This window comes from Osmerus mordax, chromosome 13, assembly GCF_038355195.1.
Source record: "Osmerus mordax isolate fOsmMor3 chromosome 13, fOsmMor3.pri, whole genome shotgun sequence".
Taxonomy (NCBI): Eukaryota; Metazoa; Chordata; class Actinopteri; order Osmeriformes; family Osmeridae; genus Osmerus; species Osmerus mordax.
The window spans coordinates 15,062,031-15,133,686 of NC_090062.1; the positions used below are offsets into that span (position 1 = coordinate 15,062,031).

Here is a 71,656-nt window from a genome sequence, read left to right on the forward strand (position 1 = left end):
TGTGTGTGTGTGTTGAAGAAGGCGGGGTTGGTATTGCTGTTCTGTGTCTCTGTGTCACCTGATGTTTTGCTCGGAAGTCTTGATAGAGTAGATCTGTTTGACCAGCTCTCAGCTGGTCAACACTGAGCATGTGCACGGCTGTGCCATTCTTTCAACAGTTCGACCTGCTGTCATGTAACTCTTTCATCTTCAACTGAGCAGATGCCACAATGCCAATTTGTTGTCTTGTGTGTGTGTGTCTGTGTGTGTGTGCGTACATGTGCGCGTGTGTGTGTGCGTACATGTGTGCGTGTGTGTGCATGTGTGTAGAACAGACTGGTCTGGGTGGAGATAGGTCTGTCAGATGTGAGCGATCAGAGTAATCAGGTGGAACGCGGCTAACAGCAGGCTTAAGACACCGGAGAGACACCAAATATAGCCAGGGTTTGGGTGCTCCTCACTGGGGGGATTGACTGTAATGAAAGAGTGTGTGTTTGTGTGTTGGCCTTATGCTCCCAGGTCAGCTCAGGGATACCTCAGTCTTGTGATGTCTTACAATCGGTTTCATTGCCCTTTTACGGGTTAAGATTACCTTATGATACCCAGAAATACACCATTCCCACCCTGTTCTCATGATATTCATCTGGTACTAGATTCTGCCTGATATATTTGTTATTTTTAAAGCAGCCTCAAAAACTTTCCTGCTAGAAATGTACGCAGGACAGTCCAACCTGAAATAGACTTGTTTATCAGTCTCAGCAGTCCACCCTGTTAGAATGAATCAGGATCAGGAGACAGAGTGCACAGTGTTGATCTTGTTCATTAATCCATTACCTTATCCAATTACGGAGAGGACATTCATGGACTCATTTACTTTGACAAATATTTATGTTGCTTTTGATTTATACCAGTTTGAGGTTAAGCACAGTCATCAATATTAGTGTCTGCCATATTTGGAGATAATGCTCTGAAGATTCATTATGCCTGTAAATATTTGTTTACCTCGTGTCGTTTGATTAGGATCATAACAACGGCTCCCCTGGCTCCACTCAGCCTTGTGTCTGGGCCGTGAATTCTCCCGAGAGAGGAGAGGTGAATTGAAAGCCTAGTTCATCCTTTGGAAGTGTTTTTGACATTGGGTCTGTGTCGTGTGTTTATGCCATTGTTAGTATTCTCCAGAGCAGTTGCCCACCGCTGACACGTCTGTCTAGATCCTGGACTCCTGTCACTAGCAATCACACCCTCATAGCATCCCCGCACTGTGCAAACTCTCTCTCACCCCTTCGTTCTCCTCCTCCATTGCCTATATTTCTTGTTCCTCCATAACTCCCTCTCTCCCTCCCTCCTTCCCAGTGCAGACATGGTCTAATTAAGGCAGGTTCTCTCCTGGTGCGAGTCTTCCAGCGGAGAAAGACTCTAATTCCATCTCTCAGGACGGGGCTGTGGCACACAAAAGCCCCCCTGCCCCCCTGCCCCCCCTGTGGATGCCCAAGTGAAAGCCCTCTCCTCAGGCTGCCTTTTAATAGGCCTCGCCATGCCTCGCACGCACACATGCACGCTCACTCACACTCTCTCTCACACACACCGATACGCACACATCGCACACAGACGACAAGGTCTGTGTGTGTGTGTGTGTGTGTTGGTCGCTTGTGCTGCAGCTGAGACAACTCTGGGCTTTTTCCTGAAGTGTACCTCAGATTTAGGCAGGCAAGGCCAGACAGGCATTTTGGCTTTTACCTTTGTAGCTGAGCCGGAATGTGTATTATTCTCTTGAGTGCTGAATGTTGTGGACTGAATTTGAGAGTGTTCTGTCAGGACTGACGCTGTGAGGCTGGCTTCTCTCCATACGTTCTGTTAGTTTCATTTGTTCGTGTTGCTTGGACACGTTTTGGGGGGAGCCAACCTGTTGTCTAAAAAGAAAAGAAATAGGAATACGGGAATTCTTTAGGGCTCTAGGTTGTCCCTACCGTGGGGATGAAAGGCCTGTGATATCGGGGCGGGTTCACTCTCACTAAGCCTTGACCTCTGTGCCAACGCAATTGGAGGGATGTCGGCTTGTTTTCGAGCTGAGCGATGATTCTTCCAGTTGGATAGGGTGAGGATTGTTGCGCAACGTCTTGGCGATCAGTCCATCCCTCCTCTGCTTCTTCCCTCTCTCTCTCTCTCTCTCACCCCCCCTCCATCGGCCCCTCCCTCGCTCTGCCTCTCTCTCTCACCCCCCCTCCATCGGCCCCTCCCTCGCTCTGCCTCTCTCTCTCACCCCCCCCTCCATCGGCCCCTCCCTCGCTCTGCCTCTCTCTCTCACCCCCCCTCCATCGGCCCCTCCCTCGCTCTGCCTCTCTCTCTCACCCCCCCTCCATCGGCCCCTCCCTCGCTCTGCCCTTGTCTTCTGGATTTGAAGTGATCGTGCTTAGTACAAAGAGACAGTGTTCAGTTTAGAGAAAGAGGGAGAGACAGAAAGAGGGAAAGAGAGAGATGGGAAGAAATTGTGAATTAAGAGAAAGAGATAGACGGAGGGGAAGAGCGAAGGAGAGGCAGAGAGGGAGAGAGGGAGCGACTGTGAAGGACAGGCAGTGGGAGAAAAATGAAGGAGAGTGGGAGAGAGAAAGAGAGAGAGGTGTGTTTCGTTCCATTACAGCAGGCATCTAATTTCTTCTGTGGATGATGAACAGCGTGGGGAGGGGGGAGAGGGGGCTCTAGGGAGGAGGGGGCTGATGCAGCAGCCATGCGGCTGGTCTGATGTGGACAGACCATCAACTCATTGGTCTGCCGGGAGAATACATTTTCTCTGGCACTAATGCAGGTGGGTTGCTAAGATTGTGCTGTCGGCCAGTGTCAGATCCCAGCTATGTTCAATTAAGCTAACTAACAAAGGTAATACCCTCACAGCAGTCTCACCCAGCATAGTCCTCAACATACTCACACTTAACAGAGAACTGTATATTGTGTTAGAGTGTTTCAAGTCGTTTAACTGATCGGTTAGTGGAGCTCTGTTTGTTGTTTATGTACTTATGTACACAAACTCTGGTGTGTCAACATAATGTAGTCCATAACTCAATAGCAAAAGTGTGCGTGTGTGTTCATGCCAGGTTTTTTTCCCAGGCCCAGATTCTAAGGAGATGGTGCAGGCTCAGATGTGTCTGATCTCATTCTTGTTGGCGTGGGATGTGTTCAGGGGTGTGTTCAGGTGTGTGTGTGCGTCAGTGTTTGGGAAATGCCAGCCCCAGCACATTGGTCATACCAATTCTGAAAGCTACGATGGGTGTGTGGGAGAGTGGAAGTGTCCTTTGGAAAGCACTGGGGTCAAAGGTCAAAGGAATATGAAGTAGAAGGGTGTAAAAGAAGAGTAGAATGGCTGTGTGTGTTTGTGTAAGTGTGTGTTTGTGTAAGTGTGTATACGTGTGTTTGTGTGTGTTTGCATTTGCTTTGCGTGAGTCCTTTGTCTTGGTGCTCTGTTGTCACAGACTTTATCCGTTTACTGCACGCACAACCACAGGTGTGTGCTGACTCATCAAAGTGTATGTACCTCACAAGCTGTTGCTTGTGTATAGCACACATGGACACACACACACATATGCACCAAAGATGAAAAGTGACAGGTAAGCATCTTTACCGGCGGGTTTTTGGAACATAGGCTTGTGCTGTGCAGCATATTAAACAACCACATTAAACAGATGTCTATCTCCACCCCCCCCACCACCAGCAGATCTGTCTTCTTAAGCAGTGAGCTTGACTCAGGTGAAGGACTGGGTGAATGTCCTTAGAGCTAGCAAGAATGGCAATATGCAAACGAGCTAACCTGCCAACAGGGGCTCCACGGAAAGAGCAGTATAATGATGAAACACTAAGTATATTACAAAAGAATATATAACGATTTGCCCAGACACAGGTAACCCTCTGTGGAATGACCAAGCTGGAAAAATATCTTTACTGTGCATAGATTTGAACTGTTTTCAGAACTTATCAGTATATCAGTGATCGTTCGAGGAACAGTTCAACATAAATTTAGGTCTGTGTTCTCATGACTAAAACGGGTTGTGTGTGTCACACTGGAACAGGTCTTGTACTGTCAGCTAACAACACCTCTGCACACTTATCTCTCATAAGGAAAGTGTTAGGACAGTCACACATACACACACTCACACAAACAATATGTTATTCTGGAGGTTGTGATTAAAGGTTGAAAGAACTTCATTTGACCTGATGGTGTGGAGCTCCCCTCCCTCTCTCCCCCTCTATCCATTCCTCCCTCAAATCTAATCAAATCCTCTATTTCTTCGTCCATCTCTCCCTCCATCCATCCCTCTAATTCCCCCCCCTTTCCCTCCACCTCTTTGTAATAAAAGCTGGTGCTGTGGGTTGGGTGTAATTAAGAGCGTAGCTTGGCTGAGGCTTGGTTGAGAGAGAGAGAGAGATAGAGAGAGAGAGAGAGAGAGAGAGCCATGGATGATCTCTGATTCGTGCACGTTAAGACACTTTGCGTATGTCTCACACAGTCTAAACATCTTCATTCAGCTGAAGGTCGGAACATTCATGTAATAAATCTCCCTTTCTTGTCATCACTTAAAATATCCCTTTCTCTCTCTATCTCTCTATCTCTCTGTCTCTCTCTAAGGTACGTGTGTCTCTTGCTGGATGGTTTTTAGTGTCTTTACAGCACAGAACTACAATCTAGTGTTTGGCTGTACCACAGCCCTGGAAATATCCTCTTTTCCTTCATATAGGCTACATACAGTACATGCTCTAAGTTGAACCCACACAGGTCTCATAAGACAGAAGAGGATGTGGGTCCTCAGACAGTCCCACCAATAACCTTTCAGACACCTTTCCATGACAGGGCATTGTAATTGCAGGTTCAAGCTGCCAGCTCTTGAGAGAAAAAGATGAACAAGCCGTGTTTTCTGGCATAATTGCTACCTTTAAAACTACAGAGAGTCTGCGGGGAAGATCTGAGAGAGAGACAAAGACATAGCAGGCTCGGAGATGAGAAGGGTGGACAATTGGATCACTTTGTGTTTGTGTGTGTTGCTGCTACTACGTGTGGCTCTACATTGATTCTAGTACCACGATTGCTGTTGTCTGTTGGGCTACCTACTGTTGACTTTCCTAACTGGACCAGAACTGTGATTCACTTATTTCCGCTTGTGTCCATATGACTGCCATTGGTGTGCTCGACTTGAACGGAGCATTAGCTGGTCTGTTTGCATGAGCTCTATCTGGCCCCTGGGCTCTAGACACAGACCACACACACACACACACACTTTCTCTCTCTCTCGATTCCCTTCTCTCCCACACACATACATACACATGAACACACACACACAAACACACACACTCTCAATGCCCTTGGCAACCCCCCCAGAGGAGCAGAGGCGTGTGGCCTGGATGGGCGGATGACCAGGGGACAGGAACCCTCTGTGTGTTTTCTTCTTCAGCGAGGGCATCTGATGAGATGAGGGATCACCACCTGCATTAAAATAGGGTCAGAAAGGGAAAGGGCCCTTATACACGGCCTCCAGCCCTCCAGCCCGGGCCCCAGTCCTAGCCTTCCTGGGCCCCAGTCCTAGCCTTCCTGGGCCCCAGTCCTAGCCTTCCTGGGCCCCAGTCCTAGCCTTCCTGGGCCCCATTCCTAGCCTGCCCCACTCTAAACTGCATTACTTCATAGCTCACTGTCTCAGTAAACTACCCAGGGGGAATGTGCCACTACCCTGTGAAAAGAAGAGCGTTGTGGAGTTAGATGAGGGAGGGGAAGGCCTGGGAAGATGTCAGCGTTGCCGGTAGGTGCGAGTTTTCAGGGGGACCTGCTGAAAGCACAAGAAGGAGCACTTGTGTCAACATTGTGACGGCAGTGACGTGCCACAATGGCCCCCTTCTCAAACACACAGCCCAGGGGACCCCTCTGGAAGCAGCCAGTGGCTGAACTCCCCCAGGCCTCTTCCCTAGCCAGCTACGTATTCACGGGAAAACACTCGCCACACATAAAAAGCCTTTTCTTGTTTCTGCTGTTGTCGAGTGGCACTCAAAAGGAAGCACTCACACATTCTTTGGTAGCGTTAGGCACATTTTTAATTTAGTTTATTCTGACTTTGAGGAAGGTCAATATTTTATCTGTTCGTTCATATTTCAGAGTTTAAGCGCTAACTGACCTTAAGATGTACGTTCTCCTTATGTCTGTGTTAGACCTCAGGAGCTGAACAGTGAAGAATTGCCCATTGAGAGGGCCCATTAAATACCACTCTGTCTGCAACAGTAATGACAACACCATGAATCACACTGAGAAGCAGAGCTGTGAATGTGTGTGTTTGTCATTTCTCAGTGGATATTACATTTCTTAGTGTAATTATCGGCTATTCAGCAAATCTTTAAATGGGGATAAAAGCGGTGCCTGAACCATTCTGGCCTGGTTCTCTCAGTCACAGATCCGATCTCATTGCTGTGCTCTGAGCTGGTCTGTGACTGTGTGTGTGTGTGTGTTCAGCATCAGGCCGAGTCTCAGATCTTAAGCCCAGTGCAGTTCTTTGACCAGATGTTCGTTTCTGCCGCTACAAACGATTTTGGAATGGTTCCCACATGCTATCTGGAGTGGTTGACTCTCCACTGGCCCCTAACTTCAAAACAACCAGGATCTAAAAATAGCCCTCAGCACTGCAACATCTAAACGTCTCTGGACTATTTTTGTTATTGGAAACCTTGCTAAGGGCCATCTTTCAACTCAAACCAACTTTAGCTACAGTTTGTCCCACCCATCAAAATGTATATTTACTTAAACGTAAAGTAGTGAGAAGCAAACATGACTCCAGGTGTTCTGTGCAGTAATATTTTATTTCAACTATACATGCTGTGTTAAAAAAAAAAAATCAACAGAAAATATCCTGAAACAAAAGACATAATTATGTACACATTCACAGTACAACTTTACAACATATCTACAAGCTCAAACACTCAGGAGAACATAAAGCTGGCCGTTCTATGTTGCACAGTATTAAAAACAAAACTGGAGACAATTCTGGTTCATTTGCACATACACAGAGCATGGACTGAAATATAAAGGCTTTAATTGAAATTGCAACACAAATATTCAGTTCATATTGCAATGTACAAGGCAGCTGAGCACAGCCAGTCTCTGCAATGGAGTATGTGTGTGTGTGTTTGCATTTTGCGTGTGTGGTGAGAGAGTGAAAGCCCAAACACTGGTTACATCAGAGAATTACTGAGAGCCGAGGCTTAACATACAATCATCATGTAAACACAAAATGTGGCTTTGGGCTCCTAACTGCCACTTGTCCCCTCAAAGATGAAAGCTCCATCATATACCTCATCTTCTAGGAAAAAGAGTGTTTCCCAATAACCCCTTCCATCCACTTCGTACCAGCCAATCACTGTCTGTGTTTTGTTACTGCATGACCACTGCCCCACCCGGAAAAAAACACAAATTGGAACAAATTGGTTCCGAACAACCCAAATTGGTTTGTACGTAGTTTGACAATCCTGGAGAGAGCAGGGTGTAGGAGTGTCAGGAAGCTAACGTGAAGTCAGACTACATCCCTCTGTCGTGATAATACATTCACTGCATGGCAACTGTGTGTGGCAGCTCTGCACGACCACAGAAGGAAGGAACGAGGTCGCAAAAGAGGTCGCGACCTCGGTTCATCAGCTTGCACTCTGCGATTGGAATGTTTGTCTCTAAATCTCTCAATTCAGGATCGATGCAGTTTGGACGTGGGGAATTCTTTTCAATTTGGAAATGTGTGACTGATTTTGGATTCAATTGACGGTTTTTAATCTTACAGTATATAGATCATTCATTGAATAAGGCACACGATGCACAGATTCAGGTTCACTTGCCTAAAAATATTTATACTCATATATTTATAATATGTACAGGATCTTGTCATTACCAGCATGACTCATTGGGACACATTGGTAGATGTTGCTGCGATTGTACACTGGCCACTCCCAAGGGGTGCAGGAACCATTACACTGACTCTTACGACGGGGGTCAAACACTAGCTCCAGAAACTTGACTTCCAGGACTGGAAACTCAGACGCACTCCGCTATGGGTGTGGCCTGGAGAACAGGATGCTTTCCACATCGACATAAAGGAACCCAGTTGCGGTGCATCAGAAAAGAAATATTGGACCTATTCATGAGTAAGAAAAACACCAAAACCAGCATATTCAAAACATTTCGATATACTAGTTTGCGCGAGAGTTAAAACCGTTGCTACATTGAAAGAGAACTAGGCCTCTGGAAACGTGTTCGCCAAAGCCAACCTCTTCCCGTTGAGGACGGAGGAGATGATCTCCTAGAAAGGCCATCTGCCTTTGTGTCGACAAGCCCAGAGCACCAGCACGGTGCACTGCTGAAGTGTGGGCTTCAGCACAGTAACACACAACAGAAACACACACACACACTAGCTCTCTTTCACACACACCACCACACACATACACACACACAAGAGGAGACATCCTGGCCTGTATGAAATCTATGCATCAAAGGCCCGAACATACTACAAGGTGTTTCATTTAAAACCGATAGCAGCGAATGTGTTGCTAAATCCCAGTGAGTTACAGAGTTCCTATGCTAGTGGCCTGTTAGAACATCCACGTCACACACAAACACTGCCCGCATACAGCCATGTTGTAGACATTAGTCCTGGAGTTGAAAGAAGTGACAGTGTAGCAGGTCTACGGTTTGGGCCTCTACCTTGGCAGTGTGTCTGTGTGGCTTGTGAGAGATGGTTAAACGCCTGGTCACACTCCAGCCATCTTACACACACACACTCGGAAATACAAACAGCTAGAAACGTGTGTTGCTGTCCAGGCTCCTGGCAGACAGTACCGACCAGTGACACTCATCTGCAGCGAACTTTAAACTTGACGTTTTTCCTCCTCGACAGCAGCTGTCTGAGCGATGCAGACTCAGCGGTCCTCTGTGAAGTTCACATCAGTGGGAAGACAGCGCTCAGTGGGAGTGAGACCCGTTCTTCAAGTATTTTTCTGTGTCGGACCTGGTATCACAGGTGGGTTACCTCACGCGGCACACCAACAGATGTGGAAGACCTCCAAACACAGGCTGCACACCCAGGAACCACTGGACCCTGGTGAAGCCATGGTCCCAAAACTACCGGATCCTTCTGTGTTCCAGGCCGGGGGAGGGGGTGTGTGGGGGGACCAGCCTCCTGCATGACATGATGATGGAAGTTGGAGAAACCCTGGGTGGTGAATATTCCCTTCCTCGCATCTCGGACCATGTGTCACGTTCCCTTTTGACTCTGAATGAATGTGCGTCTGAATGTGTCAGGAACAGCCCCCACCCCTGGCAAACACTAGGCCTTGAAGAACCACTCTCAGGGGCAGCTTTCAAGACGTCTTCTTCTGGATGTAGTCCTAGAAAGAGCACCGCCCCCCGCCCGCAAAATGTCAACGCTCTTTTAGTAGCTAAACTTGTTCACCACCCTCATCTGTGTCCTCATCTCAGTCTGTGGCACGAAACCGTTTGGTTTGGGGGGGACGTCTGGCTTTAGCGACGGAGTCCGTTTGACCCCGGTTCGGGGCAGCGAGCCGTGGCCGCTGTAACTGCTCTGCCGGGACATTGAGGGGGGGTGTGGCGAGTGTGGCGAATGGGGCGAGTGCAGCCCCATCCCCATCGCTCCCCCATGGGAGTCCAGTCTGGAAGGGGGTGTGGGGGGCATGTAGCCTCCTCTGTTCATACTGTGCTGGCGGGACAGGGACACCCCCATGGTCACCCCGTTGGGCGAGGTGAGAGAGTGCCTCTGCGAGGAGCTTCGGTGGAGGTGGTAGCCCCCTCTCTGCCTCTCCAGGGTGCCCCCCATGCCCATGCCGCCCGTGGGGCTGGTGGGGCTGGAGGGCATGGGCACGTCCACTCTCTTGGTGGGGCTGTGCCTGGGCAGGGAGGAGGAGGGCGAGTACAGTGAGGCCTCGCGACTGGGAACCTTCGGAGGCACCTCGGTCAGGGCCTCCATGGGCTCCAGCATGAGGTGCTGCCTGGGCCTGGGGCCCGAGCCGTCCCCCTGGAGGATCCCCTTGGAGCTCACAGGGACGTTGGCTCCAGGGTCGTTGAGGTGTTTCAGCAGGTCGTTGAGGGTGTTCCTGGCGTCCACGGTCTTCTTCTGCTCCTTCCTGCTGCTTTTAGGCTGAGCAGGCGCGCTCTGGAGATCCACGTTCTTCTGCTTCTTGTCGGCGGAGCGAGGCAGTGTGTCCTCCCCGTTGCTTTGGCCGCCGCCGCCGCCGCTACCGCCGCAGTGGTCGTGCGTGGCGTTGGGCAGGACCACCGCGCTCGGGATGTGGGAGTGGCCCAGAGCGGGGTGGGGGTGGTGGGCGGTGGCGTGAGGGGGCGGCGGGGAGGAGGGGAGAAACTGAGGACTCTTGGGGGCCGAGTTGGGCTCCTTGCGGGCGCTGTTGACCTTGCCGTGCGCCCTCTCCCACTGGTTCTTGATGGGCTGCAGTCCCTTCTGCTGGAGCACAGGGGTGGACTCCGGCGTGGGCAGGGCGGCCAACTCGGGTGGCTGACAGCCATCACGGAGGATCATGGTCTTAGTGTCCCCGTTGGGCGTGTTGAGGTCCTTGCCATTGGTCAGCAGGTTGGTGTAGAGCTTAGGAGTATCTATGTTGTGCTGGTACTCCTAAAGACAACAGCAGAAGGAAGATTTCAAACACCAGCCAACACCACTTAGTATTAAGACGCTACAGTTATTCTAAAGAGTTAAGACATGTTTCTTATCGATTCTAGGTACCTTCACAGGGCTGTCGAAGAGGCCGTTGAGCTTGGCAAAGCTTCCGGTGGAGTCGGAGCAGGACGGGGCGGACTCGGTGTCCTTGTGGACGTGCCTGGGCTTGCGCAGGAAGGAGTCTCTGTAGCAGAACACCACCAGACCCGCGAGCAGCGCCCCCAGGAGGAAGGCAGCGAACACACAGGTGATGAGGATGTTCATGTGGACCATCTGGTTGGCCTCTCCTGCCTGGATCTCCCACACGCCTACAAACAGACACAGGCATTGGTTGAACACACCTGAAGCAGCCAATCACAGTGCTCCTTACAGCACCTCCTGAGCAGGTGGGTGTGTGAACACTGCCACAGCCATGCATGGTCTCTGCCTTTACCCCCCAAACGTAGCCTGTCAGCTGGTGCCAAATTCAAATACATTCATCCATTATCTGATTTCACACATTTTTATTTTATTTTAGTGAACCATAACTGCTGTAACACCTGAGAAGGTAAGAACTGGAGAACATGGTGAAAATTGGCAGGAAGGATCAGGTGCCCGAGACAAGTCCACACAAGTGAGCCCATCAACAGAAAGGTAGTGCTATGTTAGTCGAAAATGAAGACGTTGGTTGTTGCGCTGTCATACCCACTCAATTCAGATAGTTTCTTATTGACCGCATGCATGTCACTACGTTAAAAAGATAGAAAAGCGGACCCCTATTCAGAGAAAATAAAGCAGAACCGGAGAGATCCTCAAAACTTGTTTCCAGACGCGTGAGGTGGAGCTCTAGGCGTGTCACTAGACTCAAGGTTTGTTAGTAACCACAGACATTAGCAGAGTTATCCATCTAAAGAGGTGCTGGAGGGCTGGAGAAGCCTGGGAAGTGATCTACATACTGGGTTTTTACCCTACATCACCCTGTTGAAGACCTGGACGGGCACAGAGAGAAAGTAGTCCCAAAGAAAAAGCTTTTTCCAGAAAGAATGTGTGGATAAAGAGGGTTTAATGATTAGAAGTGAAGAAAAAGGAGGATGGGAAAAAGAAAGTAAGAAATTTTCACCATGTAAAAAAAAACTATAACAAAAAGAAAAACATTGAATAAATCAAAAACTATGTATGAATTAGAAAATATAAATGCATGGCAACATAAAATTGAAAGATACAAAATCATATCAAACTAAATTAAGAGAAAGAAAGATTTAAATCTGCCATGCCAGCTGATGGAAATCCTGGATAGCTGCCTGTGTGCTCATGTGCTTGTGTGCATGTCTGTGTGATTGACAGAGAATGTGTTTGAGTATGCAAAAAGAGCAAGTGTGTGTCAGAGAGAGACAGATAGAGATAAAGTGTGTGTGAGAGAGACAGGGAGATAGAGTGTGTGTGTGTGTGTGTGTTTGAGAGAGAGACAGGGAGATAGTGTGTGTGTGTGTGTGTGTGTGTGTGTGTGTGTGTGTGTGTGTGTGTGTGTGTGTGTGTGTGTGTGTGTGTGTGTGTGTGTGTGTGTGTGTGTGTGTGTGTGTGTGAGAGAGACAGGGAGATAGAGTGTGTGTGTGTGTGTTTGAGAGAGAGACAGGGAGATAGTGTGTGTGTGTGTGTGTGTGTGTGTGTGTGTGTGTGGCAGCTGGAAGCTATCAGACAGGGTTCCATGCAGCGTGCTGGTTCTCTCCCTATGGGCCTTACCCTCTGGGCCCCCTGGGAGTGACTCTAAAGAATGAGAGGTGCCTGGGTCATCCTGCAGCACAAAGCCTGAGCCGTAGAGCTCTGGAGCAGCCCCAGCCTCAGGCCCAGGGCTGGGGCTCTGAGTGGGGGTGAGAACAGGGGGGTCTATGGGCCCACTGGGCTGGCCAGTGACTGGCGTTGAGGACAACTCCATGTCTGTGGTGACAAACAAATTGTTAACAAACAGTGCAGACACGTGGATAAAGCATACTGTTAACCAGTGTTAGTAGGCATGGCCGATGGATACTTTGGGTTAGTTTAGCAAAACAAAACATAAGGCTTTGTGGTTATGTCCCTAATTATATTCTGTAGTTATTTTGTATTATATTGTATGGTTCAAAGGCTACTTTTTCCACCAAAAAGCTGTATAATAGCCTGTTGAAAATAGTTTTAGAGTAGAATTGGAAATTCCACGCTCAGTAAAACATCTGTACATTAGTTTGGCTCAGACATTTGAGAGGGGGGAAAGGTGAGAGCTGACTCTACGAGGGTGACAGGAGACTCGTACACAACACTGATGATGTCATAAAAGGGAGGGGCCAAACAGGCATGCAGGAGGTAAACCAGGAAGGAAACAGGAAGTTGAGGTAAGAGAAAGTGTGCGACAGCACTGATGTAGTCCTGTGACGTAGTTGGTGGAGATAATGACCATGATGATGAAGAAGATGATGTGATGAAGAAATATCGGTTAAGAAAGATGAGTGACCAGCAGCAGGAGGAGAAAAGGGGAGGTTTGTAAATGCTGAACTCAAAGGATAAAGAAAAAAAAACATTTGAGTAAAGTTTCAAACTAACCAGAGGTTGGGTCGCCAAATGATTTGTAATCTGGCGATGACGTAGTAGCCAAAAATGCTAAAAGAATTAAAAGAACAGGAAAATCAGTATAACGGAGTATCCAAATGACGTCCAAAGCAACGCTACCCTACAAACTGAGAGTGCACTTTCATAATCATACTGGGTAAGCACTCTCAAGAGTTAACAGAGCTTCTCTCCCAGTCCTGTACACTGGAGGTTCATCCTCTGCTCTGAGTTCTAGTCCTGCGGTTCAGCCTGGCTCAACAAAGAAACCAGGATGCGTTCAAAATATGCTACTTCAGTTTTTCCTCCCACGTCCTGTGCCAACTGAACCCAGTCTTGTCTTGACGGCAGTGCCAGCGCTGCCCGCTAACTCGGAGCATATGTTCATGTTGAAGCCCAAGTGGCATTAGTAACAGAAGGGCATGTATGTGGATGTGTGTGTTAATATACTACACATAGAGTTATGTAAGGAAATGTTACTGGTGTGGTTATGATAAGTGATGTGAAGGCTTATGGTGTGTGTGTGGAGATGGGTGTGTTTTGGGTGTGTGTGTGTGTGTGTGCGTGTGTGTGTGTGTGTGTGTGTGTGTGAAGGTGAATGGATTTGATATAGACATAAAGTTCTTACCATGACAGTCTCCAAGATGGGCTGTATTACCGATGTCAACATCCTGCTCGTACCCAGTCCTGAGAGAAAAAGAGAGGCAAGCGATAAGGCGAGAGCGACAAGGAGAGATACGGAGAAAGAGAGAGACAGAGAGATATGGAGAGGAAAAAGACAAGACATATAAAGTCAGTGTCACTCCTCATGTGCACGTTTTTACAAGGTCTGTCTACATGTGTGAAGTACTCACAGGACTCCAGGCAGAATCCTCTCACACACTCCATTGGGCCTCCAGCCACAGTAAGGGTCCCTGGAAGCTACACAGGATCTGGGGGCCAGACACACCCTGGTCAGACTCACCCAGTACACGGGCACACCACAGGGTTAAACAATACTGGGAAACAGTGTACCATTACATCACGGTACCATAATCATTAAAAACCTGCCTGACTGAACATTAACCACAAGAAGACCAGGCCCGGTTTATTATCTTTGCTTCTTATGACATTCAACAGAAAACAAAACGATGAACCTTTGAACGCATGACTTGACATGTAACCTGAAAGTCACCTTTGTTTAGTTTTTTTTCTTCTTTTCTTCCTTTTGGTTACGTCGGTGGCTGTGTGTGTCATGCGTGCGTGCGTGTGCGTGCGTGTGGTGTGTGTGTGGGGTGTGCGTGCGTGCGTGTGTGTGGTGTGTGTGTGTGTGGTGTGTGTGTGTGGGGTGTGTGTGTGGTGTGGTGTGTGTGTGTGTGTGTGTGTGTGCGTGCGTGCGTGGGGTGTGCGTGCGTGTGGTGTGTGTGTGGGGTGTGTGTGTCGTGCGTGCGTGGTGTGTGTGTGTGTGTAGACTCACTTGTGGCAGGAGGCGTGGCGTTCGCAGCGGCTCAGCGGCATGCGGATCACGCAGCTGGAGAAGGACACATACACACTGTGTGTTTCTCTGTCCACGTGCAGGGAGAGAACACGCCTGTCATCCTCACGATTAGACAAGCACCTGGGGAGAGAGAGATAAAGAGAGAGAGAGATAAAGAGAGGGAAAAGATAAGTAACCTGACCCAACGTTTAGCCTGATAGGGAAGTCTACTGTTTCACTCAGTAGATCTAATCAGCTGTGGGGAAAAAGAACCACAAAGGGCTTCACCACAGTTTATCACTGTCACTTCTGACTGACACACACCTGTGCCACTTCCCTCTCACACCTGAATCAAAGCTACCTGTGCCTCTTCCAAACAAGGAGGAGGAGGTCAGGGAGAAAACAAACTGTTGAAGGGGAGAAAGCGTGAAAGAGAGAGAAAGAGAGAGAGAGACGGATAGACAGAACACTGCATACTTGGCTTTGTTGAAGACATCAATCTCCTCCAGCAGCAGGCTGTCATTGATGGAGGAGGTGGAGGTCTTAGCCAGGACCTTGAGCACCACCCCAGCCTCAGAGCCGATGAACACCACCGTATAGTTCCTGTAAGGCCCAGCAGCATTGTCTACAGCCAGCGCTGTCAGCCTGTACCTGCACGCACATGGGTCAGGCAGCCTAGTTAGTCACTCCTTGTGCACATGGTTGTGTATGTTTAAAGATAGATTTTCTCTGGGCATTTTTCATGCGTTATGAGACAGTTTTAAATGACGTGTGACAGCAAAGGCAGAGAGGGAGAGAGGGAGTGAGGGCGAGAGGGAGAGAGGGAGAGAGAGAGAGAGAGAGAGAGAGAGAGAGAGAGAGAGAGAGAGAGAGAGAGAGAGAGAGAGAGAGAGAGAGAGAGAGAGAGAGAGAGAGAGGGAGAGAGGGAGAGAGGGAGAGAGGGAGAGAGGGAGAGAGGGAGAGAGGGAGAGGAGGAGGACATGGTAGCAAAGGGCCAAGGCTGGATTCCAACCCAGGCTGCTGCATTGAGGCTTCATGGTTGTGTGTGTGTGTGTGTGTGCTCGGGGCGCCTGTGCTGCATGTGCGTCCGTCTCACCTGACGCGTGTCTTGGTGAACCAGGGCTCGTCGCCCATGGAGGGAACGGCGACGTCCATGAGGGGGTGAGACTTGATGAACATGAGGGTGTCGTCGGGGAACTCGATGGAGCTCTTGAGGGTCTCAGCGTCGCCGTGACCCGCACAGCAGCCAGGCCTGAGATAAGGCACACACGGGGTCAGAGGTCACACCACAGCACCCCTCAGGGACGAATAAAGTTGAGTCAATTCAATTGTACTGAATAGGGGGCGTGGTACAGAGAAGAGCAGGTGCTTTATTGGGACCACAATGACCCTTGGTGGAAATCCAGAGGAGAAATATCCAGCCTGCGTGACTCTCCTCTATAAATGATTTACATCCGTAATTAGCAGCTTGGGGACTTTGAATTTGGACATAAGGCTTGCCTACCTGTTTGTGCTGATAGCGAGCAGGTTAAAAATGCATTGAGTGTAATTATATATCATTAATTATTTAATAATCACCAGCTGGCAAGTGAGCAGAGTAACTACCATGACCAGATCTCTCATGACAGAGATTTGATTTCAGGGAAACCGTGAGGAAAGGTTAAACGGCTGTCATGTAAAGAGTGAAATGTAGCCCTCAAACATTTTGACCTATGCACCTTCCTGCCACACTAAATATGCACCTTCCTGCCACAGTAAATTATGTGTTTGTGTTAACTTACATGGCAAAAAAACCCAAACAGATTCTGATTCTCATGGTTTATGGTGTTCCCTTGTGTGTTTTTTTGTGTGGAGGCAAAGCCGTCAAAATGTCTACCTGGGCTTAGGCAGTTTGTCCTCTGGGAAGGCAGTCCACACTGAGTCAGCGGTCTTCTGTTCCTTGAAACGACCCCGGAACACCTTCTCTATGTCTGCCATGGAGAAGGCGCACACCGCGGAGCCTGGGATACTAGAGAAACCAAAAAACAGCCGGCGGTTACGTTTGACGCCAGGGGTCGAAGCAACCTTCTGTTTACCTCCACGTGTAGACTACTGGGATGTTTTTTTTTGTGAAACTGTCATTCGACTGATTGGTTGTTGGTTGATTGACAGGCGGCTCAGCCTTTACCTGTTCATCTGAGTGGTGAACACGCCCACTAGGGATGGGACTCCGTTGATGTCGATGATGTCGGTGATGGACTGCAGGACGTCAAAGTAGAAGAAGGACTCTCCTGGGACGGAGCAGTTGAGTCTGGCCTTCACGAACGACGTCCAGTGTTTCTCCAACACGCGCTGGGACCCGCCAACATCGTTCTTGCAGATCCTCGCCACACGGGAATACACCGCCTGAAGGCAGAGAGGAGAGATAGAAGGGGGGGGGGGGGTGAGGGTAGAAAAAAGAAGAGGGAAATAAGTCTACAGATTCTGCGTCACTAAAACACTTCCATCCATTGAATAATACATCACTCTATCCTGTGACTGACTCGCAGCAACGCACACACAAACACGCACACACACTAGGGCACACATTCACATGCACACAAGTAGGCCTGTAAGTGCTCTTATCTAAGACATTCTCTTAGTTAAGGCCAGGGGTTTAGGACGCCTGATAGGTTGTCCTGTGATTGCTCGACCTCTGAGTGTTTATGCGTGTGTGTGTGTGTGCTTGTGTGTGTGTGTGTGTGTGTGTGTGCTTGCATGTGTGTGTGTATGCCGCCGTGTGTGTGTGATTCTAAATGTTGCCAGGGCTCAGCCTGTAAATGAAGCATGTGAAGCAACCAGCAGAAACATTGTAAATAATTCACCAGTGCAAACCTCCATCGCAGCACAGGTGTCATTTCTAGCATTAGTAAGGCTAACATTTTAATTAGCTGGGGATGGAGAGAGGACATAACTAGCCTGGCCAGAACACCACAGATCACGATGAGGCATGGGCATATCTGGACACGGCCGCAACTATCACTCAGACGCTAATCATCCACTCCACTGGGGAGATGTAAGAAGTAGTGTGTGTGTGTGTGTGCTTTTGTGTCTTATTTTATGTCTGTGTGTGTGTCCGTGTGCCTTCAAGTACAGGCCGACAACATCCAGACCATTAGTTATCTCCTGTATGTTAGACTTTGCGGTTGAATTGTGAGAACGGCATTAGTTGCGGGGGGGATGTGGTGTTGATGCACATTACCTTGCCCAGGCTGTTGTGTTCCACCGCAATCTCTCTGTAGAAGAAGTACACGTAATTCCCATAATCCACTGCGTGCAGGAAGTGAGGCTCTGAAAGGGAACGGGGGAGAGTATTTTTGCATGGTCACCACTCAGCTCTCTGTCTTGAATATTTCAGTGTGCTCACTGGGGCTGTCTCTGCCTGGGAGTGACCTAGATAGTCTGGGGGAGACCGGACATGTCCAGCGGGAACGGGGACACGCCGGAGCGCCTGGATACTGCAACTTCTAGAAACGTGTGACGCCCGGACGGGAACAGCCTTTTCCTGACAGGATCCCTGTTTCTCCAGGGCCACCAAGGAAAGGGAGGGGAGAGAGAGTGCGTTTACCTTTCAGCCACTTGGAGTCGTATTTGATGGTCCTGAGGGCGGACCCGTCGCCCATGCTGCGGTATATGACGGCGTCGCTGGCCTGGAAGTCAGCCACCGTGGCAGAGTACAGCTTCCCATCTGGAACGACACGGGAGTTTAGGACTCTGTCTTGTATCTCAGTGATGAGGACTGCTGACCCTGACCTATGAGCTGCGTTATATGGTATAAGTCCCATCTCAGCCATCGCTCATAAGCCGTTATTTAGTGTGTTTGTGTGTGAGTGTGCGTCTGTGTGTGTGGAGGGGGAGGGTGTATACGTTTGTGTGTTTAGGTGGTGATTGTCATACCAGCGAAAAGGGCAACATTGGTCTGCTTGGCATCAAATGGGCATCGAGCCAGCCCGCTGATCTCCTCTCCGTCAAATTCCAGGTTGTCCAGCTGAATGAGAACCGACACAAACAAACATTACACCAGACACACAGAAAGAGACGTAAAGAAAGCTCCCTCGACCCCCCCCCCCCCCCCCCCCCCCTCTCTCTTCCTCGGTCCTCTATCACACACAAACACTTAAACACGTAAACGTTACGAGCGTTTTTTCAGACTCACCCTGTAGTATCGGCACATAGGGTTGAAGCCGTTGGTGCCGCAGATGAACACAAGATCGTCGTTTCTGGGAACCAGCACTTTGATGAAGTTATGGCACTCGTCCTGGAAGAGGGAGCAGCATCAGAGCTTTAGCACACTGGCAGCTAGAATTATAATAATCCCCAGAGGAGCTAGTGGTACACTGAAACCATTAGTCAATGAGAGATGATTTGACATGCTGAAGTTACTTACTCTGTGTTTTCCCTTCACTGCACACATCTCTCGGTCCGCCTGGCCTGATCTCCATGTTAGCTTCTGTATTTCAGACGGAAAGGACCGGAAAAGTCAGTCCACATACTGGGCAAAGGCGCTCGCACACACATATTAGTGTTTTCCACGTCCTTGTTTATGAGCTGCAAGACTTGGGTACGATTTATGAGGTTGTTTTTCCTAGGAAGCCCTTGTGTGTTTATGGGTTTGCCCTGGTCTCCTGGACAGAGTCTTACCCTGTATGGAATGATCTCATTCCTGTAGGATTCCCTCAGACTCACTAAGTACACCTGGTCCCTGTGACACACAAGAGAAACACACAGATCAGGCACATCCCACAAACACATAAACACTCTGAAACAGAATAGCAAAATGAACTACTGCACCTATGCATTTTGTATGGGCCTAGCAATTATTTAGCTATTAACATTACATTTGTACTACGATTGCTGGCTTTGGAAACATATATACGGCGCTGTAACACAAACAATGTTTCCACTATTTAGAAGGTACCAGTTTAGAAGGCCATCAATGTTAGTATTTCCTGCAGTCTGACATAAACAGCAGCTATCCCGGGAGACTGGAGTGGATCTGACATTGCAGCAAGCCTTTGTGATATACACCCGCCTCTACATCAATACTGCCATATACCTCATGTGTCAGGCCTGGACTCTACCTCCCCAGATCCAATAAGGCTAAGAGCTTTTTTTATATATACCTTACAGCTCTATTTACTTGCCAATGATGAAGTGTCCGTTTGTGTATTTGTGTGTGTTTGTGTATGTTTGTGTATTTGTGTGTGTTTTTGTGTTTACCTGCCAGCGATGAACAGTGTGTCCTGTATTTTGGTCATTAGTTGGAAGTCGAGGCGGTGTTGTGACTCGTTTCCAGAGGGCCTGCCTCTGAACACGGGGTACTGCCGGGAGACTGGGGGGGAATAACACACTTAGTGTCAGATGAGTCAGATGGCTGAGCGGTTAGGGAGTCGGGCTATTAATCAGAAGGTTGTTGGTTTCGATTCTCGGCCGTGCAAAATGACGTTGTGTCCTTGGGCAAGGCACTTCACCCTACTTGCCTCGGGGAATGTCCCTGTACTTACTGTAAGTCACTCTGGATAAGAGCATCTGCTAAATGTAAAATGTAAATGTAGTCACTTGTAGTCCCTGACCACACACCCACACTAGCTTGGTCTGATGCGCCCTGGACCACACTCTGGATCGATTGTGTTGATCACCCGTAAATATGCTGTTAGTAACAGCTTTATAGAAATCTTTCAGTAATGTAATGAATGCCTTGGATTTGGCTGTGTGTGTGCCAGAGTTACGGCTGCCGCGGTCAGCACATCTCTCTAGTGTTCACACAGTCCATCACGGAGGGAGGAAAACGGAATCTACTTGACGCTACAAACGAAGATGAACCAGATCAATTTTATTACCGTGGGTGCGTCACACTAAGAATGGATTTGATTTGCCCGCTCTGGCTTCCCAACAGACATCTTCCCCGTCCCATTATACACACACAGCCCGTAATGTTCGGGAAGTGTGTTTCTGTGTGTGTTTGCGGTGTGTTTCTGTGTGTGTGTGTACTCACAGTGTGCGTCGACAGTGTCCAGGGGTGTGTTGTCTTCGGGGAAGCTGACTGCATGGAGGGTGTGTGAGGCTGCCAGCAGCAGCAGCAGCAAACTGAACAGAAGCCCATCTCTCTGGCCCATGGCTGCTCAAAGACCACTCTTCCTGGTTCACACTGATGGAGATGTTACCTGGAACACACACACACACACTGTCAGGAAGCGTTGCGCTGACTGAGCGCTTAGTGGCAGGACTTGGCATCCCTCTAACAGCTATTCCCAGCATCTGCTGTACTGGGGAAGGTCAGCCAACAGGCCGATGGGTGTCTGGGTGCAGGGAGGCTATACAGGAAGTTCACCCTGTTTGTAGCCTATCAGGCACCCTGTCTGCGGACATCTGTGCTCTGATAGGTTAATTCTGGAGCCGAAACAACCGCTTCATCAGCAAGTCTTGATTAGAACCCCACTGTCTTTAGTCACTTCCAAACTCCCTTACATCCTGTCTAAAGGACTCGAATGCTCCTTCATCAGTATCATGTGTGTGTGGTGTTTAATCTAACTAATCTGTGATTCTGATCCTGTTTGAGCTCGGGAATTTTACAAAGGGGATTTTTTACATCATCCGCAAAGCGTGGCTTACCCTCATACAAAGACTACCCACACAGACAATGACTGTTGTGTGTAAAAGTAGCAGCAACTGAATGACTGACAGTACGTGTGTGTGTGTGTGCCCACTTGTAGGACAATGGTTTAGAGACTGTCTGTGTGTGCATATTAATGAACAATGTACATTCAAATATTTATAGGGGCAAACAAATTATTCATGAGGACGGTGCTAGAACGGAAAAAAACATTTAGCGGTGTACATCGCACACAGGCCGGGAACGGATTAGCCTGGAGCCCACCAGGACACGGCCACACGCACAAACACACACGTGCACAGACATACATACCGCAACGCACATCGTCAGGCGTGCACACCGCTGTGCACGTGGATACACACAGACGCGACGCCAGTATTGACACGTTTTCAATTAGCCCCAGAGCACACCTGCTCCAGAGCTGGCTGTACGCCCTGCCTGCCAGCCCATTAGTGCTCTGATTGATCCACCCGGGAAGTATGCCTGATCAGTCTGCTCTAGGCCCCTCTTATGCTCATCTATGGATGTACACAAACACACACACAGCCTATAGCGATCTATAGAATATGTGACCCACCCAGAGAGTGTTTCCCTTTGTGATGCATGGACTCTGTTGATACATTAGCGCCTGTGTGTTGATCTATGTTAATGTAGATCATTTACCAAGGGGTCTCATGTCGATGTGCGGAACAGGGAGTCACCACGATGGAGCTCGTCAGAGTGCGGACTGTCTGATTTTACAGTGAGGGAGATGAGGGGTGGGTGACTGGCATGGCAAATGCGGTTCTGTCTAGGTAATGACACCTCTTGAGCACTCAGTGGGAAGCCCAGTGCAGGGCCATTATGACAGCCAGTAGTGTTGCACAGCCCCGACAAGTCAGCACTTCTCTCCAATTAGTCCAGTTATTAGAGAAATTAGAGGTTTGGTTCCTGCACAATGTGAGCCACGTTACCCAGCGCAAAAGGTCGTCACGCCTCTGATTTATGAGCCATGGAGGCAGCAGGAGATTCTGTTCTCTAATTAAGATACAAATGATTTGCTGGCTCCTCCACATGAATCTCAGATCTATGCAGAGGGACTCACAAGATCTATGCAGAGGGACTCACAGATCCATAGAGAAGTGCGACTGTCATCAGCTCGCCCTCGCTACATCAGTAGAGGGAGAGGAATGGGGCTCTACGGAGGGTGCTAGGGGTGGCACTGGCTCAAAGGACACACAAAACCAGTCCGTACAAGACACACAGCCCATAACTGTCTTGAAATGTGCACGTGGGATAGAAAACCATTTGAGATTAATCATCTCGTTTCCAAGGGAATCTAGAGGCAGCAACAACAGATGTCGAGAAAACAATCGTACCACACTATTAAGGGAGTAAACGAAAGTTAAATAAAGACACAATCCCATATATTAATTTCTAAAGCCGTATCACTTTGCTTCGGGCTGCCTCAAGCCCCAACATGCTTTGATTCACATTAAAATAATTGTCCTTTCCCAGAACTTGAAGTCACAGCTCTCCCAGGTTGAGGCTTGCTGAACCATTCATGTCGAAAAAAACCTTGAAAAAAAAAAAAACAGCAGCTATAGTCACTGCCTCCTCCTATGATTCCCTGCATGGTAATAGCACAACCACAAGGGCGAAAGGCTTTCCTCAGAAAGTTTAATGCAAAACAGTAACAGAAGACATTCAGAGGTCAGCGATCTAAAATTACTTCTCAATCTCCAGTGAGCCCAGCATGTTTTCTATTGACTATTCCTCTATGCTCTCCTGTTCCTGCCCTCCAGTATGCGTGTGTGTGTGTGTGTGTAGGCCCCGAGACAGAGCTAGTCACGCAACAGGACTATTCAGCCTGCCCCCTCTCTCCCTCTGTTATTACAGGATTTTCAATGTCCTACAATCACGCACTTTCTCTGCTGATATTCTTGGCTCAGAACCATGCCGTTTAAAGAGAGAGGTGGGGGTTGGGGGGAGGAGAAGGCTTGCTAGAGAGCTATTTCATCTTGTTAGTCACTCTACCAAGCCCTCCTTATTCATTTTCTCCAGATTGCATTTTACAACCGTACTGGCTTTAAGGAAACAACTCACTGCCTTTTGAGTCTTCCTGGATGTGATTCATCCCCAACTGGTTTGTTAGGTGTACGTCTAAACTTCTTTGTGTTCGACTATACCAGAACCGAGGCTGGCACCGCCCAGTGCAGAGCATCCTAACCAGAGGAATTTGCCCACTAAAAAGATTTTTTTTAAAAGGTCAACAACAAGGTTGTGTTGTTTGCTAACTGATCCATGAGTGTGATGGGCTGTTTGTAACCCGGTGGAACAATGGCTGCCGTTCAGGGGGCCCATTGTGACATCGTCACCACATTGAGCTGTAAACACAAATGATTTGGGAAACCACAGAACTGCAGAGGAGTTCCAACTCAACCGTTGAACTTACCTCCACACCAAATTTAAGTGAGAGATGGCCTCTGAAAAAGTTGTGCTTGCACACAAGTCTGAGGAGAGTGTGTGTGTGACGGTGTGTTTATGTGTTTGTTACTGGATGTATGTGTTGTTCCAAATTGGAAACATGATCTAAATTTGTTGTCTTGTTTGGAGGTTGGAGAAAGTAATCAGAGAGTTGGCACTGGAGGGGATTCAGCCAGATGATTAAAACGGTCTAGCCAGGCAGAGAAATGATTACCGCTGCCTCCCTCTGTTCTATAATAACAACACCTAATCGCTGTGTATTTACCTCAGGATTACTTCTGAAGTGGCTTGACTTGTTGCTGCACAGAGTTGGCAACTACAACAGCCCTCCCTTTTTCCTCCTCTCTCTTCCCTCCCTCCTTCCTTCTCTCCTTTCCTACCTTCGTGAGAGGAGGAGTGAAACATGAGAAAGGCTGCTCTCAGCGGTAGTTCTGCTGTAGTGGAGCACAAAGAGCTGAGCTGCAGGTGTGACTGGTGAACAAAGGGGCTTTGGGCACAGCAACACAATGGAGCCCCACCCCCGTCAGCAGCCCTACTCATGGGGGAGTAGTGGTAGCTGGTCTGGGGCTCCTCTGAGGGAGTAGTGGTAGCTGGTCTGGGGCTCCTCTGGGGGAGTAGTGGTAGCTGGTCTGGGGCTCCTCTGAGGGAGTAGGGGTAGCTGGTCTGGGGCTCATATGGGGGAGTAGGGGTAGCTGGTCTGGGGCTCCTCTGGGGGAGTAGTGGTAGCTGGTCTGGGGCTCCTCTGGGGGAGTAGTGGTAGCTGGTCTGGGGCTCATATGGGGGAGTAGAGGTAGCTGGTCTGGGGCTCATATGGGGGAATAGGGGTAGCTGGTCTGGGGCTCATATGGGGGAGTAGGGGTAGCTGGTCTGGGGCTCCTCTGGGGGAGTAGGGGTAGCTGGTCTGGGGCTCCTCTGAGGGAGTAGGGGTAGCTGGTCTGGGGCTCCTCTGGGGGAGTAGTGGTAGCTGGTCTGGGGCTCCTCTGGGGGAGTAGGGGTAGCTGGTCTGGGGCTCATATGGGGGGTAGGGCCAGACCAGCTACCAGTGCTCCTCTGGGCGATGTGGCTAGTTGGGGTAGGAGGAGGAAGGGTTCCAGTTCAAGTCCTACAGGGTCCACAGCTGCCTGATCCTGGAGAGTAGGTAGAGGCCGATCCTGATCACTAGTCATGGATCAGATATTGGGGCTGGTTATCGGATCCTAGATCAGCAGTCCAGGACAAGCCCTGTCCTCAGTCTGTCAGAGGTTAGCTCGGGCCATTCAAGGGGTTAACGCAGGCTGTTCCGGGGTCACAGCTGGCTGCTGTGGAGGTTAACGGTGTCTGTTCTGGTCGTTGTTCCCTGATTGTGTGGTCAGTGAGCTGGAGGAAAACTCAGCGGCCAGCTGGTCTGTAAACAGCCCTGATGGCTTAGTTTCAGCATGACTTGCTACACATGGTTGAGAGTTTGATATCCACCTCAGTTGGGATATACCTGGGCCAACTGTTGCACCTTACTATGCGCAACATTAGCTTATTATCAACCTTGTTATTGTGCCCAGTGTGAGTACAGAGCCAATGAAATGCAGTTAGCATTTAACCAAAAGTGAAAATACTATAGCTTATAAACAAAAGTATGAAGTGCAAAGTAAATGGCAATAGGGAAGTGTCTGCTATCTTAAAACCAGCCATTCTAAAAATAAATGTGCTATTTATTATGTATGATATTATAAATATTTAGACAATATTCACTGTCACACAGCATCAATCTCCTTACATCAAAAGACAGAACTGATACTAACGGACTGGTTGACCAAAAATAAAGGGATTAGACAGTATTTTATTTGTTGATTGTGATTTCTGAGTGGCACCTGCATAAAGCCATATTATCTGCCCCACCCTTTTTCCTCAAATTGGCCAACAAAGCTGATTAACAAAAGAATTTGAGATGGAAATGATTATCAAACCGAACTTGGAATACGGACTTATTTATCCCCAGTTCTGTAAAAATTTCAGGAAGAGGAATTTCACGAACTAACGTTATTTATTGGATTCATGCCTTACTGAACTACCCAACCTTCATTTAGCAATTTGCCCGCTGTTTAGCTCAATCATCTTTGCCTAAAAGCAACGTTTTTCAAAAACAGGTGTGTTTATATCAAACAATAAAAAGACCATGCTCCGCACAATCTAATGTGTGGAATATTGACTTCTCGGACACTATACTGCTGTCATTACATTAGTAGCCTAAACTCCAGTCGCGCCGCATACATTTATTAAAATACTTAACCTATTCTCACAGATGATAACTCCGTTTTGCTATAGTAGGCTAGTTATTTAGGTTACAATCAATTCGTGGGTACACTGGCACAGTGTGGCATTTCTAAAGCACAGGATACTAGCTGAAGACTGCGCTCTAAACAAGTATTGTGCTGTTGAGGGTATAAAAGCATTCAAGACTGATCCGTGGTAAATCCTTTCGTTCACATGAATTCAAAAGACAACAGTGAGGAGGGCAACAGTAGATCAGAGTGACAAGCCAGTAGACTAGCCTAATGGGGGTATGCTAAATTGATTCAAGCACTAATGCAGCCGGGTTGGGCTCAGAGAAAGCTGAGGGATCCTACCTATTTACAATGTTTTTAAATCCTTGCTTAAATAGATACACAATTATGATAGCAGACCTATAGGTAATATAGCATAGTCTCATATGCGGAAACTTGGCTGAAGTGCATGTTCCGATTGCAGTCTAACTAACTGGTAAGGTTTTCGATTTTAACGTAGCCTACCGTATGTTAATAAAAATGTCTACTTTTATAGGTAGCTAATACAACGTTGATTGGTCTGATATCGAACCAATGTATCACAGCGTAATTGGTTTCCATTAGAATAAAATATAGGATAGGAGGACTTTATACATTATTACTCTACTTTTGCCTCTATTCAAGCCGTTCTGAATGAACGGCAGGTGAATTGTGGTCTAAACAACTAATGCCACAACGCACCCGTGCGCTCCGTGGATCTCCTTACCGTCTCCTGCCCATCTTCTCTTTTCACTTTCATTCAACATTCGTGCCTCACTTCGACCGTTATCTTATCTGTACTTGGCCATCTATAAAGATAATCATTCGACAGAACACTCATCTTTGTCAACCTAAATTGGTTGGTTGATTCACGATAGTGATACTAGCTTGTTCGATCTACTTTTGTTTTTCACAGGAGTGAATGATTTGTGTCCGAGCGTTGCCAGATTCTAAGTATTTAAAAGTCCATCGGATTGGGATATAATAGCATATCAAATAACACAATAATATGCTAATTGGTCAATTTAGTATCGAAAAACACAATCACTTTAACTATTTTACGCACTACTGGAACCACACAATGGGCAAATAATACAACCTACCTTCAGGCTCCAAAATCTGTCATGAAAGCTTTGTCAGATGTCAAATCCAAATGAGGCTATATTCCGTTTTAATATGAATCCATTTCAGGGACATCATAAACGTAAACCGTCCTCATCCTTGGTGCCATACGATCCCAACAGATTCATCCATTTGCGCACAGAAATTAATTCCGATACTCATAGAGCAGCATTCATTCTCCCTCTGACTTCACTGACTGTCCCTGGGCCCGGCTCGTTGCTGACTGATCCCTAAAGCTCAACAGCGATCAAATAGCGGTACGGCAGCCCCCCATCCCATCCCCCCCTAAACCATTAACTTAGGAAAATCAGAGGGAGAAAAAACAATAGTGGTGAATATCCTTTCATGCGCACTGGCAGAAATAAAATCACGGCACTCTAGATACCTACAAGATTACTTTTTACCTATATTGTCAATTTCAATTGCCCACAACATTTGTGATTAATATAACGTAAAAATAGCCATATAACTATTTTCGTCCTGCATCCACCACTTGTGCAGGGATCCCTCTGCGCTGCAACAAATAGCCTAGGAAATCTTTCCCTTCAGTTTTAAACGTCTTTCGATACTCACTGCAAAATAAAAAGTAACCACCGTAAAAGATTTAACTCACCTCATTTGAATAGATATTTCGTATCCTTTTTTTTGCTATAATCCAACAATTGTGCACGTAGTAGACCAACTTCTCTCCTTTGGCTTGCTCCGGGCAGGGAGAAAAACAAACTAATGTACGGCAAATGGTGTAATTCGATCCATACCGAGTCAATCCATCGAGAGAGCACTTCCCTGCCTACCAATAAGCCGCGCTCTTGCTCCAACTCGGTCCCTCCCCCATCTATTTCTCTACTCCCTCTCTCCCTAGCTGTGGGTTTTGGCTATGCTTCTTGCCCGACCGCTTTCTTCCCTGCTGTAGAGAAAGGGAGAGGCCCCCACCTCTCCCCCTGACCCTGTTGTGCCCCCCTTCACTTTAAAACCCATCCCCCATTACAAGTAAGCGAAGCGCGTTGTAAAATATTTTCAGCAGTACTGTTTTCAGAATTCGGAGGGAAACTACTCGCTGTTAAAAGCCTAGAGGGGGATATAATTAGAGAACTGGTCTTTACAATTATTGCAACCAAATGCATTGACTACGTAACATTCACATATGGTTTAAGAGCATTTATCAGATTAACATTTCCCACAAATATGTATTTGTCAAATTTGGAACAACTGACTCACAAAGTTGACACCACTTGCAATGCATTGAATTAAATGAATGAGTCGAAGGATAGGATAACACTACTAAAAATGACAAATGGCCGTGCATTTGCTTCCAATTGGTTGTTCACTTCACACATGCACACACACATTCATACATACATACAAAGCAGTTAGTATGACCTATGGTAATACATATTGTTTGTTCAGTTTGTTTCAAGAATGGCATTGAAGTCTTAATTGAAGTCTTATTTGGGAAGGTTTAGAAGAGGAAGACGCAACTATACACAATTCTGTATTTCCCGAATATTATGACGGACTGTGGAAAGTCCTAACACATTCAACATGAGTTAAGGAGGACATTATCCAATGCAACACATGAATGTGTGTGTGTTTGCATTCAAGTTAGAGTATATGTCTCTATTGACCGTGTCAGGTCATTCCAGAGCTGCACAGCCAAACAGTGGTGGGCCATTTGCACCCCATTAGAGAGGCGGGTTTGCAGATGTGTGACAACCCCTGCCCTTCCCTTCACAACCCCACAAACACACATGCCTAACACCCTCCGTCATGAGCTGTGAACATGGGATCTGCATGTGAATGTTGCAACAGGAAACAGGAAATAGGAAACACTAGTTTGCACTGCTCAGCTGCTTGATCCTGTGCTCAGGCTCAATGGACGATGCTACCTGTCTGTCTGTCTGTCTGTCTGTCTGTCTGTCTGTCTGTCTGTCTGTGTACCTGTCTGTCTACCTCTTGGTAGCTGCTCTGGAACCTGTCTGTCCACAGGACTCTCTTCTCTGTCTGTCGGTCTGTCTGTTTGTTTGTCTGCAGGATGGTTGGATGGCTGGTTGGATGGATGGTTGTTTTTCTCTGAGCTGTGCTGGGTCTTAGTCAGCAAGAGCATCTGTTGGGTAAGGAATGGGGGGCGGGCCGCAAGATCAATATGCACAGAAAGCTGTTCGGAAGTAAGGTGCAGTTAATGGATGAATTGATGGACAAATGAAAAATCTGAAATGGGAATATTTAAAGTTGTACATTAATAACATTACTGACGTTTTCCGTGCTGTGGTAAGCACGGAACATCCGGTAGAAGAATAGATATATAATGGAGGTGGAACAGGAGATGAACATAGATCAATGTGTTGACACAATAATGGATCCCAGTAGATCTATGCAAATGGTTATTAAAAGCCATATTCTAATTGGGAGAGAAGACTGATGCTCTGTGTGGGTTGGAAGAGGGGATGGGCAAAAAGAAACGGCATGGGATGATGAATCGCCCGGCTGTAGGTTTGGGTCCTTCTCGACAGAAGAGTGGTGCTCGTGGAACCCTGTGCTCCCCTGGGGATGCTGGGGTGTGTGGGGTGACCTGGGGGGTGTGTGCAGGGCTGGGCCTGAGGCGTAAGGGGGCGTGTGGGGGCTTGGCCTTGGGCCACGTCTGCCAAAGAGAGGGCCACCACCACTCCCTAATTTACTGCCAGAAATGCCTCCACAGATGGCCTCGGGGGCTAGGGTGGGGGCTGGAAAACGGGGCCCAGACCAGGGGGAATGGATCGGGAGAAGGCTGGCGACTGAGCTGGATCTTCGTGGTTCAAATCTTTATTAGATACCACTATAAATAATGTTATGTCTTGTGCCCCTGAGTATCACAGACAAAACCAGATGACTTACCCTGATTCTTCTTGCTACCATGACAACACCCACCGGATAGACGGGACTAAGGACATCTAGCAAAAACCAACCCCCTAAATAACTGTAAAAGTGACACAAGAAAAGGCTTGAATGCTACTGTGTGTCCAACCAGCCACACTTGGACAATTAATCCAACGTTGACTTTGGTCGAAGCAAAAGAAACGCATTTTAACCTAGAAACATTTGTGGCCCATCTTCTGTAAACACAACCAGTGATCACAATCCCAGAGGCGCTTTGCAAGTCAGTACGGAGGGCTGTGTGTGGCAGGGAGGACATCAGATGGCTTTCTCTCTGGGTGGGAGGCTCCTTAAAGGAGGAGCTCTGTGGTGACCTCTGATTGATTAAGAGGCCATTTCTGGCACTCCGCTGGCCTGTGGCATCATTCGTCACCTGACGGTGCAGGCCTGCTGACAGGCCTTGTGTCCTCCAGACCCACACTCAGTCCTTACCCTGGGCTGCCTGTGCCAGCCCCCTGACTCCAGACCCACACTCAGTCCTTACCCTGGGCTGCCTGTGCCAGCCCTCTGACTCCAGACCATTTGCCTTGTTGGGCTTCTGTGGCCCACACAGTAATAACACAGGATGTTTCAACAGGGAATGAGGTAGCTGAGCGGTTAGGTAATTGGGCTAGTAATTAGAAGGTTGCCGGTTTGATTCCGGCCGTGCAAGTGATGTTGTGTCCTTGGGAAAGGCACTTCACCTTACTTGCCTTAGGGGGAATGTCCTTGGACTTACTGTAAGTCGCTCTGGATAAGAGCGTCTGCTAAATGACTAAATGTAATGTAACTGAGCTCAAATTCAGACTTGCCATGCTTGGTGTTGCATAGCAGGTAGTTACTGTGTCAGGAAGGGAACCAGACTTAGGACTCATCCCCGGGGCAGGAAGGAAAGGAAACATGGCCCTCATCCCTTGGTCACCTCTGGGCTCTCATCCATGACTCCCTAGTCCACAGTCAGTGCCCTATAGAGAATGGCTAACTTGTTTTGTCATAACTTGTTTCTAGTTTTATATTTCTGAAAACGACCCTGTCAGCTTTGATGGAATCGCGACGACTGTCACATGTGTTCCCAGCTGCAAACACATGAAAAGCTATGAAATAATCTCTGACACCACATGATTGTGTTTATTATGCTGTTTCTGGGGAAATGAAAAAGCTAATCATATTCATAGCCAATATAGAGGGTAATTCCAAGGCAGAGATGGCTGCCATGGTGGTCTCAACCGTTTGATTGAGGAATGCATCTGACATATTTTCACTCATTATCTATTAATCCCCTCGCAAATTTCGATTTGAGTGTTTTCCTCAGTTTGGTTCTCCAATACAATAACAAAAATCTGCATTTTATAATGAGGGCTGTCTAGTCTGATACAGCCAGACTCGCCTGTCCAGGACTCGACATCCTACTATCTGTCTGTTGTTGACTGAAACCTTGAAACTTTGACATTAGGACGGTGTTTACTCCTCCAGAGGTCCAGGTCCAAGCCCCGCCCTGGCGTCCTCGCGGCGTGGGAGGGAACAGTTCGTTATTAGGGAGGGAGACTTTCATTACTTCCGATAATGATAATGAATGTTTCCTCCCATACTCCATGCCCTTCGTTATAGCATCGATCCCATAAAGTTTCTCATTAAATCCATCATCGTAACGTGGGTAATGATCACTCTAAACAAAGCAGTCAACCAAGCTGGTGGTGTGCTACCCTATCAAGCTCACCTAATGAAGTCCGTGATGTGATGGGGGGTTGACATTCACGTAGGCAGATAGAGTCTTTATGAGGAGGGCAGTTATCCGCCCATCAGCTTGTGTTGCACAGTAATAACCTTCCCAGTTAGCGGAGCAGTTTATACTGTTTACATGCTCCTAGGAGTACATCTATTCCTGTAAGTCTGGTCCACAGACAGACCGGCTCAGACACACACACACACGTCCGGAGACACATTTGGACGCACTCAGACAGGTGTTGGGTGGAGATGTGCTGAGTATGTGGCGAGCAACTGTGATTTGGAGAACGTCAGGGGCTTGCTGGGAGGTAGCTCTGCATTCTCAGACTGCCCCACCGGACGCAGGCCGTCACACACACACACACACTCAGACACACACTTACATGGGCCCAGGCAGCTGTGAGGTGGCATTCGGGGCCCCAAAGCCAACTTTACCCACCCAAACTGAGTTCAGGGAGTCTCTGGGCCTCTCCCCCACCCCTGGGCCCAGTCTCACCCCAGCCCCAGACCTACAGTATACCCCTGACTCAGACCCAGCCTAACCTGCCTCACGGCTGCCAGCCCCCTGGTCAGGCCAGCCCCCCAGTCAGCTCAGCTAAGTCCCCTGTGGAGCTCCGAAGCTATCAGGGATTTAAGGGGGAAAGCCCTTTATCCAGGGACTTTCACTACAGAGCAGTGTACACAGAACTAATATCATGTCAGCAAAACTCCATTAATGCTGGGAATGGCATCTTTTTACTCTCTTCTGAAGCAGTGGGAAAACTTGGTTGCTGGTGGAGAAACTGATACATGGTGTCAAGACTTGCGAGACTTATGAACTGAGTGACCTTGCACTGATGGTCCAATGTACACATTTCTCATTTACAACACCCGCCCCCCATTAAAAAAAAACTTCTGAATTAAAAGGACAGTCCTGTAGTTCTGTTTAAGGAACCACGTTATTATGTATTTTAAAGCTATATAGTTACATTTAATAAGACCATTTAGCAATTACGCACACATTCTTTTCACCAAAAAGACCTCTCTGGAGTGCCTTTACCGGTCGATAGGTTAATTTGAAGAATGGATTGATTGTCATTCTACCTGCTGATTGGTCCTGAACAGGACTTTCGTGTAATCTGGTGGATTAAGTCTCCTGCCTGAAGAATGTCAATGAGTGCCAGATACTGACCAGGTGTTCTCACACCCTCTCCTGGGGGCTAGGGTGTGTGTGTGTGTGTGTGTGTGTGTGTGTGTGTGTGTGTCGGTGTGTGTCTGTGTGTGTTTGTGTTTGTGTTTGTGTAGGGATGTGATGTGAAATGGCTCTCGCTACATGACAATTTTACAAGAAAGGCAGTTATGTTGGAATTTTTGAAAACATCCACACAAAACTAAAAATAGACATTTCAACTGTTCAGTTGCAATTACGTATTACTATAGGTTTACTACAAACTATTTCAACAAATGTTTAGCATTCATTTCTTCTGTGCTACGCACACCCAATGTCTAGCCTATAGAAACTGCTCTTCCTGGAAGAGTTGCATAATACACCTGAATCGTTCTATGGGCAACTAAAAAGTATCACTTTCCACCAAGATTTAAAGGGCTCTCACATAGAGCTGTGACTAGGTGATGTGAGTTGTCATTATCACTAATTCCTGGCAGCTTCTCCTTACGCACGTCCTCTATGTTATCACCGTTTTCCCTGTAATGACATCCATGGCTTTAATGACTCACTCCTCCACGGTGTTTGGCCTCCCCTCCCAAAGTGATACACAGGAAACACCCACGCCCAGGTGGATCTCCATGCCTTTTCCCGCCCCAACCAGGTAGAAGCAACACTGCAGTCTTTACACCTCCAATCCCCTTTTATTGACACCTGTCCCTTTAATAATGGTCGTAACAGCGGACAGTGAGAGCAGCTGGGGAGGGTAATCCTGTCTCCCCAGGTCAACATGCCGACAAGCTGCAGCAGGTCTCCCTAACCTCAGCCCCAATTAAGCCTTTCCAACAGGGAAATCTCCCTGTCAGACACGGACGTGCGTGCACACACCTCCGCTGCTGGGTTAAAAATACACTCCTGTGTTTTCCTGCCGCCTCCACTTGAGGCTTTGACCGGCTCCAACATGCATCTGCACCGCTCCCTGGCTTCTCTGGCACAGCCCCCAGAGGGAGGCTACAGCCCCCAGACCCCGGAGGGAGGCGACAGCCCCTAGACCCCGGAGGGAGGCTACAGCCCCTAGACCCCGGAGGGAGGCTACAGCCCCCAGATCCCGGAGGGAGGCTACAGCCCCCAGACCCCGGAGGGAGGCGACAGCCCCCAGATCCCGGAGGGAGGCTACAGCCCCTAGACCCCGGAGGGAGGCTACAGCCCCCAGATCCCGGAGGGAGGCTACAGCCCCCAGACCCCGGAGGGAGGCGACAGCCCCCAGATCCCGGAGGGAGGCTACAGCCCCTAGACCCCGGAGGGAGGCTACAGCCCCCAGACCCCGGAGGGAGGCTACAGCCCCCAGACCCCGGAGGGAGGCTACAGCCCCCAGACCCCGGAGGGAGGCTACAGCCCCCAGATCCCGGAGGGAGGCTACAGCCCCTAGACCCCGGAGGGAGGCTACAGCCCCCAGACCCCGGAGGGAGGCTACAGCCCCCAGACCCCGGAGGGAGGCGACAGCCCCCAGATCCCGGAGGGAGGCTACAGCCCCTAGACCCCGGAGGGAGGCTACAGCCCCCAGATCCCGGAGGGAGGCTACAGCCCCCAGACCCCGGAGGGAGGCGACAGCCCCCAGATCCCGGAGGGAGGCTACAGCCCCTAGACCCCGGAGGGAGGCTACAGCCCCCAGACCCCGGAGGGAGGCTACAGCCCCCAGACCCCGGAGGGAGGCTACAGCCCCCAGACCCCGGAGGGAGGCTACAGCCCCCAGACCCCGGAGGGAGGCTACAGCCCCCAGACCCCGGAGGGAGGCTACAGCCCCCAGACCTCGGAGGGAGGCTACAGCCCCCAGATCCCGGAGGGAGGCTACAGCCCCTAGACCCCGGAGGGAGGCTACAGCCCCCAGATCCCGGAGGGAGGCTACAGCCCCTAGACCCCGGAGGGAGGCTACAGCCCCCAGACCCCGGAGGGAGGCTACAGCCCCCAGACCCCGGAGGGAGGCTACAGCCCCCAGATCCCGGAGGGAGGCGACAGCCCCCAGATCCCGGAGGGAGGCTACAGCCCCTAGACCCCGGAGGGAGGCTACAGCCCCCAGACCCCGGAGGGAGGCGACAGCCCCCAGACCCCGGAGGGAGGCTACAGCCCCCAGACCCCGGAGGGAGGCTACAGACCCCGGAGGGAGGCTACAGCCCCCAGACCCCAGAGGGAGGCTACATACAGGCGGGTGAATGATGGAATGGAGAGATAGAGTAAAGAGTAGAGACTAGTTAGGCTATGCTTGGTTTACTCTGTTTCTCGAAGTCAGTTTGTTATAATGTGCGTCAGTGACACTTGTCAGTCATGTTGCTGATTGGATGATAAAAGTCTGACTTGCGTCAAAGAGAGTAAGCCTGAATAGATTATATTATAGACTACATTTGACAGGGCAGAAAGTGTGTCGGAAGTCAGATACCTGAAGATTGATGCAAAGCAGGCGTGGCCCTGGTTCTGCTCAAGCTCAGTGTGTTCCATCCGAAAGAATGTGTTTGTGTGACTTGCTAATGTTTGGGCTGAGGTTACTAGAACGTGAAATAGTATCCCAGAGACACTACAGGGGAATTGAGATGTGCCGTCTTGTCGTCTGACCCCTCTTCACCACCACATCACCCCCCCCCCCAACCCCACAAGTGTCTTTCTAACCGAGACGAGCTATCGGATGTCATTTGAGAAGCAGTTGTCAGGACTTGCTTAAAATGGAGCATGACTCTGTCAGCCCGAATTGTAGGCTGGTAAAAACCCAGTGGTCTCCCAGCAGCACAGAGCCCATCTCAACAGTCTCTCCATTGAGTTTAATGGGACTCTATTAAGTGCTGTATTTTTACAGAATTGATTTCTCCTCCAGGTTGCACCAGATAAATATTTCCATAGATTTCTCAAAGAGTGCTGGATGCCATCTGCCGGGCACCATCAGGAGAGATATGCGTTTCCCCACAGGTAAATTAGATTGAAATGATGCAAACCTCTCTAATTTCCCTGGACAGAATTGTCTAACAACCACTCTACAGACACACACACAAACACATTCACACGCACCCACACACACATGTACACTCAAACACAGAGACCATTATCCCCACTGCAGCCAGAGAAGATTAAGAGAGAGGAAGCAGAGAGTTTGAAAGTCAAAACAACTGGGCAACACTTGACCCCTTGACCTGCAACACCATTCATCTGACAATCAATCATTAACAATACCAGACAGTTGTAAAATGTTGAGTTAAACTACAGACTGTAATATCCAGTTCTATTTTCTTGCTTTACACTTAGATGCTGATGACTATAAAGTGTGAGTATGATAATTAATTACTTTCATTTCAGGGAAAACCCTTCTTCTGCACTTTTCCTGTCGGAGAAAGCAATGAAGTAGCTTAGCTCTGTGTTTCTGCTCCGCTATACCTGAGGCAAGACACAAGTGGTATCCTGCATATTAAATAAAGTCTTCCCCTCTCTCTCCCTCTGTTTCTCATCCTTCATCTTAACTACAGTCTTTCCCTGCAGCCCTCCCCTCATCCCCAGCCAAGACCTCGAAATTAGGCTACCTCCTCAATTACAACAACCCAGCAATATATTATGTCATTTATTTTCGGATTTTGATGAGTAAGGGGGCAAAAGACTGCAATTAATATGTAGTAGATGAAGAATACGAGAAACGAATCAAGTGTGTGTGTGGTGTGTGTGTGTGACTGACTGAGACAGAGGGAGAGAGAAGTTGTGTGTGTGTGTGTGCGTGTAAATGTATTGTACGTGTGTCGGGTTTCTCTGGCTTCAGGGTGTTAATATTATCTCCCATTGTCGTATAGTGGCCCTGTCGTAGTCAAAGTAGTCCAGTTCACCACAGATTACAGCAGCAGTCATGGATAGCAGAAACTAAGACACCCAACCAGTGAGCCCCGCCCTCATCACAGATACATTACATCAGATATCATCGTCTCAGCGTCTTTAAATCTGTCCTCATAGAGGTTGTATCTTAGGGGCGGGAATCTTTTGGTACCTCACGATTCGATTCTTGGGGTCATGATTCGATTAAAAATCGATTAACGATTTTTCCGAGATGTTTTGAAAAAAATCAACAAACAAAAAAAAACATAACAAAAACAAATCGATTCACAACCATTTGTGAATCGATCTGAATTGCTATCAGACTGAATCGCAATTCAAATGTGAATCGATTTCCCCCCCACCCCTACTGTATCTGTCTATACATCTCTGAGTCTGTCCATCTGCCTTCACGAGTATATGTCGCTGTTCCTTTCTCTCAAACTATTGTCGTATTGTTTGGATTCATCTCCTGGATATTAGCTGAAAATGGCCTCTGCTCACTAGTATTCCCTTGCATAATACCCTTAGATGAGGTTTTGTATGTGTATTCTTCTGAATGGCGGGCTGCCGAACAAGGAGCTATTGTCAGGGCACCATGGTGTGGATGGATTCTGCATCATCGCTAGTATGGAGATATGGGAGTGAGAGAGCAGTCCTCGATATGAGCTCTCAACAATTACCTGCCTCGTAAGCAGAGCTGCTGGTGGGTGAATGGGTTTCTCTTTCTAACGCTCCATGCTTTCTCATTTCTCTGAGAGGTAAATGTTGCTGACTTGTCTCTTTCAGTGTTGGCCTTGCACTTGTTGTGAGCAGGACTGAATGGGAGCCTTTATGCTGGCCTGTCCTTGTTGTCGGAGCCAAGCAGGGGCAACAACAGGCTTTGTGTGAGCCTAGATTTGAGATGAGCAGAGGTACTGCAGAGGGACGGTGGGGAAAATGGAGGGAAGGAGGGAAGGAGGGAAACTGAGAGGAAGAGAGAAAGAAAGAGGGAGGGAGGGAAAGAGAATAGGAGAAAAAAGAGAAAAAAGAAAAGAAGATAAAGGAGAATACGTGCTGATGAGAGCCCATCCACTTGTTGGGTTTAATCAAATCAAGAAGTGTGTGTGTGTTTGTGTGTTTTGTAATGTCACTGTAGCATCCTAAATGTGTCAAAGTCCTCAGCAGTAGGATGTGTTCTCCCTATCCATTTCCCTCTCCCCTGTTCTCGCTCCACTGTGACAGAGTGAACAGTGTGATTTAAACCCACGCTGGCATCTTGTTTTCTAATCACCAGCTATTTGAAAAAAGATATTTTGGGATTTTATTTGAGTATTCGCCAGCTGTGTACTGCAGTGTCTTTGATCATCGCAGCCAGATATTCAGGAAAGAAAAACACTTTCAGAAACTATATAACTCGGATTCACATTTGATTATGAGGCAACATGAAACTTTGATTCTCTCTCCAGCTGTAGCTCCTGGTTGGGGTGTATCTCTACCTGCCTTCCTTCCCTGGGAGAAGGCAGAAATAATGATTAGTCAATGAGCGTGCCACATGAAGAGCTGGGTTCTTAGCCTGTGTATACATGTAAAGTCAGCTGTAACTCTGTAATGAGCTGTGTGTTTGTGTGCAAGAGTAGGTGTGCCGTGTTTGGTGTGTGCAAGTTTTTACGTGTGTGTGCGTGGGGGTATGGGCCTGCTTGTACATGCAGACCAACTAGGTGAGGCATAACCAATCCCCAGGAACCCACATGGCTGACAAGTGAACTCTGTAATGAGAAGCCTGTGTTTGTGTGTGTGTGTTTGTGTGTGTGTTTGTGTGTGTGTTTGTGTGTGTGTTTGTGTGTGTGTTTGTGTGTGTGTGTGTGTGTGTTTGTGTGTGTGTGTGTGTTTGTGTGTGTGTTTGTGTTTGTGTGTGTGTGTGTGTGCGTGTGTGTGTGTGTGTGTTTGTGTGTGTGTGTCAGGTGGCTGAGCGGTGAGGGAAGCGGGCTAGTAATCTGAAGGTTGCCAGTCCGATTCCCGGCCGTGCCAAATGACGTTGTGTCCTTGGGCAAGGCACTTCACCCTACTTGCCTCGGGGAGAATGTCCCTGTACTTACTGTAAGTCGCTCTGGATAAGAGCGTCTGCTAAATGACTAAATGTAAATGTGTTTGTGTGTGTGTGTGTTTGTGTGTGTTTGTGTGTTTGAGAGAGTATGTAGAAGTGTGTGTATGTTTGTGACTCTGAACCTTTACCCTGGGGGTCTTGGCTGTGGTAGAAAGATTTAAAGCAGACAGTAGGATCAGTCTGAGGCCTGAGTGGAGTCATGATGTGAGTAGCTGATGAGTAGAGACTGTGGTTGCTGGAGATCCCCTAAACCAGAGCCGCTCACTGGGTTGGTCGCAGCTGTGACTCCCCCACAAATTTGTGAGACAGATTGAAGGATAGAAAATGAAGAACGGAAAGGAAATTGGGCAATGGATGTCAAGTGGACCAACGTGGAACAACAGCTGGCTAGTAGCAATTTCAGTAAATTGCAAATTGTTGTTGGCTGACTGCAGTAACAATGTGTTGTGTTTCAAAATATCTGATTACATAAAATGTTTTGTGTATATACATATATTACTCTTACAAATACAATTATGTGATGATAAATAAACTAATCTAAAACAACAAATGCCATATTGCCGAAAATAATTGAATCTGATTGCCAAAAAATAAACTATCCTCGACATTTTGGGGTTAGAATTTTAAGGATATGTGTCCTTGGGCAAGGCACTTCATCCTACTTGCCTCGGGGGGAATGTCCCTGTACTTACTGTAAGTCGCTCTGGATAAGAGCATCTGCTAAATGACTAAATGTAAATGTAGGATATGAATTTCACCATTCGAAAAAAATATTTTCGAAAAAGTTTTGGAAAAAAGTTTTGGATAGAAAAATACACTTTGTGTCGTGTTTTTTTTTTACCTTTCGAAACCTTTTTCGATATATATATATATATTTATATATCCGAACCAAACAAAATTGGAGTCGAAAACATTCTAGATGAAAAAACATTGCAACATGGGATATCAAAGTATTGCTTGCCTCAGACCGGACCTCTCCCCTCAGATCGCAGAGAAAAGATAGGAATCCACTTTGACATTTATTTTTAAACAGTCCCATTAGGAGGGTGGCTGCCAAATCATACCCATCGCCCTTATAACTAAACACAAACAAATAACTTCCAAACGCATTGAAACGAAGATTTATAGACCTCTTTGGAATGCTAGGATTTTAACACGTAATTCATTTGTGACGCAATAAACATTCATCTTAATTTCTCGGATAAACTAGAGTGCGTCATCGTCGTGCATTTAGTTGTTTATGTTTCATAGATGAGAAGAGAGGGGAGGGGGGTTGCATTGTAAGCAGAAACATTTTGGTTGGCCCCACCAAATCTCACTCCAAGGTTATTTGAAAAGTTGGCCTCCCTGTAACTATTCAGTTACAATTGACATAGGCCCAATCAGATTACAGTTACATTATTACAATAAATCGATTATTTGAAGGGATTACAGTCGGCATGTTTAAGTAAATTAATTTCCAATAAGATTTTGATGAAAAGCGCGATTTCGCATTTGCTGGACCACGCGCATGGCCGACAGAGTGAGCTACACTAAAGCTGCTCGTTTGGCAGGTGAACAGTGAAACATAGCCTTCTGCTGAAGTCATGACACGAGGTAATTAAGGAAATGTGTTCAAAACTACAATTTCTCAACAACAAGAGAAGGAAAGAGTGATTTGAAGCATGGCAATTAGCAAGCTAGCTATATCACTCTTTATGTGCTTCGTAACAAGGACAGAAGCAAGCCAAGTCAATAGCAAGCTAGCCGCTAGCAAGCTATCTGCAAGAATGCTAGCTATTGATTCGGCTCCCACGCTAATGTAAAAATATGATGATAAACGTATTTCAAATATGACAGCAATGTATTGGTTATATTGAAAAGGCCAATAGGGACCTTCTGTGCCAGTACTATTTAGGGCCTAGTGGTTGCTCTACATCTGTTCTCATCTTTGGAACCTGAAAATCGGACGCCGATGACGCACTCTAGTTTATCCGAGAAATTAAGATAAATCAGTATGTTTATTGCGTCACAAATGAATTACGTGTTAAAATCCTAGCATTCCAAAGAGGTCTATAAATCTTCGTTTCAATGCGTTTGGAAGTTATTTGTTTGTGTTTAGTTATAAGTGCGTTGGGTATGATTTGGCAGCAAGTCTTACTTCTACTTCGGATTTTTATCTTTTCTCTACAGGGTTGGTAGTGAGTCGTTGCAGAGACGGGATAACAAGGTAAGACATTATATTGATGGTGGCTTTAGTCTGTGTTTTGTGCACATCTTCGAGTCGATGCGCAAACCTGGCTGTCTCTTATGTGCGAAATGGCCATATCAAGATAATTCAAATCAAAATGTATTTACATTACATTTAGTCATTTAGCAGATGCTCTTATCCAGAGCGACTTACAGTAAGTACAGGGACATTCCCCCAGAGGCAAGTAGGGTGAAGTGCCTTGCCCAAGAACACATCATTTGGCACGGCCGGAAATCGAACTGGCAACCTTCTGATTACTAGCCCGATTCCCTCACCGCTCAGCCACCTGACTCCCTATTTGTATAGCCCTTTTTACACGCAAGCATGTGGCTTTACGTACGCCCATAGAACTGCCCCTCAACCAACCTCTAACCCTCAAGGAAGACAAGGAAAAACTCCCAGAAAAACTCACTAGAGGAGAAAAAATTGAAGAATTCCTGATAATGAAATCAAGTCAGGTTCTTTGAATAAAAATATTAATCTCTTTCTATAGCTAGCAGTGGTCTGTTTCTTCACTATTACCTCTACTCATTCACAGCAATCAAAACTATTATGCAAAATTGAAAGTGTGATAGAAATTGCAAGCCAATTTTTTCCTTTTGAATTATGTTCCGGTTACTCTCACAAGCCCATTTGATCCATACTGTTACTGTGGTATTTTTGTGCACTTGAGTGAAATTGAGCAGAAGTTTGGGGAAGCACGTGTAGAAAAAAAGCATCCCACATGGCAACCACTACTCATCTAAAATCATTTACTGCTTGTTTTGTTTTTTGTTTTTCTGTATGAGATGTAGGAAATGTTTGTCTTTTCAGGCGGGTTCCGTTGTCTTTTGTGTGTCTTGTCTGAAACAGCATGTCAACCAGGCGGGGCAACTATGGAAGGATGTGTGTGTGTGTGTGTGCGTGTGCGCTGATTGAAACTCAGAGAGCAGTACGCCTGCCTGCACACACACACAACAGCCCTCCTCCTAATGGGAGCTGACACCCTGACAGGGTCTCTGAGCTCTTTATCTGGGCCCCTCGCTCTCTTTTAGAGAGTCTGTGTGTGTGTGTGTGTGTGTGTGCGTGCGTGTGTGTGTGTGTGTGTATTTGTGACCCCAACAGTTCTACGACGGACGCTGGCCGCCAGCCCCTGGAGAGTTCTTTAACCCCCTAACAGAGTCAGGCTCATTTACATTGAAATGGGAGAATGGATGGGCCCCATTATGGACTGTTTGCTCTCGCTCTATAGAAGGGCTGAACTCAACCTCCCTCGCACACACACATGCTGTGGCACACTCGATGTATGGGAATCTGCTGTTCTGCAAGTCACACAGTTGTTTTTCTACCCCATTGAGGGTTTTTTTGTACTCTTTTGGGGGGTTGGGTTTTGCTGCGTGTGTGTGTGCACGTGTGTGTGTGTGTCTGTTTTACAAGAGGTCAGGAAGTTGTAGCTAAGGCCATCTGGTTGTTCACGGAGTTGCTCTACGGGCCACATCGCACCACAGCTCCTCCAGTGACTGTTGGTCGGATCTCAGCTCTTTCCACCAGCTAACGTTTCCATCAGCATGTCTGCCACACTCCCCGTTGGCATACATCTCAGATCAGGAAACCATATGCTAATAACAGCCTTAGGAGTTGTGGGAAACGGTAAATCTGAGCGCAGAACGGCATGTAGGGGGGGGACATCAGCCGGCTTCCTGCCCCCCACACACACACGCACACACACACACACACACACACACACACACACACACACACACACACACACACAGACACAGAGGGTTCTCAGGACTTCATCATGGTAACAGTTAGAGTGCTATTTATAACAACCAGGAAGTGACTTGTGAGAAAGGTTTTTTGATGATACAATTATAAGTGTTGAAGCTGGTTGCTTTCTTATTGGTGGTTTAGAGTGTTTTTGTGTGTGTGTGTGTGTGTGTGTGTGTGAGAGAGAGAGAATGTATGTGTGTGGCTTTGAGTCTGACATATCTCTGTTGTGAAGGGTAGACTGAAGTTTCTACCCCACTTTCATGTCTTAATGTGAAGGTTTTCCCTGACTGTGAGAGCAGGCATGTTTCGCTGCAAAGCGGTTAGATAAATAGAACGGATGGTTTTCCTCCCCTCTCTTCTCTGTTCTCTCTCACTTTTCCTGATGCTTAGTGACTCACCCCTGCTATCCTCTTCTGATCCCTCCCTCTGGCTCAAGGGTCTCCATGTGTGTGTGTGTGTGTGTGTGTTTGTGTTTATGGTGTGTGTGTGTGTTTGTGTTTATGGTGTGTGTGTGTGTTCTTCTGGGTAATGGCCTCGATGTGGATGTCAGTGGTGTGGAGGAGCCCTTGAGGGTAGCTTTGTGTTGGAAGAGAGGCTAGTGGATTAGGGAGCTTCCCAGGGTTGAAGCAGGAGACAGGATGGGAGAGTAAGCAACAGGGAATCAGGGTAGAGAGGCATTCACCCACACTTGAGGATATGACAGGTGAGAGGATCAGCATCTGTGTGAGGCACTAATCCAAATACAAACAAATAGGTTTTCTGAATGATTTGATACGCATGATATGATTTTTATCCGTTGTAAAAACTCTCTGGAAAGAAATAAGATAGAGTTTTATTTTTCAGACAGAGTGGATAAAGATGGGTGGAGTAATAGCTTCAAGGCCAGGGGCATCGATTTATCTTGAAAGGTAGGAGGGGTGGGAGATGGGGGTGGGAGATGGAGATGGAGGGGTGGAAGATGGAGATGGAGATGGAGATGGGGAGGGGTGGAAGATGGAGATGGAGGTGGGGGATGGGAGATGGAGGGGTGGGGGTGGGAGGTGGGGGTATGTCTGAGACATGGGTTTAGGGTTTGGGTCGGTTCATTTGAGGCCTTCTGTTTTGTTGACGTCACTGTCAACTTCACGTAAAGCGTAACGGTTTCCAGACTGATAAAATATGACAGTGGTTAAAGGTGGACAAGTATAAAATGTGTGAGTCTCCATATTTGTCTTGGTCCTTGCCCTAGACAAGACTCTCTGAGACCTGTATTCAGCTTGACCTATACAGTGACTGGTGTCTTCTGGCCCTAGTAATTGACTTACTTTATCCACTTTTATGCATGTCATAACCACACCACTTCCTTTCCTGTGCAGAATGAGTCATTCAGTGGAGGAGGTGTGTGTGTTTGTGTGCCTGTGTAAATGTGTGTGTGTGTGTGTGTGTTTATACATGTGTGAGTGTGTGTTGTTAGATGATGTGTAGTGTAGCAAACCACTGTGAGCCCTGGCTCAATCCATCCATCCTGTTGATAGGAGCCAGATGCTCTGGTCTGTAGAAATGCCCTTTCTGCTAACCATTATGCTTCCTGACATGTTCCCACAACCCTTTTGTGTCTCCTTTTCAAGTTTAGCATGTTTTGAGAATGTTGTGCGTTGAAATATGTTGGTTATGATTCACTGCTTGGCAGCATAAATCTCGCACCCACAACTGTCTTCTAAATTAGCTACCACATGCATAACGTTTGAATTATTAGAACTATTATTAGTCTATACTTTCCTGTTATTTAAGTTTTCTGCGTCAATACTAGAAATGGAATTACTGATGATCAGGTTTTTAATATATTTACTAAACAGATGCACCGTTCAAAACAGCCCAGAACCACTTGTGTGGGACCAGAAGCTAACCTAGTTTAGCATGTTTTGGGGCGCTTCCCCGGATGGCTCATTTGCACCACCACAGAGAGAGATCAAAAGGAAATCTACATGTCCACGGTCTCAGTTCCAAACCATTGCCAGGATTCTTACACTCATACACACGCACACAGACACACACACACACGCACTCTGACAAAAAGGCTCTTCAGGGTCCAGAGAGAGGGCTTTGAGGTCAGGCCAACATGACTGACACAAATCTACACCCCTCTGGTTACAGCATCCCTCAATGAATCAGATCTGGGATCAGCTCCTTCCCAAGTCCTAAACTGACCAAACCATCCCCGAGGAATGAAACGGTGCTATACGAATGCTAAAATAATGCCATTGTCAAGGGGAAAATCCTGTTAGATGGCCAACCACCCAGTTATATTAGTCTGGCTGTAGACCTCCGGGCAAGGGGTCTGCTCTGTCTCTCTCGGCCCAGGCAGAGGCCTTCCAGAATGGGGAGACTGTCAGAGCCAGGCCTGTGTCTGCTTCTGTTCCACCGGTGGCTGCAGGGGCTTCATTCCCACCTGGCAGTCCTCCATACAGGGATGCGTTAACATGCAGGTTGGGAAAGGGGAGCTTTTCTCCTGTTTGTGTGTGTGTGTGTGTGCGTGTGCGTGTGTGCGTGTGTGTGTGTGTGTGTGGTGTGGAGATGTGAAGCGAAAGGGCCTGTGGGTAGTCACGTCTGAATAAAGATAGAGAGCTCACGCTGAGAAAACGCCAAAAGCAGAGTAGTTCTCTGCGTTCTGCAAGGTCAAGCAGTTACTTTTAGAACACGTATCTCCTACTGTTATTGTCTCTTCCACTCGCCGTCAAAAGGAACGAGCCTCGGTTTTTATCAGTTTCTACAGTTACGTATTTCACGAAGATGGTTTCGTCGGGAAGGACATTGGTTACGGGCATTCTTATATCCGGATATGATACAATATTTATGCAGACACTTGCACATGACTCCAAAACAAAGATGTAAATCTGCCATTCTCTGTTTCTCCCAGTGTGTGTTCAAACCCCAGCCGTAACTTTATCTTTGTTTACCTCCAGAAGTCTGGTAGGTAACGTCTGTGCAGACTTGATGCGTGTGACCCTGAATGCTCATGATGGGATGAGTCTCCTTGTTGATGCTGGGGATTGTTGCGTAAATGTGCATCTTTTAGTTTGTTTGTAATATTCTTATTGAATAATTCACAGGCCTATATATAGGTGCCGGACCAATGGGGCCTGTATTTTTAGCCAGCTACAGGCCTTATGTAAGGCTTTTATGTAATGTTAAGGTTTAATGGTACATTTTGCTGTTAGCCCTCCCCTGATGAAGAGATAGAGGAGCACCGCATAAAGCTGACATTTCTTGATTGTTGAGGGCAACCCACTCTCGCGCGCACGCACGCACGCACGCACACACACAGCCGTGCCCAGGACTGACTCAGGAAGGGTTTCACAAAGTGTTGTGAAAGGAAATAAAGACAGATTAACACGTCATTTCTTTAGCCTCATAGACACATACGCACAAACTAAGTCAGGCAGGTGTACATATGCGGACACACTCACGCTTACTGTCGCACAGAACCACCTTCACACACACACACACACACACACAGCCGTGCCCAGGACTGACTCCGGAAAGGTTTCACAAAGTGTTGTGTAAGGTAATAAAGACAGAAGGCTTATAGACACATACGCACAGGCAGGTGTACACATGCGGACACACTCACACTTACTGTCACACAGAACCACACACTCATAAAAACACATTTATCAGTCTTAGCAGAATACAGCACAGTACTTCCAGTGTATCAGGCTCTGGTCTGTTGTTGTTGTTGACAACAAAGGTGGGTTTTGTGATAAATCACCAGAATCTAAAAGAAGGTCATCAAAGCAATAGCAGAAAAGAGATTCCACTGTGATACACTGAGCTCTCTGAAAGTGACATCAGTCACTGAGGAGCACAGTGTGGTTCCTTATCAGAAACTAATGGGAGATATGCTGACAACCACAATTACTGCGGGACAGAATAGGACAGGGTCGCTCACATAGTAATTACTCTGCCATTTCAACAAGGCCAGCACAGCTGAAAGGCATCTCCCTCCCACCACACACACACACACACACACACACACACACACACACACACACACACACACACACACACACACAGATTTAGACACCACCAGTATCCCAGTTACTCTAAATACCTTCCCAGTACACACTCACACTGACTGGAAGAGTACAGACACTCCAGGCTAATTATATAGTTTTCACAGTGATCATGACTTAAGCTGGCACTGAGTAGAGACAAACGGCTAATAGATGAAATAACCTTATATTACGGCTACGTTGAGAACTCACAGACTGACTTGGAGGGTGGTAATTGTTATCTATATATGGTAAAATGTTCTTTCAGAAGCTTTGCATTCTGTTGTGTACGATAAAGGGGTTTATTATGTAGCCTGAAGGGCAACTCATGAATGGGTACCCACTGTACTACAGCAGAAATGATACGTTTATTTAGCTCAGGACTGAATACTTGACCAATACTACAAAAACTGAATGGATGGAATGTTGTGATATCCTATGACTCTCCTTGTTTGGTATTCTATGGATGACTTCAAAATATTGACAGTTATTCTCATGAAAGCGTTGTTATTGCTGAGCGAGTTCAGGCTGGTCCGCCGAGCCTAAACACAAGGCTGAGGATGGAGTGTCCTCTAAAAACAAACGTGAACTTGGCCCCAGGCCTGTTTATTTATCTGAAGCTGAAGTTCCTCGTATTTCAGCACGGCTGAGACGGCCATTTTCCATATTCCATATGTACAGTTCAAGTAAACAGCTCCAAACCAAGCAGCTGGTGGGGCCTCAAAGAATTACCTGTAGCTGTGCGTGTGCGTGTGTGTGTGTCAGAGAGGGAGGTAGAACTTGTGTCTCCTGTTTTATCTCATCTCACCTTCACACACAGTCTCTCTTCTGGGTCTTTTTATCCTTAACTACAAAGCTCCAAAACCTCACCGTTTTAGATGTGCATTTGTTTGAATAAAATGTCTAGATTTGAAAAGAATTGGGTATTTCTTTTGTCTTTGTTTATTTCTCTTTCTCTCCCTCACCCTTCTCCATCTCAAAAACCTTGCAAGGCGTACAGGCAGTAAATAAGAACTGGTACCAAATATGCTGTATTGATCACAACAGCATCAATCACAGGGCAGAAATTGATTGGGATTAATGTTGACTGAACCGGTGTCCCTGTGTGTTGCTGCGTGTGCTTGGCTGGTGTGTTTGTGTGAGTGTGTCTGGCTGAGTCTGATGCGTTGGGTGCAGTATTTACCACCGGCCCTGACTGATAACGTAATTACAGAGATCAGCCACAGCTCCAGTCTCCACACAGCCTGGGCCATGTCTGTTCACAAGGCACAGGGGACCCTCTCTCTCTCTCTCTCTCTCACACACACACACACACACACACACACACACACACACACACACACACACACACACACACACACACACACACACACACACACACACACACACACACACACACACACACAGAGCGACCGGTACCACACAGCAAATAGTGGAGGAACACGGTCGATTTTACCAAGCGTGGAGGTGACGTTTTCTATTTTTTATGATGTTTAAAACTTTTTCTATTTTTTGTCATTTATCAACGTATTTATTCCTAACTACTCATCCCAGCATTGCGTTACATATTACAGATTTTAAATTAAGTTAGATTTAATTGAGGTTTGGGAGGAACGAGCCAATCAGATCAGCCTCACGCCATATTCCTAACGCCTAATCACAACATAGACCTAGGACCATAGCCTGTAGGTGACTATAAACACAACCATGCTACACCTCACACCCATCATTAATAATGATGTTAGTTAAGTTGTGCCCCCCCCTTATCGTAGCCTACTCTTCATCTCCTCTTTCTGTTCTCCAGGCCCCTGGGAAGGGGGGGGGGGGAGCAACCAGGCCCCTGGGGGGGAGGAGCCACCCCCCAGGAAGCCTGGTGTCTGAGGCCCAATGACTCACTCACCACACCCGCAGTCTACTTCCTGGATCCCATTCAGTCAGACAGACATTCACCCATTCATGGATTGTTATTCCTTCAAGGAAAACTACAATACATGTATTCAGTGTTTGGGGTGGTCTTTGGTTTCTCATTGTGCTTTCCTTTAATGTCGGATACAAGCCCAGAAGGTTGGTTGAAAAATTGTCCATCTGTAGACTCGTGACCTTGTATACCACGTTGTGTGTGTGTGTGTGTGGGTAGCAGGAAGCACATTGTGATAATGGCGATAAAGACCCTGGATGTCCCTCTCTCCAGTCACATGGGACACACTGATGAGCCTCTTCATGGGACCACTAATGGGTGGCTTTGTGTGTGTGTGTGTGTGTGTGTGTGAGAGAGAGAGGGAGAGAGAGCAAAGGCAGGGATCTAACCTAGGGCACTGATGCAAAGTGACTGTATACACCCTCTTCAATGGGACCACTCTAGATGATTAAGAGAGAGAATGTCTAGGATGATGAGAACGAATGCGATCATCCTGCTGCACCTAATCCTGAACCCTCATCTCAGCCGCCCGGTTTGTAGTCCATGGGGCAGGTCTGCAGCGTTCAGAGATGCCATAACAATTAGGAAGCTAACCCTAAGCACCTAACCTTAGCAGATAACCCACATCCACATCACCATGGTAGCGCTTAAAGAGCATCACATGATGCGAGATCCTCCAATCAATTGTTTTCAAGCTAATAAAGGGATTGGAGGCACTTTCAAAGTGGACACGAAACCCACACATCTCTGCTGGACAGCAGGATGGAAGTGTGGGCTGTGCTCAGTGGGGCAACTCTTGGCTGAGAAAATCAGTGAAAGAGTGGGTGAACGAGAGAGGTGGTCAGAGAGGGAGAGAGCGAGCGAAAGAGAGTGTGTGTGTGGTCCACTTGGGCTCGCCTCAGAGAGCACAGAACTGACAGTAGGTTCATTTATTTTCTGCTGAACTCCATGTGCTAATCTGCAGTGCTTCAGTAGAATATCGATGGCAAGACAGTAAATGCACTCTCCCATCTCCTGTCATCGTGTTCTAGGCACAGGTCTGTGTGGAGGCTCGCAGGCTGGCGAAGGGTCATGGCACCGGCTACAGGGTGAGTGTATCAAAGCAGAGAACAGAGAGATATCGATCTGGTTACTCACTCTCTCGTGGCGGCTGGTGCTGGAGACGACCTGTAAAGAAATAAACAACCGAGATCAGCCCCGGCCTCGTCAGGGGCCCCACGCTCCCTCCCGCAACACAGAGGCCAAAGATCTCTGTTCCATAGCAACAGAGTTTCAAAACGGCTCTTCTAAGACTACAGGTCTCTGTCTGTAGGGGGTTGTTAACTCGTAAAGAACGATTTTGTTTCCGAAATGTATCTCTTAAGTTAACAGCTCCCCCGTTGAACCACTCAGCCTCAACGATGCCCCATGTCTGCAGGATCGAGGCTTATCACTGGTCAAACGGAGGTTTGTTCCGCAGAGACAATGGCCCCTCCAATTTAAAGCAGCCAGTCCACAGTGTTTAAGGAGCGACTCAGCCTTATCCCAGTCTGCTTTGTCGGACCTGTCCTGGCCTCCTTTCAGCCTGTCTGAGGAGCTTTCATCTCCCTATCACTCTGGGCCTGGAAATAAGAGCCAAGGGACCCTCACCCTCCTGCCCCCCAGCCCCCCTAGCCCCCAGTGAACCAGCTCTTCAGCCCCTCTCAAAGGAGTCTTTCAGCCCCAGGTCAATAGGAGCCTGGGGCTTTAGGCACACATCTGAGAAGAGACAAATGGGTTGTTTGGTGAGGGATCTATAGTAGCTATAGAACTTCCGTTTGGCCATAGTTGATGCTGACCCCAGTATTAACTAAAGAATAACTAATATTAGTGTGATGACATGGATGTGGCCAGACTTGAGTTCTATAAAGTATTTTAAAAGTGAGGATTTCTAAAAAGTTCTGCGTAAGGATAATGTGTATTTTTCTTTCATTCTGGAGAGTGGGGGCGATGCATCGATTTATCAAAAAGTATTTTTCACATCTCAACAAAATGTCATGAAATGTGCCTTGCAAATTAAAACGGGTGACACCGACTATGACATTTCAAAAAACACAATTATGCTGACCTGCAAGGAACTGACATTTATTGGAAAAACATTCCTTCACCTATCTCTGGAATTACTGAAGCAAAATGGTTTAAGACCTAAAAAAATAACCGAGGCAACGAAACCAATTAAACCACGGGGGAATCTGTCCAGAATGGTCGTGTGTCCCTTCTTCAAACTTTTCCAAAAGCTGGCACATGGAGAACATTCTCTTTTTTCTATGGTCAGATCCTTGAAGATGACTTTTTTTCCCCTTTCATCTTGCCCCCCTTCTGCCCTTGATGACAGCCTCAGTCTCATTTAAAAGCCGTCATTCATCTGTAGACTGTCTATAGCCCTGCGTGGGGAGCCTGATTGGGCTGTATAATGTGACTGATGTCCTCTGGGCAGACTGCTGAAGGCACAAGGACGTTTTCAGGTGGTACAAAAGCTGATTGGCGCCAGGCTAATGGAGAGGACGCGCAGACCTCTGTGTGCCGCCAGGTGCCAAAGCAGCCTGTTAATTATGCATCAGGATGCCTGGACCCAACAAGTCTCCAGCCGCATGGCGTCTAGACACAACGCCGTCCAACAGCTCCACCCATACCGGCTCCCACCTCCACCAGCATCTCTGTGTGTGTCCGCGACAGGGCAGTGTGTGGGTGTATGTGCGTCTGATGATGAACAGGCAGTGTGTGTGTGTGTGTTTACCTGGTACTGTGATGTACCTCAGCCATCTGGTCCTGGACTGATTTGGTCTCTCTGCACTGTGTATGAACATTAGATGTGGCAGCGCTTCACAAGTGTAAGTGTGAAGGAGCGTGAAATGTCCATATTCCCCCCCCCCCCCCCGTTTGAAGTCTAATGGCTGCAAAGTGTAGGCCGACGGTCCGAAGCATCTTAACGTCTTTTCCGACCTGACCCTCGCTGTCTCTGGTTTGTCCCGACTCCATCTGTGTCTGTCTTTGACCCTGCCTCTCATCCTCTTATCCTCCTCACCGTGCTCTGTTCATGCAGCTCTCGCAGGTCAAGACCCTGCCTGTGTTGTTTGTCTTGCAGACAGCCTTGCTTAGCTATAGCACATCAGTACTTGTTTGTCCTTGTGTGGGGGAGTGAGCCAGCGGACGTGTTGCTGGAAGCTTCCCTCTGCTCTCCCCCTCCTCCACCTGACATCCTCCTCCTCCACCTCCCGTCCTCCTCCCCCCTCCTCCACACGACTTCCTCCTCCTCCCCCTCCTCCACCTGACTTCCTCCTCCTCCCCCTCCTCCACCTGACTTCCTCCTCCCCCTCCTCCCCCTGACTTCCTCCTCCCCCTGACTTCCTCCTCCTGTCATCCCATCCCACCTCTTCATTCTCCTCTGTTCTCTCCCTCTTCTTTGTTTTTACCTTGAAACGGTCGAGGGCTTAAGTGAATTTTCTTTTTCTGTATCTCCTGCTGTAATCAGAGGGGCCCCTGGAGGGACGGAGCGCGGAGCTCCAGGAAGAGATGAGGAGGAGTGCGTGCGCGTGTGCACGAGAGAATGTGTGCGCGCTCGGTGGTTCATCCCATGGGTCGTTGTTGTGGTTGCTGGCTTCAATCAAGCTTTTCCCATCAGGTAGACTAATAGTAATAATACATTTTATTTCCAAGGCGCCTTTCTCGGCACTCAGGGACACTACAGAGGTACAAAAAACATTAAAAGCAACAGAAAAAGAAAGAATACAACAACATTAAAAACAACAAGACTAAGCCTTGCTGTGGATGGGCCGTGTTAATCGCTCATGCTGACACGGCTTTTATGACAGAACACGGATGTGAGGGAAGAGAGAACACACACACACACTCATACCCACACACCAACAGCGACGCACACATTAGTGCACAATTAACCTTGCTTGCCCTTGAAACAGAGGTAGGTGTGCCTGTGTCTTTACCATGTACAGGCGGTTTACACGTCCCTAGACTAGGCTGGACCATGTACGCATGCCTGACAGCTTCCCAGCTATCTAGATTGGCACAGGGTTAACATTCCCATGCATCCCTCCTGCTGCCAACACTCATTAGTTACCGCACACTGCTGACAACTTACATAGTCGATGACATCCATATCCATTATCATCTCAATGCAGCTGTCTACAAACAGGCTTTCTTACAAAAGTGTTTATCTCTGTTGGCTCACCTGTGTGAATAAATAATGCGTTGATCCGTAACCTATTGGTCTGGGCGGAAGCCCAGTCATCACTGTTCTCATCAGCACCAATCTCATTTGGTCTGTCTGTCCTGTCTGCCTGGTCCGTCTGCCTGGTTGTCTGTTTGGTCTGTCTGCCTGTCCTGTCTGTCTGTTTGGTCTGTCTGCCTGTCCTGTCTGTCTGTTTGGTCTGTCTGCCTGTCCTGTCTGTCTGTTTGGTCTGTCTGCCTGTCTGTCTGCCTGGTCCGTCTGCCTGTCTGTCTGCCTGGTCCGTCTGCCTGGTTGTCGGTTTGGTCTGTCTGCCTGTCCTGTCTGTGTTTGGTCTGTCTGCCTGTCCTGTCTGTCTGTTTGGTCGGTGTGCCTGTCCTGTCTGTCTGTTTGGTCTGTCTGCCTGGTTGTCTCTGTCTGGCCTTCTGCCTGTCTGTTTCACTGGATGGCTGGCCACCTGCCTGGCTGGCTGGTTGGCCATCTGCCTGTCTGTCTGTCTGGCCACCTGCCTGTCTAGCTGGATGGCTGTCTCTTTTGTGTACTGTGATGGTTATTGATCACATGTCGTGAGTAGGAAGTTCTAATGTGCTAGGAGGGGGAGTCTTAATTGGCTCCCTCCAGCCGTCTGATAAGTCAATAGGATGAGTCACCCACAGAGACGATGAGGTAATGCTGGGCGGTGGGGGCGGGGCCTGGCCAGAGCTGTGCACCAAGGTGTTTATAACCTTCACTTCTTATTCTAATGAACACAATATTTTACATTCCCTTTTTATTCATTTAGAAGATAATACAATAAGTACAGCAGATAATCAGGTACTACTGTTCTAACAGTATTTCAGTGGTTAGTGCCAAGGAAGTCTTTTACCATCTTAACTGCAATATTACATCATTCTGATGAGACAGTCCAGCAAAAACAACACTGTTATTGACGAGAGCTTTGTATGTTGGAGTCGCCGCAGCATGCCTGCCTGATGGAGTTAGTCATCCCTCAGATACCCTCGTCGTCTGGAGGACATGGTGAGGTCGTGAAAGGATTTCTACTTGTTTTCCTAGAGATTCAAGAGAGACCTTCTCGTTTTATCTTTGTGTTTTCTCGCTCAGTATATCTCTCTCTCTCTCTCTTTCTGTCCCTCTCTCTGTCTCTCTCCTCAGACTCCTGATATTTACACAAAGTCTTAGCCCCCAGAGAGTGGGATGGGAGGATGAGAGGCTCTGCTTGGCTTTGAAGGGTTTTCTCCAGCCTGTCTGGCCAGTTGACTGTACTCTCAGTACTCGACTGTCCTCCCTACTCCGTTCTTCCCCTGTGTCTTTCTCTCTCCCTCTCTCCCCCCCCTCTCTCTCCCCCCTCTGTCTCTCACTGTCTCTCCCTGTGTCTCCGTCTCTCTCCTTCTCTCTTTTTTCCTTCTCTCTTTCCCTCTCCCTCTTTGTCTGTCTGTCTCTTTCTCTCCCTCCCCTAAATGTGATCCCCATTTAAGCTTTGATGTACAACAACAATGGCTCGGAAGACACACTGTTTTAGGTTCGTCAACGAATGCAGAGTGAGGAATCCGAATGAGACCCCTCGGGCTGTAGATTCGTAAGTGTGAAGGAGTTCAGCTTTGGGCATCGTGGCAGTCTTGGCTAGCACAGCCACAAAATGCTAACCTGACTCAACAAACAAACATGACTCAACGGTGAGCCTCCGAGAGAGAAATCAGCCAGAACTCTGGCATGCTGCTTGTCTTCCCTCCAGGGTGTGTTCCTCTCTCCTCGGTGGGTGTTGTGCTATTGTTGGGACCCTATAACCTTCTATTAGGTGGAACTCACAATCCCCGCCGAGCAGAGAGAGAGCGAGAGAGCGATTAGAGGTGTATATTTATATACACACATATTCACGTACAGAGGAAGGGGATTATCTGCCTTCACTGGGAAGGTTTGTCACGCCTGAATGGAAGACTGATTCTGTGACTCATCATATAACGAGCCTAAGCCCAAAAGCAGAGACGACAGCGTTTTGTTCTCTCTCGCTCCTCTATTCCTTCTTTTTTCCTCGTTTTTGGTTCCTAAACTCCAGTAGAGACCTGAGCAACCATACACCAATGCAGCCATGCCACCCTGTCTGTCGGGGACAATAAACGAGTCACGCAATGGCATAAATACTGACTCACACCCGTTGGAACGTCAGAACGTAGCGCCGGGATGTGAATGTTCACGGTCTTCATTTGGGTCTTTTGTTGCGTCCTGTAGACTGGGTTCCTCTGCCTACAGTAATTTGGATTGTGTTAAACAGTGGAGAGGATGATGAAGAGAGGGATAAGCATTTCCCCTGAGGTTCAGATCTCCCGAAGGAGGGAGCATTAAGTCCACTTGGATGGGGATGAAATGTCCTGCCAGCTTCACCAAAGCAAGAGGAGGCTGGAAGAGACTAGTGCTCCACCGTGGAATCCCTCAGCCAACCAGTAGAATCCCTCAGCCAACCAGTAGAATCCCTCAGTCAACCAGTAGAATCCCTCAGCCAACCAGTAGAATCCCTCAACCAACCAGTAGAATCCCTCAGCCAACCAGTAGAATCCCTCAACCAACCAGTAGAATCCCTCAGTCAACCAGTAGAATCCCTCAGTCAACCAGTAGAATCCCTCAGCCAACCAGTAGAATCCCTCAGTCAACCAGTAGAATCCCTCAGTCAACCAGTAGAATCCCTCAGCCAACCAGTAGAATCCCTCAGTCAACCAGTAGAATCCCTCAGTCAACCAGTAGAATCCCTCAGCCAACCAGTAGAATCCCTCAGTCAACCAGTAGAATCCCTCAGTCAACCAGTAGAATCCCTCAGTCAACCAGTAGAATCCCTCAGCCAACCAGTAGAATCCCTCAGTCAACCAGTAGAATCCCTCAGTCAACCAGTAGAATCCCTCAGCCAACCAGTAGAATCCCTCAGTCAACCAGTAGAATCCCTCAGTCAACCAGTAGAATCCCTCAGCCAACCAGTAGAATCCCTCAGTCAACCAGTAGAATCCCTCAGCCAACCAGTAGAATCCCTCAGCCAACCAGTAGAATCCCTCAACCAACCAGTAGAATCCCTCAACCAACCAGTAGAATCCCTCAGCCAACCAGTAGAATCCCTCAGCCAACCAGTAGAATCCTCAGCCAACCAGTAGAATCCCTCAGCCAACCAGTAGAATCCCTCAGCAACCAGTAGAATCCCTCAGCCAACCAGTAGAATCCCTCAGCCAACCAGTAGAATCCCCTCACGTCTTTGAAACAGACTATACTTCAGAGCCCCACTGCTACACGACATGGTTGCGAAACCCCCTAACATCACTTGGTTGACTTTAATTCGATTTGCAAAGAAAGAAAAGGAGTACCCGTGTGCTGTGCCAGTCCCTCGGTGACGGGGAGCTCGGAGGCTGAGGGTTTGCTGACGTCAGATGCGGAGCCGGAAAGTAATGAGAGCGGGTTTGATACTGAGGTGTCTCCCCCTCAGGGAAAACTAAGAACACCCTTCTCCTCCGAAGGGCTTGACGGTGGGAGCCCGCAGTCAGGCTCACACACTTGTCACTCTGCACTTCAACCCTCTCTCTCTCTCTCTCTCTCTCTCTCTCTCTCTCTCTCTCTCTCTCTCTCTCTCTCTCTCTCTCTCTCTCTCTCTCTCTCTCTCTCTCTCTCTCTCTCTGTCCCTCTCTCTCTCTCTCTCTGTCCCTCTCTCTCTCTCTCTCTGTCCCTCTCTCTCTCTCTCTCTCTCTGTCCCTCTCTCTCTCTCTCTGTCCCTCTCTCTCTCTCTCTGTCCCTCTATCTCTCTCTCTCTCTCTGTCCCTCTCTCTCTCTCTCTGTCCCTCTCTCTCTCTCTCTGTCCCTCTATCTCTCTCTCTCTCTGTCCCTCTCTCTCTGTCCCTCTATCTCTCTCTGTCTCTCTGTCCCTCTCTCTTTGTCTGGTCTCTCTGGCTGTACTTTGTAAGATTGGAGCAGATACATGTCTGTTAGTATACGTTTGCGCTGTGAATTAGTTTGAAATCCAATCGCTATGTGTCCGTTTGCTGTGTTTTAAATCCACAAATATGCATGTGTGATGGGGAAGGGGCTCTCCTGGAGGTTGTTCAAGGGCGGGCCAGCACACATCAGGGAAATCAATGATTTTGTAAAGGTGTGAAACCCCCCCCCCCTCCCCTCTCTATCTATATTTTCCATTTCAGTTCCAGACAAATCTACCCCCTCGCCTGTATTAAGTCTGAAGTCCTCAGATCAGCCTGTTAATTACAGCGTTCTCTGAAGGGATGGGATGGAGCACAGGCTCCTCCTACATGGGGTGGGGGAGGGGCGGAGGAGGTCTTCTCTGCTAATCTCAATAATCCATAGGGTGGGGGAACATGTCCCCGTTCTCATTAGTGAACACTGATTCATCCTATAGGTTGGGGAATTGAGACCCCCCACTTCTGCCCTGTGGATCCCGCCTCCCCCTCCCTCCCCCATGTCCTGTTCAGTAACAGCATGTTCAGGGACGTAATTGCGATTTAACACAGTTGCGTACGCCGAGGATGTCTCACGGGGGTTCCGATGACTCAGCCTTCCCAGTCCCTGTTCGGTTCCCCCTCTCTGCTCCTGCAGTCAGCTTACAGCCCCATCACACCCTCTCTGCTCCTGCAGTCAGCTTACAGCCCCATCACACCCTCTCTGCTCCTGCAGTCAGCTTACAGCCCCATCACACCCTCTCTGCTCCTGCAGTCAGCTTACAGCCCCATCACACCCTCTCTGCTCCTGCAGTCAGCTTACAGCCCCATCACACCCTCTCTGCTCCTGCAGTCAGCTTACAGCCCCATCACACCCTCTCTGCTCCTGCAGTCAGCTTACAGCCCCATCACACCCTCTCTGCTCCTGCAGTCAGCTTACAGCCCCATCACACCCTCTCTGCTCCTGCAGTCAGCTTACAGCCCCACCACACCCTCCCTGCTCCTGCAGCCAGCTTACAGCCCCATCACACCCTCCCTGCCCCTGCAGCCAGCATACAGCCCCACCACACCCTCCCTGCTCCTGCAATCTGCTTACAGCCCCACCACACCCTCCCTGCCTGATGATCTGGATACATGCTGATGCCGAGCGACTCAGGAAGAGGGGAAAGCATTCCGACACAGCCCCTGGTGACGCTAGCATAGCCATCCTCATCCCCACCAACGTCCTTTTTCAACGCACGCCAAGATGTCCGTCTCCGAGCACTGCGTGTTTGTTTATACTCACAGTTTGTAATTAAGGTATTATGATGTCTCCGAAAGGTCAAGTGATGCATCCTCTGGGCCTAACCTTTCATGGAGTGGTTTTAATTAGAGCAAGCAGCAGAAGTTCAGCCATATGGCACTGTGTGTGTGTGTGTGTGTGTGTGTACTTTGCTTGAGCTGTTGGCACAGTTTTCTCCAAGCTCACCTGTTGAATGTAATCCACAACCTGCAACCAACCTGTGTGTGTGTGTGTGTGTGTGCCTCCCTGTCAGTCTAATCAGCTCAACCCTTTATCCATGCGTGCTGATGGCGCCCTGGCCTGTTTGCCAGTGGGAGGGGCTAATTGCCCCGATAACACTGAGAAAATGCTGACACTCCCTGGGTAAATACTATAACGCACGATGTTGCTGTTCAAACATGCACATGCAAACACGTTATACACAGTGGACGTGATATAATTTGTTTGCAGTTTACAGTTTCCCAGCAAATTGTAACAGTTGTTTTTCCGGCTTCCTCTTTCAGAACGTTTCATTCTCTTTCGTTTTGATCCCTCACGCTATCCCAGTGTTTTCCCCTCACCCCACCTTATTTTTAGCTGCTCAAAATTTAACAGGTTGTGGTAGTCTTTGAGAACTATGTGTACAGCTTAATAGAGATGCATATTATAAATAGAGAGAGAGAGGGAGGAAGCAAGCCTGTTTGATATTTACTGGGCTGGAGAAGATGGATAAATGCTTCAACCTCATTGCCTCTCTCACTATTGCTCATGTAAACACAGCCGTTTTATTGATGATAAGAGCTTTCCCTAATGATCCACACCTCACATGAATGTGAAAATATCAAGTCAGAGTGGAGAAAGCAGCCATGGATCATCGTAATGGATATCAGGAGGTTGGTGCGTGTGCAGGGCCTGGGAGGCGATCTGTCCTGCTAACTCCTTCATCTATGGCTGGGCCATATGCCGTTTCTAAGCAATATACTCCCAGTTTATACGACTAGCATCCATGCTAGATGAATCTCTCATTATCAGGCTGCTTTTGACTTTCCCATAAGGATGTTCTGTGCCTCTATTTCATCCTTAAAATACCAATGGAAACCATTAACTTCACTGTGAAACTCTCAAAATACGTTCTTTAACTTGTGCATTTTTCATACAACCCCTTCCCAACCCCCTCCCCTTTCAAATAGTTAAATATATTGCTTGATAAAAAGCAGTATGTGTTTCTTATGATAATACGTTTCTTATCTGTGTGATACAATCTGTCTCCGGAGAAAATCCATCAAAACACTGTTGTCTTTATTACGTTTTATGATTCTGGAGGAATTGGCAGAACATTGAGTATGTTCTTGTCACATCGAGCAATCAAAAATCATTCAGCCAAAGATAAACACATTTCCATCAACACACGACAGCATGCTAACCAGGGATCTGACAAAATTGCTCATAATGGAATTCAATTATTTTCATGGTGCCACTGAATGTTCACTGGCAACGATCATCCTGTAATGAAAAGGACACTTATCAGTGGAAAGACTGTAATTGCCATGGCTTTTATCACTTATTAGCCAAATCCACTAACATGTTGGTTTTCACGTGGATGATTTGTTCCCGGATAATGAATTGAGTGCAGTTGGAACAATGGACCAAGGTCAGGGTTCACACTGCTGACTGTGCAATGCATTACCGAAAGTGTCGGATGAAACACTGTCACTATTATCATCCCCATGTATCATTCTGGTTTAAGTGGATGTCTAGAGAGAGGACGAGAGCCCTTTGACGCTGATCCCAGCATCCGCCATTTACCTCTAGAGGCTAGCGCCGCAGGGCTAGCTGGAGAGGCTAGCTGAAGATGTTAAAGCCATCTGTCTCGTCTCCATTAAGCTGTGTGATGAAACCGTTCCCACGTACACACCTACACATTAGCATGGCCCCCCTGAGCATGTAGCTAAACACTCAGAGAAGGCTGCTCTGTGAGGCGGGCTCTACAGGCCTGTCGGCACAGGCTAGCCTGGGTGTGGAGAGGCTGCAGGAAGTGGGCCAGCCAGCTAACCAAGCTCAGGCTGAAACGAACTGCCAATCCACCAAGTTTTCCCTCCCTGTGTTGTCCTTCGCCATTGTATCAGTGCTTGGGTTTATAGTGAGTCATTGAAATCCTTGGGCCTGCGCGCTGCGTCAACCTGGGCTACATCGCTCCTCGCTATGTCTCACCTAGAGATCCCTCGTAGCCTAGCCTTCATCTGAAGAAACCATGGAAACGGCACACTCTCCTTGTGGGAAGGGACTGTTGCTCTTTTCCTTGTTTGCAACTTGTTAAGCAAGCATGAAACAACATTTTTCATTATCCCACAGGCACAGGTAGGGGCTGGGGGGGGGGGGGGGGTAAACATTTACTTTCGGTTTGATGTGTTTTACAGTCCAGCTTCTAACCGTCAGCGGTTGTGAATCAGCCTGTCCTCTGACTTTCTCTGATCCCAGTTGTAGGCTGAGGGCTTCCACTCTGCAGTCCTGCAGCAACACACAGTACAGGGTGGCTCTGAACCCTCTCGATCGCCAACTGAGCGCTCTAGGCACGGTGCTATACCCTCCCCACGTTAGGAAGCTAGGCCTCCCCTTTTCTCCTGTCAGCCTCTCTTCCTCCCCGTCTCCCTGCTTTCGGCCCCCGCCTACAATCCCAGGAGGAACGCCTTACAAGGACACATCTCCAATGTCGTTCTGTTCCCCACACTGTGCATTACTTTAGTCCAGAGCCTCTCAGGGATCCACTCAGGACAGGTCAGACGTATTGCACTATGTAGGCAATAGTACGTCATTTGAGACGTGAGCTTATGCTCCGGCTTTAAAAGCCCCCCCCTCTCTGCCCTCCAGACTCCCAGTGCTGAGAGCATTATCAGGCCCCTTCAGCCGGCCTCTCCAGCAGGCCACGGCGCCTCTGGAAGCCCTGGCACTACAGCTGAGGTTGAGACTGAGGCTTGAACTGGGGCTGGGGCTTGGACAAGTTGCTGGGAATGAGGCTGGGGCTGGGGCTGGGGCTGGGGGCGACTGCACTTATAAAAACAGGGACCATATCCTGAGTGGAAATATAATCCCTTCCCCCCCCCCATCCCCCACTGCCTGTTCTGTGGCTCCCCCTCCTGAGGCCTGGGCCCTTTCATGTGAGAGTGTGTACGATGGAGCTGGCTTCAGTCTGGAAGGGTTTCGGCTGAAAGTAAGAGGTCACGACGGGGGGGGAGGGGCTTGTGGATCGAACTGTGCACTCATTGGTGTAAACGCAATTACGCTTCCTGTATATGTCTGCGTTTTATCCTGTTACCAAGGAGATAGTTCAGACAGATATTCTCTGACTCAGATCTTGCCTTCTCCTATACACCCTGACACGCGCACACACAGCTGAAAGCACACTATCCCCCTGTTAGACCCTGAGGCCTCACGAGAGCCTGGGGTGTGCAGTAGTAATAATAGTCCACCAGCCATACTGCTCAACTCAGTGTTAATGATAGCTGACAGTTGTGTTCCTGTGTGTGGAGCAAGACTGGCTTCAGTTGCTACCAGTGGCCTCTACACCTCCATCTCCTGTGCCATTGTCCTGCCAGAAACGATTCCTGTTTATGGTCTCGATCTCCATGCTGGCTCCAATAGACAGGCCTGCGGTGACGAGGGGCCCTGGAACGTGACAGTAAATAATTTAGTGGGGAGGGGGACGTCAGTGAGTTGGGAGAGTGATGGCGTGGCCTTGCCCTCTGTCACAGCACCCGAGACGGCGTGGAGACAGAGGAAAGAGGTCGAGCAGAATCTCTGCACGTCTCTAGGGGCAATGTTAACCCTTGTGTTATCTTCGGGTCATTCTGACCCATCAGTCATTGTGACCCACCGTCGTATTGCGACAAATTTACCTCATACAAAAACAAAGTGAAGCATTTTCTTTTAACTGTCGGGCTGTCTCAGACCCCCCACATTGGAATGGTTAAAAGAAAATTATTTTTATTTGTTTTTGTATTGGGTAAAATTGGGTAAACACAACGATGGTTCGTTATGAACCTTTGGGTCATGTGACCCGAAGGCAGCACGAGGGTTAAAGAATCCTCGCCAATGTAGGCGTGTGTTTTGTATGTCTCAAAAGAATGCCTATCCATCCAGTCCATATAAGTCTCGGTCAAACCTTCCAACTCTGCAGAATCTTTGTTTTCCCCCCACCCAAATGCGTTAGTGCTGGGCCGGTGGGGTAATATGCTTCCCATGGTTCGCTTGGACCAAGGCTCGACTACCGGGTCTCTAGGAGGTATCTGGTGTACCAGGGGATGGGCAGCGATGTTGATTTTGACAGGGCTATTGTCTGTAATGACCATTCTGTGGTTGCCGGGGCCACAGTGGAGGTTGAGTGTCACCCCTCGTGGACTGAACAGTTCCCCCACTGTCCCCCCTCCCCCCCTCCACCCCCCCAGAAAAGAGAGCAGCCTCAATTAGTTTCTCTGGTAATCCCCCTCTCCTGTCACATGAGCCGGGCTGTTTGTAATAACACGTAGGGGGCTCCGGATGACCAGGTCAGGAAATGAGATGATCCACAACTCGCAGCCGAGTCACACTGAAGCCACTTATCTGTTATTACTATGCTCCAAAAACAATCTCTCCCTCCCAGTGTGTCTGTGCCTGTGTGTGTGTGTGTGTCTGTGCGTATGTGTGTTCTGAGTCTTGAGTGCAATATGATGGGAGGCACCGTGGAGGGAAACTGAGATTGCAAGATTGCACGGTTTGAGAAATGCAGTCAATCATAACTGCTTTGTTCATTTGTTTGTCCGCGTATTGCGTGGCTTGGCGTGGTCCATGCCAGAAATCAAAACCAATCATAACTCCGAGAGCCAATCAACTGGCGATACCATTACAGTCTCTCAGACCGAGACTCTGGGCCATTGAGTCCTTAGCAAAGTAATAATGCTTCATACTAACCATCTTACCACAACCCTCTCTATCAACTCAGCAGAGACATCACGTCTTCCAGCATTCCCATCCACCCCCGAGTCATGTTCCCTGTCAGTGATGTGGATATACTGCTGCAGCCTATACTGTATGCCCCTACTCATGTTTAATGTCCCGCTGTGTGTGAAACCACCCATCCATTGTAAAAGGGGATTGATATTGATGGCCATAGGATGGGATCCACAGTTCTCAGAGACCCTGGCTGATAGCCCAGTTCAAAAGCAGCTTCATGGGCCCTTCTCAGTCCTTCTGACAAGAGTCCCAGATCAAAGCTTGACACTCTGCAACAAATCTGGGTTTCTGTCGCTCTGGGTTTGTCTGTGTTTGATCAGAACCCTTCCCCCTTATCTCCCAGCACCTCTCCACTGCTAATATGCAGTAATTGACTGGCTTTTGTGGAGCGGAGAACCACTGATGTGAAGGATGTGACTCGGGGATTTGGAACGTCTCAGAGCTTTCCAAACCGCCACACACACAACCTTGTTATCAGTTAAACTAGTTTAAACCGACCTGCCAATTGAAATGTGTCCGCAAAACACGTTCTCGGTTGATCCAGGGCTGGGGACGATCGAAAATGTGGCTGTTTAAGTGGTTTGCGTAGAGTTAAAGTGAGGCTGTCTGTTCAGAAGAAGCCTTCTTGCTTGGGTGAATTTCAACACCTGCCTCTCCTTAGCAGTTGACTGAGTGACTTTACTGCTGATAACTTCTCATTCTCCCTCACCCTCCCCCCTTCTCCCTCCCTCCCTCCCTCATTTAGGGCTTTGCATACATTAAGACTGCAGGCAAATACACTCCCCTCTCTTAGTTATTTAGAGAAAAGAAAATCCTGGCTTTGCCCCTTTATGCTGAAATCCATGTGGTTTGTGAAAGGAAAACATTTCCCGTAGGATTTAGCTGAAAGGCCTGTTTATTTGGCTCTGGCTGCTTTTAGTCTGGCAAATGAGGAAATAACTTGGCTTTTCCAGTTGCAGCGTAAATACTGGGAGAAGTGTGCCACTGTGCTTCACAAAACAAACTGGATGTTGTGTTTCCTGTCCAGACATGTGACCTGGGAGCACATGAATGTAGTCTTAAAATAACATGTGGTTACTATGTAGTCTACCTTGCCCAACTGTCAGTGACTTGAAACTATACAAGTGTAACACTCTTAGGGCAATCGAATGCGCAGATTCAGGCTGGATGAACAACTTCCTGTCCTCTGCGCTTGCGACGCTTCTCTTCTCCACTTCTGATCTGCTCAAGTTGACCTCCTTCAACTACTTCATCCTCATTATGTTGTCTATGTAATTTCTTAAAAGCAGGAGGGTCATTCACCACAGAAACGAATGACTTTGCGGTGTGTGTGTGTGTGTGTGTGTGTGTTGGGCGGACTCTTCCGGTAACAAGGCAGCAGTGGACTCCGTGCCTCATAACCGCACGGCACCCTGCTGTTTCCACGACGCCCGGTCCAAACTGCCGTGTTTAAGATTCCAAACTGTTACCCAGGGTCCAGCCCCCACAGAGGCATCACCTCTTTAGTGGAGAAGAGGAGAGCGCCTGTGACACTAGCTGGCAGGGGGAGGTCTGGCTACCTCCTCCGTCTGCTGCCAGCCCTGGCTTACTCTCACACTGTGCACAGCTGGACAGGAAGTGAATTAATGTCGAGAGCGGGGCCAGCCGTAAATGAGGGTTCAATGACAGTGTGAAGGTGGACGGTTTGATGTTGTTCAACCGGGAGGCTAATGAAGAGACAGTATGGGTAGCTGGGTGTATTCAAAAAAAAATCTTTTTTTTTCTGTCATCTCAGGGAAAGACTTCGTAATTAGTGCTGCAGTAGGTCATGTTTTTTCAGCCCTTTACAGTGTTAATCATTTGATTTAATAAAGCATCTGTGCCTGCTTGTCCCTCACCTCTCTCTTTCACTCTGACACAGTTGGTTCAACTACAGTTTGAAAAACCCACCATGAATAGTTAGGTCCTTTTGATGACGCCAGTCTCTGAAGGTCCAGTTTCCCAGCCCTGTCTTTCTCTGTGCCGTTATAGAAATCTGTGTTCTAGACAGGAATCAACAGCCACCTGCCGTCAGCCTCTATTCAGCTCTCTCTCTACGCTCACACAATAACCACTAATGACCTCGCACAGCATTGGACCCAAATCTGCAATCAGCTTGTGTGTGTCTGAATTTTCACCAACATTATCCCAAACTATCCTCTTCTGTGTCCCTCGCAAGTACTCACCTTGATGAACACGCATGAGGTACCGATACACGTCTCTATTTTTGTGTCCGGATGGCATCCTCTCGGTTCGCTACCGCTCACTACACCAGGCCTACTTACCCAACAGAGCTTTCACGATAGCGCTGTTTCATCCCCAACAGTCAAAACCCACTGCCTCTGAGTGGCTCTTAATAAAAGCAAAGTGACTGAAATGTAAAATCTGAATTTTTGGGAGAATGGCTTACCGATGTTATACGAAACCAGACTAATGGCTATGCTGGTGGACTAGCAGGGCTGGAGGGGGGGGGGGGGGGGGGGGGGGACGGCCGGGGCCCAATGAAATGATTTCCAGAGTTTCCCTGTAGCTGCAGTGAGCTGCCAGGGTAGCACTGTGCTGGCTGCATCTCAACACTCCGCTCTCTTCCCCTCTCCTCTACAAAGTTATCCGACCAGACAGACAGACAGACGGGGTGAATGGATCCGTGTCCTAACGGTCCTAATTCCTCTGGCAGCGCCGAATCTCTGCCCAGAAGGACAATCCGTATTCCCCGTGGGACGAGCTAAAAAATAACATCGGAACGGCTTGTTCCCCCCTCCCCCCCATCTGGGGAATGCTCACTTCCTGGTCTCGTATTCCTCCGACCCGTCTCTCTCTGGTCCTGGGCGCGGGCTGCAGCCCCAGGCTGGAGGGAGGGTCTCCAGGGGGGGATAGAGTAACAGGTGAGCAGCCTGCCATTGAGGAGGGGTCAGACCACAGCATTGTGAGGGAGGCCTTTGATGCTGATAGCATCTTCCCTCTGTGTGCTCAGCCCTGCTCCCCATTTCACCGCTCAGAGACTTTACATCCAGTTAGCTCTGATGGGGTCTGCTGAACTGCTCCAGGATCCAATAACGCACATCTACTGTAAGACAATTACCCGCTTTAATGACCGGGGTCATTACACACCCAGCAGATAGAATATGAAATTGGATGAGGTGTGTGTGTGTGTGTGCATGTGTGTTTTAAGGGGTGAAGAGGTAGTGCCGTTTTCCCATCTGTGACTGAAGATGGAAGGTCTGTGAGTTGGGGTGTTGAGGTACTTCATGGTGCTGAATAGTAAGCATGTTAAGGTGAAGATATGACTGCTCTCTAAGTAGAGTGATTGATGAAAGGTGTCTGTTGTTAGCCAGTAAATTAAATAGTGTAAATCTATCAGTGTTACGCACATATCCTTATGTTCTTAACTTTAGCTGCTGTTGGTTTTAGAACATTCCATGCTTGATTTTTTTAAAATGGAACTGCCCATTCATGACAAAACAGAGAGAGAGATGATAAGTCATTTATGATCCATACATCATTAATGATCCTCGTTATGTTGGAACAGAGACGGAAAACACACACCACCATCTGGACTATGATGATGTTTTGTCAAAGCAAAATGGATAAATAAAATGTTGATTAACTGTATGAGAACCCTCAGATCTAATTTACACGGACCATTCAGGACTGTTTCCCCATGAGCGCTCTGCTACAGGATGCCGCTAAGCATGCTGGGATTATAATGGAAATGTGACGGTTCTACATTAGGAGCCAGTTCCTTTGTTACAGTAAAGAAGTGTCCATAATGATTATGAAACTGAGCGTCGTATTTATTACACCATTATGGTTTACTAGTGCTTGATTCATTTATGAGCAATCTGGGAGCTCTATCCATTTTCTGAAAGGTTTTATGTTTTACACACAGTGTAATTACTTTGCTTTGCAACTGCCATATGTTAACCATCAAGGCTATGGTTAGCGGAGCTTTACAGACATCTTTGCTTGAATAGATCACACCGCTGACATTCCTGATGGCCCCAGAGTGTCAGGCTAAACAACATGCAACTGGCCTCCTCTCTTCCCCCCCCCCCCTCTCTCTCCTCTCTTCCCTCTCCTGTCTACTGTCCTCTCTTTCCCCCTCCTTTTCTCTCCTCCTGTCTATTCTCTCTCTCCTCCTCTCCCTCTCCTAGTCAGCGGCTGCTGTGATGATGTCATCGTGCCCGAGGTGACAGTCAGTGGCTGTGTTCCAGACCCCCAGCACCACCAGGAGAGAGTCTTACCTCTGCTGAAGCCCAGAGGCTAGGCGCTCATATTTTGTCTCGGCGGAGGAGCAGGTGTGTCAGCAGAGCTAGAGAAGAACTGGCAGCCACCCAGGGCTCTGCAGAAAGAGGAGAGGGGGAGAGAGAGAGAGAAAATGAAAAGGGGGAAATGAAATGGTGAGAGAGACACCGAGATGCAGGGAGAGAGTGGGGCGTGTGTCACGCACTCAGTCACAGCGATGCCTGACCATAATCGTCTCTGATGGTGTGATTACACTGGAGTCCCTCTCCTGGATCCTACCCCCATGTCCCTCAAGTCACTGCAGCTCTGTGATATGAGTCGAGCTGGCAATCAGACCGGAGAGGAGCGAGTCTCAACTTCCTCTGAAGAGTCTTCGTTATCATTTCAAGAGTTTCTCCAACAGACTAATCTACGAGCGCGTCTCCCTTTTTAATCTGTGTGTGTGTGAAGTGTCCCATCGGAGCTGCCATGCACTTGAAGATTAATGAACCCAATTTGCAGGAGTGACCTTTTGGCTGCTAAAGTGCTGCCGCGGCTAAGCCTCTTAATGCTTGCATTTAAAAAAAAATGTTGGTATAGAGAGCAGCCCTTCAGATGAGAGGAGGGAAAATAAGCATATCAGAAGTTATGGGGATGGATTAAAGTCTGTATAAGTGGCCACCATAATAGGACCCACAGGAGAACTTTCAATGGGGGAAAGTAGAGGAGATCAGTGCCCGTTTCAAGTCTACATTTCGAAGTCACTGACAGTTGGGCTTCGTATCTCTCACACTGGCAGAAAACCACTCTGCCTGTTTAAAAGAAAGTCTTGCCTCTTAAAGGAAAGTATGTGATAGTTTCGCAGTGCTGTGTTGTCAAGTATATGTATTTGATAAATGAATAGAATCTTCGAAGAGCGTCATTTTAATTAAAAGCGCTAGTCAAGTGAGTATATTTGCCGATACCAAGCGAACCCTAGATTCTAAATGGCAGCGCTGAGCAGACTAGCCCACAGATGTGAGAGCTGAAGTGCTTTGTTTTCTTTGGAGAGAATGTCACATTTTACACTGGTTAGGCTTAATGTTGAAGGACTCAATCTCAAGCGCTCCTTCCTCTCCAATCCCAGGGGACTACACTCGAGCAGACAGGGATCCATCACTCAGGCTTTTAGTGGTATTGTAAGTGCACCAAAATATGATATAGCTCTAATGCTTGCTTGGGTCCCTTTTTTTCTGATAATTTCTTGTTCTCCTCACCATATTTTTTCCATCAACACGGAGTGCGTTTAGTGGAAGGCTGACTAGCCACGGGGGGGGGGGGGGGGGGATGCAGGCTCTGACTGTTGAGGCTGAAAGGTAATTTAGCAGTGTCTTTCTTATGGGGAATAGCTACTTTAAAAGAGGCAACACATGGTTTTGCCATTGGGTCTGACTTTGGCAGAGAGATTGATTATAGTGTATAATGTACCACAAAATGTCAGTTTCAGAGCATATGGGGGAAACATCTCACTGTAATGTAGAGAATTTCGGTGAGGACTTCTGCTAGGAGAGCAGGCTGGAGGAGGACAAGACTGGAAGATTTAATCTGATTTCCATAAATGGGCCCTGTATGACAGAGAGAGAGAGGCAGAGAGAGAGAGACAGACAGACAGAGAGTGAGAGAGTCAGTCAGGGATCTGAGGTGTCCAGGACAATAAGCATTCTGCCAGAGTAGTGTTGTGTCATATCATACTGATGTTCAGTCCACAGCTTGCCAGGGGAAATATTGCTCTGCAGCATTCCTGCTCGCATCAGCACTCGGGGAGCCAGTGATGCCCCAGACAGAAACACAAAAACTGTACACTCTCTCCCCTCTCTCTCACTCTCTCTTTTGGTCTCTCTTTCTGTATCCTTCTTTCTCCCTCCCTCGCCCCTCCTCTTTTCACCCACTGTCCTTGATTTGCAACCCCATAATATTAGAAAACATTGGAATGTTAGGGCAGTATAATTGGTGAAATACATCTGATGCCAGCACATGTTTGGCATCAGGGCCTTTCAGTCTGTGCAGCCCAGTGTGTTTGATGGTATTGAGGGCGTCGTCTTAAACAGGACAAGAACAGTCTGTTGAGAGCGTGGTCATTGGGTGAAGACATTAGTTACCCCCCACCCGATTCACACAGCATGCTCTCAGTCACCACGGCTGTCACTTAGCAACCGGCCTGGCGGACAAAAAGTTCTGGGAAATTTATGCGCGTGGTCAAAGCAGGGGCGGACTATGAAGACTTAAGTTGGACTCTGGGAAGATCAATTCTCCTTGATTGTTGTGAAGATGATGCGAGCTCTTCTTCTCTGTTTCCTTGTCCCACCTACTCGGTCTCTGAGCTTGTGAAGGACTTTCTACTTCCGTGGTTTAGTTGTGTAGGATATTACAGGTGGCAGTCTAGGTCTTTTTAGAAGTTTGGACTTCTCTCTGGGCGAGACCATGAGAACTCAAACTTCTAATCCCACTTAGTACTGCTAGTTTATGTACCCTTAGTATAGATAGTCCACATATTTCAATTTTAGGTCCCTATATGTTTATTGTATGCACCTTCCTGCCAAAGCAAATTCCTTGTCTGTGCAAACTTTCATGGCGAATAAATCCCATTCTGATTCTGATTCATTCCCATTCTGAACTGGTGTGGTTATCCTGGAGCATGCAGCGACGTGACTGTGTGCTAACAGTATGGGTCCTGTTCACGCTGAGGAGGGAGAGAGACAGACAGTTAGAAGGTAGGGTTGGAGGAGAGGAGGGAGTGTGTAAGAGAGAGACTAGGGAGACAAACAAAGAGAGAGAGAGAGAGAGAGAGAGAGAGAGAGGGAGGGAGAGAGGAGGAAGAGAGACTAACCCCCTCCTCTTCGCCCTTCTGTTTGCACACAGCTAAATTTCAGTGACAATTTCACAGCTTTCCTTTCAACGGCCATTGAAAAGGGACAGATTCCTTCCTGGTTACTCACCCCCTCCGCCAAAGCGAAGGCGGCTATCATGGGAAAATCCAAACCTTTGGCATGGTCCAGCAGAGTACCTCTGAGTGCCGGGCATGAGCCCCACAGCAAACAGCGGCTCTGCGCGACGCCTGGGAATCCAGTGTGTGTGTGAGCAAAGGTTCAGAGCCCATCGCCGGGATTAAATTAAACAGGAGTCCTCATTCAGAGAGCCCCGATGAGCACCATTCTCTCTGTTCACATTCAGTCAGCTCTTTCAGACGCTCTGATAGGAACCACTCTCCCTGTTTGCTGTGGGCTGTAGAATGTAGAAAGTATTGTTCCCCGTATGCAGGCTGACCCAGCAAGATGCCAGGGGGGCACTGCTCTGCTCTCCTTAATCAGACGAGGTGCCCCCGAGGCCAGGGTGGCACATCGCCATTTAGGGCTCACGGATCGGGGGGGGGGGGTTCAGGGGCCGCCTGCAGCAGCCACTGAAACGGGAGGACGAGAGGAGGGAAAGAGAAGTGCGCGCGCAGAGCGCGGCTGACGCGGCTACGTGGACCAGACTCCACGTTCCTTCCTGGTGCTTTTCTCGAAGACTTAACCAGGTTCCAGTAGCTCAACGTCGCTGGAGCCCAGAGCTAAATACCTCTTTATGGCCACTCCCAGGTGTCCCATTCCACCCCCACTTTAACACGCACTCTGAGAAAAGCTGAATATTGAGTTATAACACTCCGAGCTGGTGTGAGTAAAGCCATTATAAAAACATTAGGCCCAGGCACAATGGCAGCCTCACAAATTCAGAAGCTCACCTTACTTTATGGAAGGTTAGGAGAGTCCTTTCTGTAGGTGGAAGTGTAATGAATACTATATTTACAGCTATGACTTGTTAAGTGGTGTGGATTAAGTACCCTGACGTCTGGTAAACTCCTTGCCCACACTGGGAGAGGGACATAATGCCCCATTGCAGTCATGCACCCAGTCAGGTAGGGGACACTGGAGTGCAAGGCAGTAATGACCAGTAATGATCTTGTATAATGAACGTTCCGTTGAACCAAAACGCCAGCACACAGTCTCCTTCTTCAGGGGCTTACTGTGAGGTTACTGTTCTTCAGTGGTAAAGGTTGACGGGTGATGAAGGCTGTAGCTAGCATGGGTCTTTAGAAGTGGTCTGGAGCATTGATCTCCACGGCATCAAACAGAGAGCACAGCTGGGAGACCCAGGGAGAGTTCACTACTGTAAGAGCATGCTTTACACTGCCCCTCATCTTCCTTTTCTCGTTCACTCCCTTTCTCTCTCCCTCTCTCTGTC

The 71,656-nt window shown here is 48.1% G+C and overlaps 1 protein-coding gene across 3 annotated transcripts; it reads right to left on the bottom strand.

Moving 5' to 3' along the window:
• Nucleotides 1-6,788: 6,788 nt before the first annotated feature.
• On the bottom strand, nucleotides 6,789-27,882 carry sema6d (semaphorin 6D). Of its 3 annotated transcripts, none has more exons than XM_067248612.1 (20): nucleotides 27,791-27,882; nucleotides 20,696-20,864; nucleotides 19,921-20,032; nucleotides 19,342-19,402; nucleotides 19,088-19,150; nucleotides 18,857-18,958; nucleotides 18,598-18,688; nucleotides 18,269-18,388; nucleotides 17,903-17,991; nucleotides 16,850-17,067; nucleotides 16,559-16,690; nucleotides 15,779-15,934; nucleotides 15,160-15,333; nucleotides 14,683-14,823; nucleotides 14,081-14,158; nucleotides 13,855-13,913; nucleotides 13,224-13,280; nucleotides 12,390-12,584; nucleotides 10,737-10,978; nucleotides 6,789-10,625 (listed from the first exon to the last, which is right to left on the bottom strand). In XM_067248612.1, the coding sequence occupies exons 2-20, from the start codon at nucleotides 20,814-20,816 to the stop codon at nucleotides 9,414-9,416; spliced, it is 3,423 nt and encodes a 1,140-aa protein (XP_067104713.1). In that variant the 5' UTR covers nucleotides 20,817-20,864; nucleotides 27,791-27,882; the 3' UTR covers nucleotides 6,789-9,413. The 3 variants fall into 3 exon arrangements, with proteins under 3 accessions (XP_067104713.1, XP_067104712.1, XP_067104714.1); XM_067248611.1 differs by lacking the exon at nucleotides 27,791-27,882 and adding an exon at nucleotides 27,159-27,349; XM_067248613.1 differs by lacking the exons at nucleotides 12,390-12,584; nucleotides 13,224-13,280; nucleotides 27,791-27,882 and adding an exon at nucleotides 27,159-27,349.
• Nucleotides 27,883-71,656: the final 43,774 nt, after the last annotated feature.

Excerpts from the sequence above, each read along its gene's own strand:
- sema6d (XM_067248612.1), bottom strand. The coding sequence starts at position 20,816 with ATGGGCCAGAGAGATGGGCTTCTGTTCAGTTTGCTGCTGCTGCTGCTG. Across the intron at positions 18,689-18,856 it reads CTATGTGCCGATACTACAGG|CTGGACAACCTGGAATTTGA; the intron begins GTGAGTCTGAAA and ends GTTCTCATTCAG. Across the intron at positions 14,824-15,159 it reads GATGTCTTCAACAAAGCCAA|GTGCTTGTCTAATCGTGAGG; the intron begins GTATGCAGTGTT and ends CTCTCTCCCCAG.